This window comes from Pelobates fuscus, chromosome 6, assembly GCF_036172605.1.
Source record: "Pelobates fuscus isolate aPelFus1 chromosome 6, aPelFus1.pri, whole genome shotgun sequence".
Classification (NCBI taxonomy): Eukaryota; Metazoa; Chordata; class Amphibia; order Anura; family Pelobatidae; genus Pelobates; species Pelobates fuscus.
Window position 1 is genome coordinate 13768304 of NC_086322.1, and position 69787 is coordinate 13838090.

The 69787-nt window shown below is 43.9% G+C and overlaps 1 protein-coding gene across 1 annotated transcript; it reads left to right on the top strand.

Moving 5' to 3' along the window:
- Positions 1-28378: 28378 nt before the first annotated feature.
- LOC134615281 (tachylectin-2-like) lies at positions 28379-59343 on the top strand. The gene is made up of 4 exons (XM_063459776.1): positions 28379-28487; positions 48353-49211; positions 52140-52320; positions 58609-59343. Exons 1-4 carry the CDS (start codon positions 28475-28477, stop codon positions 58810-58812), a joined length of 1257 nt encoding a protein of 418 aa, XP_063315846.1. The 5' UTR covers positions 28379-28474; the 3' UTR covers positions 58813-59343.
- The last annotated feature ends 10444 nt before the right edge of the window (positions 59344-69787 follow it).

Below are 69787 nucleotides of genomic sequence, written 5' to 3' on the forward strand. Positions count from 1 at the left end.
CTTGAAGGACACTGACTGGCTGCTATTAGCTTACACTGGAAACCTTTTTTCTTTGTAAAAGCACGCTACAGAGACACCAGATATGAGTGGCAACTGTCAAAGTACGCTGGCACAGGTCTGCAGAGCACACGCTGAAGGTGGCCTGACACCCAGACGCTTGCAGACAACTAACTGCTCTTCTATTACAGTGAAATGTTTTATTTATTTTTAAATGTAAAGCTTAAGCTATTGTGACAACAGATATGAGTGGTGGCACTAACTGTGCAAATGAGCACAGCATCCAGCCTGACACAGAAGCTGGCAGGCAGGCAACTGCTCTTCTATTACAGTGAAAAAAAAAAATATTTTTTAAATCTAAAGCTTAAGCTATTGTGACAACAGATATGAGTGGTGGCACTGACTGTGCAAATGGGCACAGCATCCAGCCTGACACAGAAGCTGGCAGGCAGGCAACTGCAATTACATTACACAGAAATAAAAAAAAAAAAGCAGACTGATGTTCTAGCCCTAAAAAGGGCTTTTTGGGGTGCTGTCCTTACAGCAGAGATCAGATGAGTCCTTCAGGATTGTAGTGGACACTGAATAGCCTAGCCTAGCTATCAATTTCCCTTTATAATCAGCAGCAGCTACCCTTTCCCTCCTCTCACTAAGCATGCAGCTTCAGAATGAATTGAAAATGGATGCTGGGAGGGAGGTGGGAGGGTGTGGAAGGGAGGGTGTGCTGCTGATTGGCTGGAATGCAGAAAAAGGAAAGGTGTATCCCGCGCCTAGTATATTATATGTGCAAAAAATACATACATATATTCTCAAGTATATCAGGAAGGAGCCGAACCTCAGGATAAAAACAGAGAATAAAACACAATAGTGCAATACAGTAATAAAAAATATTTTATGGTGGTGAGTACGGCTATATATAATCCACTCACATTTATATGAGCTATAACAGAGCTCAGCTGTGCAGCGCTTGGACGGTACAATCCCCGTCTTGGGATATGTTGTAGTATATGCAGGTGCTTCCAAAGTGCAGTATGCGTGGTATATGCAGGCAAAAAGGAAAAAAATAGCAGCCAATAGTGAAGTACGTCCCAATAATGGTGTAAATAATGAATAGTATTGTACTTACAATTACTAGAGCATGTAACCTGCTCTAGTGTGGTCAGCTTAGGTGGTATAATCCCCACCAAGGATGTACTTGATCCAGGAGGTAAAAGAATGAGTATAAAAAGTAACTTTAAAAGTATACTTTAATTTTAATACAATATAAACAAAAACCATAAAAGGTATAAAAAGTAATGTCCCACTTATTGGCTGGAATGTGTCTGCTGACCGAGAGGCACAGGGTCAAAGTTTGCTCAATGATGACGAATAGGGGGCGGATCGAACCGCGCATGTGACCGCCCGCTGTGGCGAATGCGAACACGCTATGTTCGCCAGGAACTATTCGCCGGCGAACAGTTCGGTACATCACTAATGATCACACAACACTGCCCTAACCGTTATTTACTCGCTATAAAATTTTAACTTTGAGTCACTCGTGGCTGTGTTGGTCATCCTTTATCAGATGGGCTAACTATAAGCCATGTCTTAATGAATAACCTTGCTATTCTCCAGGTTTCTAACTCGTTACTGCCTGAACAAGTCTTATGAAATCCTCACTCTTTTTCCATTAGGTTTTCCAAAACTCTTACCGAGGCCAGTACCTTCACCCAGGAACATGGTTTCACGGTGTCTTATGGGTCTGAGACAACCTTTTCAGCTGGAATCCCCTTTATCTCCAAAACCGAAACAAAGATTTCAGTCAACACTAGCACAACTCACACCTGGAGCTTAACCAAGACCAATACAACTGAGGTAAATAAAACTATTACAGTGTTAAAATGAATGATAATGCAATGTCTTGCATGGATCCAGTTTACCCTTCTAAGGCTTAATGTCATTGTTTTTGTTCATTATGGCTTTAATGGATTGTTTCAGTAGTATGGATCAAATTATGTATTATTGTATTATGTATTATGTATTATTGTATGCCGAGTTATAATTCCCTTAGTAAGCTAGTATCTGAGTTCCAACACTTCAGCCAACGTCACACTCAATCTGAATTGAACATTCAAGCTTAGCTCACTCCCAGAATGGAGCATGGTGTTTGGTTTTTCAATGAAAATCTCTCTTTACGGTTCAAGGTAGAGGAAAGACCATGAAATAGAATGAGTCACTTTAAAATGCATTACCATTATGAAATGTCTCCACTTCCTGGCTTCAAATAAAGACAGCCATTTTAGTAGTGAAGAATCTAATTCTGAAGAGGATTCATTTGGCTGTTAAGGTGGGACCTCCTTGACAGGACAGGTTTTGGTCAGGCACAATTCTCTATGAACTAGTTTATGAACCACATGGGAAAGATGCTAACTGCAGGTCCAGTGGAAAGGTCCTATTTAGGCAGGGGGTGTAGTCTAGCAAAATGTCTTCGGCATGGGGGCAGGATCACCAGTCATGCAGTTGCATACCAAGAGCTCCAAAGACACATTAAGGATCTACTCAGATGACCTGCAATTAAATAATGCATCTATAATAGAACAGAGGCCCTGAACAGCTAGTATTCAGCAGTAAGGACTTAAAAAATTATTAATGGATAAAACCTCATAAACGGACACTCCATATAAGATACAATTGACAATATAGTGTGTAGCGGAGAGGTAGTATAATCCACAAGGTCTCCGCTGGTAGACAGGAAAAGCAGGCAGTAATCCACATAGGCAGGTACAGCATACAATAATCCAGGTAGCGTTATAAGAATCCTTCCCTCCTAAGAACTAGACGAAACATAGGCTGGGAGTCAACTGAGGTCTTTATTCACAGGTCACAGTATTTATGGGATTCCCCATGCAAGGGGTTTCCCTACAGGCATTCCAGGGGTTGTACAGTAGGGGACTACATGGGGAACTGAATAACCTGGGCATTTCTCCCATCAGACACCGCTGCATGAGAGGGACACTCCCACTAGAACATACCGTTAAGTGGATTATCCCCTCATGCAGCAGAACCAATATTCTATATGAAAATGCATAACTTGTACAATATTCGTTAGATATGGACGTTCGGTAGATAGCTGAGGTCTGAGCACACATTTCGTGAAAGTACCGCTCAGATCCCAGCTTAAATAACCGAACGCCACACGAAACACACTTTATTTATAAGTTACATTCAAACTACCGATTGACCCTAGAGAAACACATTACCAAAGGACCGGGGCTCCCGAACGGCTTGGCAGTCCAGCGGTATTCGTGCCACCTAGTAGCCGATTTTAGTTCCAGGCGCTCGACGACCAAATACCGCTGGGCTAACAAAGGATCCAAGATGGCCGACCGCCGCGTGGTCGGTAGTCGAACGACGGCCACCCTGAATCCTCTTAATTACCGATTGCAACAATGTTGCAATCCTTAATGGGAGCCACACGACCTCCTGTGTGTGGTCTCCATTCGGTAGTTTGTTCTTTTCACGAACAGTGTTGAAATTTACTGTTCGTGAAACAATTGCTGGCAGTTTTCATGCCGTCAGCATACGAACGCTATAGTTCACCTGAACCATATTACACATAACACACATACGCTTGGTTCTTTAAAGTGGTATACACCTATGCAATAACATGACACATACATGAATGACAATATACAGTGGCTGTGTTTGCCACATAGTGAGATTATAAAAAGTAGATACAATAATTTGAATACCTATATAGAAAATATGCTGAAAATATGTTTCTGACTGCTGCCTCAGAGCCACACTTTTGGTAGCTCATGTAAATTAGGTTTACGGGTAGTGTTATAGGGTTATCATGAACTCTTTTAACCCAAACTCTGCTGTCCCCCTGACATGTGCAGTATTCACCAGCTCATACACTGGAGACCTGGGAGATTCCAGCATGTGAGCGATCTTCTGATGATGACCATAGTGATCATGCTCAGCAGCTGGCCAAGCCCAGCAATGATCAATGTTGGCAGGGAGACACTGTCCATCTGTTCAGGGACAATCCGAGAATCTCTGTAGCAGAGCATGATTGCTTTTCTACAGTGACTTGACTAGCTATATGCATATCTCAGTTTGTTTGCTGCACACAGCCTGTCAGTTAGGGGTCACTAAATGTCAACTGATGCCGGTCTAGATTTAACCCTGCTCACTCCAAAACTGCAGGACATTCCATACCATTCTACTGGTGCTATAGTCTACTATTCTGCAGGACAGCATGAAATGTCCTAACATAGTGAAGGGGTTAACCTTTAATCTGTGTTTTTATTTTTATTTCCAACCGCAATCTAACTGTATAATCTCTCCAGGCAAGAAACTTCTCACATGAAGATGTAGCAAGGTGCCTAGTAATGGCTTTCACGACCCATGATAACCTCCAAACCAGAATACACTTGGACCCTGATCTTTAAATACTGAATAATCTCTTTAGTAACTGGCAACACCTTTAAAAATCCAGTTCGGAGTTTCCCTTTCTTAAATCTGATATGGCATGATGCAGATCAATCTGCAAATATGAAATATGCCATAACAATACAGCACCATGTTGACATATTATTCCACATTAATTTGAGGATTATGCAAGAGGCATAACTCCATGCTAATGCCCAAAAAGTAATGCTTACATCTGTATTTTCTTATTTCTTGACAGACCACTTTCTCATCCAGCACGGATGTTGAGGTTCCAGCTGGCCGCAACATATACATGGTAGCCACTGTTCTAAAGGGAGAAATTAATGTTCCATACCGAGCCAAAATCCAAACCTTGTTTGGCTATGAAACCATCATTCAGGGAATGTGGAAAGGAGTCACTCACTACAACCTGACTGTTTCACAAGAGGACTATAAACCATGATATTGGCAGATGTTCTGCCACTAATGTAACCCTCTCTGTATAATGGGTAGATTCAGTCATCGCATGGACGAAGCTGTGATGTCCACTACGTTGTGGGTCAAGTCAAATGTCTCAATGACCATGTCTTCTGTAAATGTTAACCAATTAAAAATCTAGCATTACTAGCGTGTGTTGAACTGTTCTCTACAATAAGCAATAACGTGTTCCAAGTGGGTGGACTACATAGTCCATGTCTGAGGCAAGAAGGATCTGGCATGAATATTGTTTTGGCTGGTGTATTAATTATGGTAAGGACTCACTAAAATGTGAGACCTTGGTGTTGGTTATAGAAACCTACTATTTCACTATCTCTCAATATTGTTCATTCCTAGAATGAGCTCTCTGACTAGACTGCCATACCAGGTGCTATACCTTGTAAATGCATGTTGGTGTAATGAGGTTTCTAAGCCGCTCATCTCCTCTGCCTACAAAAGGGATTAGCAAACCAGGGATATTCGTAAAAGACCAGATAAAGCAAAATAGTCAGCATTCTGTTGAAACAAGCACATTTGCAGCAATCTCCCAGATGCATTTGGGGTTTCTTAAAACTGGTGCTTTCACGTATATTTTGTATTAGATACTAAAAGCTCTGTAGAGGTGTACAAAAAAAGGTATAGGATCAGCGCTGAGTGATCTAGAGGGAAATAGGCAAGTAAAGAGCTGCAACCTATGGGTATGAGGTTCCCTCCAACGTCCTCAGAAAAGAAGTAGCAAAAAAACACAATAATAGGTCGCGCTATACAAGAAATATTGCAATAAATAGATAAAAAAAAATATATATATAATATACTCACATATGGTAAAAAGACAAACAGAGGGTAAAAATAGATATGCGTATAATAGTCCCAATATATAGTGAACTTCTTGTGGGTTCCAATAGGCTAAATAGCGACTTGATGGTGTAGTCAATGAGAGGCTGGATCTTCTATAGCTTAGGAAAATCTTGACTCAGTGGCGGACATGTGGATGAAAAAACAGAAATACTCCAATAGTGCAAACTGTGTTTTAGTAGATGGAATAAGGTATATGTTAGGGAGATGTTTCACTCACCTATTCAAGAGCATGTACTTGCTCAAGTGTGATTAGCATTCAGTGGCTCTGTAGAGGTGTGTTTATTTTTTTTTGGGGGGGGGGTTATTTTTTTTTATTATTATATATTTGTGTACGGCATATTTAGAGGATATATGGTATAATCTGGAGCAAAGTCAGTTGAGGTGTGCCGACATTGACGTGAGGTTAGACATGTAAAAGCGAATGAACCCTGGGGAAAATAATTAAAGGAATAAAAAGAAAATGAGAAACTGTTTTTTAACAAACTCCAAATCATTACCCCATCTGAATTACACCCCATACCCATTATACCTGAGACTGTCACCTGATGATGATTTAGGTCCTATCCTTGCTGTAGTAGTTAGACCTCCCCAAGGAGTACCTGTCAGGATCGGGTCAGAGATCCAACACGCAGAGTACAAAGAGTAGCTGATACGTATACCGGTCCTTAGAATGGCCGGACTAACGTAGAACTACAATAGAATGGTCAGAGACAAGCCGAGGTCGAGGATAACAGAAGACAGGTAAGCGAGAGACAAGCCGGGTCAAGGATAACAGAAAGGCAGGAGAGTAAATAACAAAGCCGGGTCAGAACCAAAAGACAAGAGAATCACAAAGCACTGTGTGACTAGGCGGACTAGAACCACGACAGGGCAATGAGTGAATGAGAGAACCCCCGTTAAGTATCCTGGCTAGGGAGAGGAGACACGCCTCCGGCGAGTCCTGATTCGTCTCCCGAGATTTGAGTGGCAGGATGTTTCGGGTTAGCGTCATGACGTCTACCTCCGGTCCTTCTGTTATAAAAGGAAGTGACTCCCTCGCGGCCGGCGTTAGCAAGACCGAGTGAACCGCGGGAGACCGAGGAGACATGGCGTCCGGACGGATAACCTTCCAAGTCTCTACCTCTCTCAACGGTAGAGACTCCAGGTACCCTGACAGTACCCCCCCCCTCAGATACGCCCACCGGGCGGAAGGAGCCGGGGCGAGATGGAAAGCGGGAGTGAAATGCCCTGCGAAGACGAGGAGCATGAACATCCTCTTGTGGTACCCAACTCCTCTCCTCAGGACCATATCCCCTCCAGTCAACTAAATATTGTACACGTCCCCGGGAGACACGAGAATCAATAATGGAGTTAACCTCATACTCCTCCTGACCCTCCACCTGAACAGGGCGCGGAGGGGCGATTGTGGAGGAGAATCTGTTACAGATTAGAGGTTTCAACAATGACACGTGAAAGGAGTTCGGGATGCGTAAAGTAGCTGGAAGAGCTAGACGATATGCCACTGGATTAATTCGAGTCAAGATCCTGTAAGGACCAATATAACGAGGAGCGAACTTCATGGAAGGAACTTTAAGACGAATATTCCTAGTGCTCAACCACACTCTATCGCCTGGAACAAAATTCGGAGCCGCCCTTCTACGTTTGTCAGCATGTTTCTTTACCAGTACAGAATTGTGTAGAAGAATCTGTCGAGTCTGATCCCACAACTTCCTCAAGTTGGCCACATGGACATCAACCGACGGTACTCCTTGGGAAGGAGAAACCGGGGGAAGAATAGATGGATGAAAGCCATAGTTCATGAAGAAGGGACTTGAATGCGTGGAGTCACAAACAAGATTGTTGTGCGCAAACTCTGCCCAAGGAATCAAACCGACCCAATCGTCCTGGTGTTCGGAAACAAAACAACGTAAGTATTGCTCAATCTTCTGGTTAGTTCGTTCAGCAGCTCCGTTAGACTGAGGATGATAGGCGGACGAAAAATTCAATTTGATGCCTAATTGAGAACAGAACGACCTCCAAAAACGTGAAACAAATTGGGAGCCTCTATCAGAAGTGATCTCAGAAGGAATCCCATGTAAACGAAAAATCTCTTTAGCAAAGACCTCTGCCAATTCAGGAGAAGTCGGGAGTTTAGGCAAAGGTACGAAATGTGCCATCTTGGTAAACCTATCGACTACGGTGAGGATAACAGTGTGTTTTTTAGAAACCGGCAGATCCACAATAAAGTCCATAGCCACACAGGACCAAGGTTTGTCAGGAATCTCCAGCGGTTGTAGAAGACCACAAGGAAGCGAATGCGGTAGTTTGGTTTTAGTACAGACCACACAAACCCCGATAAAATCCTTAATATCCTTCCGTAACGACGGCCACCAGAAATCCTTGGAGATCAAAGAATACGTCTTGCGGACACCCGGATGACCAGCCACCTTACTCTCGTGAAGACACTGTAAGAGCTCCAATTGAAGTTCAGGGGGAACGAAAAGTCTGGAAACCGGAGTCAGTCTAGGTGCCAGATGCTGCAAGTTCCTTATCTGATCAAGTAGCGGGGAATGAACTTTGAGAGTAGTATTAGCGATAATGTTACACTTGGGTACTATAGAGGACAAAACCGGCTCAGATACGGCAGCAGGTTCATATTGGCGAGATAAGGCGTCGGCTTTAGAATTCTTAGAACCTGGCCTATATGTGAGTACGTAGTTGAAGTGAGTGAGAAATATGGACCAACGAACCTGTCTAGATGATAGTCGTTTAGCCTCCCCAATATAGGATAAGTTCTTATGATCCGTCAAAATAGTAACAGGATGCAAAGTACCCTCCAATAAATGTCTCCACTCCTTCAAGGCCATTATAACCGCTAGTAGTTCCCTGTCACCAATGTCATATCTGCTTTCAGTACCGGACAATTTTTTGGAAAAGTATCCACAAGGATGTAGTGGTTTATCTACACCCAACCTTTGGGACAGAACAGCACCTATACCTGTCTCAGAAGCGTCTACTTCGAGTAGGAAAGGTAGAGTAGTATCAGGGTGAACTAAAATTGGTGCGGAAGCAAACAGCTCTTTGAGTGTCTCAAAAGCCCGAAGAGCTTCAGTAGACCAATTCTTAGTCTCAGCCCCTTGTTTGGTCATGTTAGTGATGGGAGCAATGATAGAGGAGTATCCCTTAATGAAACGTCTGTAGTAATTAGAGAAACCAATGAATCTCTGGATAGCCTTGAGACCCTGAGGTAAAGGCCAGTCTAGTATGGATTGGAGCTTCTCCGGATCCATTTCAAAACCTTCCCCAGAAATCACATAACCAAGAAATGTAGTTTGGGATTGGTCAAAGCTGCATTTCTCTAGTTTGCAGTACAAGCCATGCTGAAGAAGTTTGTGTAAAACCCTCCTGACTTGCCTGTGGTGAGTCTCAATATCCCTGGAATGTATAAGAATATCATCAAGGTATACAATTACACAGTCATCTTGAAACTCCCTAAGAACCTCATTAATAAGGTCCTGAAATACTGCCGGAGCATTGCAGAGACCAAAAGGCATTACCGTATACTCATAGTGCCCATATCGAGTATTGAATGCAGTTTTCCACTCGTCACCGTCGTGGATCCTCACTAAATTATAAGCACCTCTAAGGTCTAACTTAGTGAAAATTTTAGAACTTTTTAATCGGTCAAAAAGCTCGGTGATCAAGGGAATCGGATAAACATTTCTGATGGTTATCTTGTTAAGGCCTCGGTAGTCAATGCAAGGTCTTAAAGAGCCATCCTTCTTTTTAACAAAAAAGAATCCAGCCCCAGCAGGGGAGGAGGATCTTCTAATGAACCCCTTGTCTAGGTTTTCACGAATATACTCCTCTAGAACTAAGTTCTCATTCGTGGACAAAGGATATACATGACCCCTGGGGGGCATGGTACCAGAAAGTAAATTAATTTTGCAATCAAAAGGCCTATGTGGTGGTAAGGTATCAGCCTTTCTTTTGTCAAATACTGCCTTTAAATCTTGATACAAGGACGGTATCTGTACTTTGGTAGAGTCAGTAGCGTTATTAATTGGGTTGACACTACAAAGAGGTGACACTTTCTTTAAACAACTCTCTTGACAATTCTGGCCCCAAGAAACTATTTCCCCTGATCTCCAATCTATAACGGGGTTATGTTTCTTAAGCCAGGAGTATCCCAGGACTATGGGAACAGAAGGGGATGAAATGAGTAGTAGGGATATTTCCTCCTTGTGTAGAATACCAATAGTTAAGTAAAGAGGTGTGGTCTCCCGGGAAATCACAGGCTCAACTAAAGGTCTACCATCAATGGCTTCAACAGCCAAGGGTGTCTTCCTTAACTGGGATGGGATAGTGTGTTTAGTGAGAAACTTTTGGTCGATAAAACTCTCAGCAGCGCCGGAGTCTATCAATGCCATAGTTTCTAAAGTTCCCTTCTCCCAAGTTAACGAGACCGGTAAAAGGAGTCTATGTTCTTTGTAGTTATGAGTAGAGGACAAAATCGAAACACCCAAGGTCTGTCCTCTAGAGAAACTTAGGTGCGAGCGTTTCCCGGACGGCTGGGACAGCTCAAACGTACATGACCTCTGAACCCACAATACATACACAGTCCCTCTCTTCTCCTGTACTGTCTCTCCTCCTCTGAGAGACGAGTAAGGCCTAACTGCATAGGTTCTGAAACCTGTGGATCTTTGGTTTCAGCAACTTGAAATGATGGTACTAGTCTAGAGAAAGATTTAGCGGTTCTATCTCGAGTATTCTGTCTCTCCCTTAGGCGTTCGTCAATACGGGAGATAAAGGAAATTAAGTCCTCCAGATTCTCGGGAAGTTCTCTAGTAGCTACCTCATCAAGTATTACATCAGATAATCCATTTAAGAATACGTCTATATAGGCCTGTTCATTCCATTTTACCTCTGCCGCCAAAGACCTGAACTCTAGTGCATAATCCACAAGTGTTTGGTTGTCTTGTCTAAGGCGCAACAGTAATCTGGCTGCATTGACCTTCCTGCCAGGAGGGTCAAAAGTTCTTTTAAAAGCAGCTACAAAGGAATTATAGTTATAGACTAATGGATTATCATTCTCCCACAACGGATTCGCCCATCTCAGAGCTTTCTCAATGAGTAAGGTAATAATAAATCCCACCTTTGCCCTATCAGTAGGGTATGAACGGGGCTGTAGCTCGAAGTGAATACTGATCTGGTTCAAAAAGCCACGACACCTCTCAGGAGAACCAGCATAACGTACAGGTGGGGTAACTCGGGAAGAAGCACCTACAGTAGCTACCTCTAACCCTGAACCCACAGAAGAAGCAGAAGTGTTACGCCTCTCCTCAGGTGGATTAATAGGGCGAGACAGCAGCGCCTGTAGTGCCAGAGCCATCTGATCCATCCTATGATCCATGGCGTCAAACCTAGGATCAGGAGAACCAAGCTGACAATTTGTACCTGCAGGATCCATGGCCCTGTCGTAATGTCAGGATCGGGTCAGAGATCCAACACGCAGAGTACAAAGAGTAGCTGATACGTATACCGGTCCTTAGAATGGCCGGACTAACGTAGAACTACAATAGAATGGTCAGAGACAAGCCGAGGTCGAGGATAACAGAAGACAGGTAAGCGAGAGACAAGCCGGGTCAAGGATAACAGAAAGGCAGGAGAGTAAATAACAAAGCCGGGTCAGAACCAAAAGACAAGAGAATCACAAAGCACTGTGTGACTAGGCGGACTAGAACCACGACAGGGCAATGAGTGAATGAGAGAACCCCCGTTAAGTATCCTGGCTAGGGAGAGGAGACACGCCTCCGGCGAGTCCTGATTCGTCTCCCGAGATTTGAGTGGCAGGATGTTTCGGGTTAGCGTCATGACGTCTACCTCCGGTCCTTCTGTTATAAAAGGAAGTGACTCCCTCGCGGCCGGCGTTAGCAAGACCGAGTGAACCGCGGGAGACCGAGGAGACATGGCGTCCGGACGGATAACCTTCCAAGTCTCTACCTCTCTCAACGGTAGAGACTCCAGGTACCCTGACAGTACCCACTGCTCTATTAAGCTCGCTTTTTAGCCCTCTCCAGGAAGAGAGGATTAGGCAGCTCCTCTGAAGGTCCCCTAAGGGTGTCCAAACCAGGTATAAGAAAAAGATGGGATTAAGGGAATGTCAAAGGGACAAGTGAAGGTGATGAAGAGAAAGAAATAGAGGCTAATTAAGGGGGGCTCCAAATCCTAGAACTCACCCCTCTGCATTCATGATGAAGTTGATGAGAATTATTTCTATACCATAAGCCTACTACACTTCCCATGACAGTGGGATAGTATCATTGTGTTATGTTGTTTGCATGATGAGCCCTGTATTTTCATACTGGGACAAAAGTCACTTCATTAGTTGAAAACATCAAACACCACATTCTTTCTGCCCTATGTTTGTTGCAAAGGATCCATACTGTAAATAATTCTTGTTTATAAATTAGAGAGCAACATTTACATTTCCAGTGGTCCAACACATGCTTCATTCTGTGCTGTAAGCTAATTTATGCTTGCTATAGGTACTTAAAATGATCCAGTGCATAACCTGCTGCATATGCTTTATGATTCTCTGTACTGCTTTAAGGAAATACTCCATATTATGATAACTAGGTCTCACATTGTATGTGTTCTGTTAAATTGTGACAATCTATAAAACTGTTGTATGGGTATACGGAGACTTTATTCCTTGTGACCACAACTGTAGACTCCCTGTGTGTTGGGTTTGAGGTTTGGTCAGGTTTGTAGTCTGGATCAGAAAACCATGAACAAAGGTTTTTACCTGAGTTATTATGGCTTTTGGGCACTCAATTTGACCGGTCAAAAAGTTAGCCATGTCTTTTAACATGGTATAGTATAAGAATGTTGAGTCTTGGAGAGTTCTGACAAATGCAGGTAATACCATGTCTGTGTAATCTGGTCCAAAATGTTCTATAAGATTATAAGAGAAATTCTATTGACAGGGTACATATGTTGCAATTATTTAATGCAAGTGTCATACAAATATCTAAGGCAAGCGCGCTATATAAAGGGATCCCTTCTTTATAAACAATAATATAGTAGATTAAGTAATTAAGGAAATACATATTTACATAAGAAACCCTTAAATATATCTGATACAAACTAAAATTGGTATACCTTACAATAATATGTTCTGAATACGGCTGTTAAACGTTTATTCTGTGTAAATGGTGACTGTGATAATGTTTATTTTGGATACCCATTTTGAAGTGTGCAGCTTAATTAATGAGTAGATTAATTTGTGTTTTACTGTGTTTAAAATTATATTTGAATCAGTTTGTCTCAGTATTGACACAGATGGAAATGGCAGCGTAATAATCTATTAAATAACTGATTTATTGTTGAATACTAGCATTTTGTCCAAGAGCAGTGAGAGTTGGCGTAGTTCTAATAAAACTTGTAGAGGCTGTTTTGTAAGCTTTGGCTGATCTCCAAAACAAATTGTTGCAATAGTCGACATCTTGCCAAATTTCAACTTTCCTGTTCATTTGCCAAGTTCTCTGATCTATCTTTAATGCTGATTGTCTGTTTCTGTAGAATTCAAATAGTTAGCAGAAATGTTCTTATTTTTAAAGGGCTTCTCATACAGAGGTATGAGAATGGAGTTTTGGAAGTGTTACTTTAAGACTGCATTTGTAATCTATCACAAGCATAGGAACCTACATTATGTCTAACTGTGTTTCTTCTGAGGGACACAGTGTGACATTTATTTACTTATTTTGTTAATTTTTTTTGGATTGATCATGGTTTAGTTGCCTGTCCATGAATATGCTTTTTGTATTGGCACGTCTGCTGGGTATCTATTATGTGTATCTGCTGCGTTTGTTGTGTTCTGTTTTGTGAGATGACGTGTGATATTACAATGGTTGCTGAGTATGAGTTCTATGCTTTGTAATGAATTGGTGTGTTATGTTAATGTCCATTGTGTATGAGTTTAAATATTAAAGTAAAGAATATTTGCATGTCATTAACGCAAGCCTTTAGTTTTTTTTTTCTACAACAGAATAAAATGCTGATCAGCTGACAAGAAAGGGGCCCTGGAAAAACTTCTGCTTTTCAAATCATGGATCCACGTTTCCATTTTTAAATGGATCTCCCTCAGTACTATTAGGGGCGTATTTTGCAGCTCAGAGTTGACTCTACTTTTAAAGTGCATTGCATTATTTGTGTCAAAAAAAAAAAATATATGGATGATATATAGGATAGTTTTTTTCAAAATTAAGATTCATCTAGTGTAACGGATCGCCTGGCACCCCGACCGGGTACCTCCGTTAAAGGATGCTCCTAGCGCTTCCTGAGGACTCCAAGCACTCTGGCAGACACCACAGTCACCGTATCGGAGAAGCATATGAATGCTCTCAAGCCTCTGAATGCTGTAGACCAGGGGTAGGCAACCTACGGCACTAGTGCCATGCACGGCACTCGAGGTGTCTTTGCACGGCACTCAAGGCTGCTAGAGTCAAACAGGCTCTGGCCTATCAGGAGTCTCAGTGAAACTTAAGATATCTGCTAATACGAAAAGGTGGTGAAGGAAAATCCTCAATGTATGCATTGCAGCACATAGAGGAAGTGATCTCAGATCAGTTCCTCCCAGCACTTGTGAATGGGAATCCACACTGTAGTAGAGCAGCCTGCAGCTACTGTTGCAGCTCCTGTCCTTGACCTGTACCTGGCCAGCCTCATCCACTGGAACCCAGGGATGCCACCCACACTGCTAGATATACACAGACCTGCAGAGTAAGCCTCCCCTCATACAAATAATATGAACAGCCCACACACAAACATACACACAATCCCCACTAATGCAACACCACTAACAATCCACATACATGCACACAATCCCACATGCAGCCTTTCACATGCAATACCCCAAACAGCCCCCACACACTACCAAACACTCAGTGTGACATATCCATCTACACACAATTCCACAAGCAGCCCTCTTACACAGCCCACATTCATATGTATCATACACGATACCATAAACTACTAATGAACATATACAATATAATAGCTCATATACGCACAAATACAACGATACAAAGCGATTACAGTAAAAATAACACAAGCACAATACGGCAGCATACACACCTCAATTTAAAAAAATAGGATCGGCACACTACAGGACATCACAATCCTATATCGGCACAGTGCTGCTAAAAGGTTGCCTACCCCTGCTGTAGACCATTGAATAGGAACCATACGAATAGGCTTGTACTCCTAGCAGTCAACTGGAACAGCATGCAATAAATCCTTCCCCCAATAATGAGACGACACATCACTTTGAGGGTAAAACAGGAACTCTGGACTGGCACATCCAGCCTGGCTTTTATTACAAACAGATACATACAGGACACTCCCAGGGGGAGGATGAAATTAACCAATCACATACATGGTTCAGCCCACACATCCCCTCCCCTCAGATAACATTAAACCCAATTATCCGGTACACTTTTCCAGCCACGTTCTGGATGTACCCCAAAAACCGGGGGTACACCTTTAAATCCAGCATCGCTGGATAGCCCTTATTCAGGGGGACAACATTTCCAAAATTCAAGTCATTCGGATGAATGGTTCGGGAGATATGAGGTTCCAAAGATTTGACCGACCGCATGGGTAAAGTATCCGAAAACAGTTCCATGCATTTTGGCCCTGCGGTCAGTCACAAACAAGGGAATGAAAACAGACGAATTGCCTGTGTTAGAGAGCCTGGAGAGGGTTTGAATGAATTCCCTTGTTTGTGGGGTTCTTTCTACCGAACGGCGGGTCATTCGGTAGTTTCTATACGAATTTCTGGAAGTATGGAGGTCTCAGCGGTGTTTGCCTAGTCAAGTGTCCGATTTTAGTTCCAGACACTCGACGGCAAAACACCGCTGTTCGGTAGTTTAAGATGGCCGCCGCCACGTGTTTGTTTCCCGAATGGCGGCCACCCAGAGGACAAAGCATACATTACACTGATTGCCAATTACCCGTTTGCAACATTGTTGCAAACTGTAATTGGAGGCACACTTATTCCTGGGTGGTCTGGTTGTTCGGTAGTTTCACTCAATATAATGAATGGAGTGATTCTACCGAACAATCAGATGAATGCTGCATACATATCCCAGGTTAAACTCAACACATAAATACATATGTAATATTAAAGGCAGTATACTGGAATATGCTCCACAGTCTTAAAGGGACAGTAGTCCCAAAAGTCCCAATATGTCCATCGCTGATTTTAAAGGGCCAGTAGCAGCAATATACAGTATAACAAGCCCAAATATAAATCTTTAAATGTACCAGTTTTCCAGGGACCATAGTCAGCGGGTAAGAGGCAGGCAGCCAGGCCCCTCCAATGTCCAGTGGCGAGGTGGGTTCCGCCACATCTAGTATGCCTCATTGACCATAGAGTAATGATGAAATTGCATTTTTAATAGAGATCAGACAATTTCTGATGATTATAAGTGAGGCAATTCTAATCTACTAAACTACTGTATTATATTTGTATTGGTAAACTGAAAGCATTTTGCAGACCCAGACGGGTTAAACTCATTTTTGATAAGCATATAAAATTTAGTTTTTGTGGTTGGACTTTTGATACTCCATTTGAGAGCACCACACATATATGTTGGAGAACATTTCAAAATAAGGGAGATGCAAGATTTCAAGTGGCCCACACCTCTCTATGTACACCAAGAAATACGTGCAAAGCATAGAGGTGGTAAAAGTCAATATACAAATTTATAAAAAAGTACTGGTGAGGTGCAAGCTACCTTTAAATGACACACAACAATATATGAAAGTGTGGACCTGAAGTGTGCATCCTAATGCAACATAAATCTAGACAATAATATTATATAATAAGTGAAAATCTTGAAAACAATGTGAAAACATACAAATTTTGTGAAGAAACAATAAATAATATAATGAAGTACATCAATGCTCCAGTGATATAGAAAACACAATCCAACTCTTAACAACTCACACATTTCAGAGCCCATATATCAGCTCTATGATAAGGACTCAATGACTGAATCTCTAGATACACCATCAGCTGTCCGTTACCAAAATGGAATAGATAAAATGAACATACAATTAGAAATAGAAGAGAGAAAGGTTTATTAAATCATGATAGAAACGTCTCAGCTGGGTTTGGCAGTACAAAGTCCTTCACATTCAGTAGACTCGGACTATATAATTATTTATTGTTTGTTCACATCATTTTTTATTTCAGGATTTCATTTATGATATAAGCATTTTTGTTGCATGAGGGTGTGTGACATCACGGCCTATTGAATTTATGCAAACTGTTATTCTTTTTTTTGTGTGAGGGGCAAATAAGGCCGTATAGGAAGTAAAAGGGACATAAGTCGGTTGAGGTGTGCCGGAACCGACGTCGTGGTAGGCCTGTAATAAAAGAGGGCCCACCCATGAGGTGTACTGAAAGTATAGATAGAGGGAGTGGAGGGTGGGGGCATGCGAGTCGCTAAAAACGTATGGGACAGAGGAAGGTGAGAAGGGGGGTTTAAACAGGTACCATGCCACTGCAGGCCAAGCCTTTACATTTGTGTGAGGGGCAAATAAGGCCGTATAGGAAGTAAAAAGGGCCATAAGTCGGTTGAGGTGTACCGGAACCGACGTCGTGGTAGGCCTGTAATAAAAGAGGGCAAAAATTGGGTACCTGTCAGAATTGAAAAACAATCAACAAAACCTAATTGCTTAGCTGTATTGTAAAAGCCAAGCGAGGAAATAGTTGCCCAGCACATTAACTGGCACTCAAAAATTGTGCCAGGGGAAGATTGGTATATTAAAACGTGTTGTCACCCTAGGGAAGACTAAATGTGGGGGAGAAGGTAATCAATAGACTGCATGAATAGGTGAGACTTCCTAAGATAATGCTGCAAGGAGGACGTGGTGGCTGGGGGAAAGTATGTGAGACCCAAAAAACTTTGGAAGCTGGAATAGCGGCTCAACAACTAGATTACAAAGTTAAAATGACTAGTGCCCATCAAATACAGCCTTCCTCACATTTGTGTTTTTAACGGTTGATCCAAAAGAAGGCGAAAAACCCAGTTGATGCGCTGCCAATTTGCAACAAGCTGGGAAAAAAACCCTGTTTGACCCCGTAAATGCAGTCAGATATTCCTTCGATCAAGCAGTTATTGTCCTACATTGAAGGTTGATGCCCGGTTCGTAGTGACAGGCATTTAATAAGACTGATAGTGAATGAGATACTTAGATGTAGATGTGAAATCTGTAAATTTGAAATTTCCTGGAACCTGAAACGCCTTGAGTATGCTAATAGTCTAGTATGAGGACATGAAATTGCGTATGAATGGTAAACCTGTACAACCTGTGGAGTTGTGAACCGGATAGGAAGCGTTGATGCAAGTTAGAGGTGGCAAAAAAAAATAAAAAAATGCAGACAACATAGCTCCAGAAACAGTATCGGTATGCGCGAAGAAGGAGCCTCAAAGGGGAAGAAGGCCCGAACACACGAACCACAAGCATTGGAAAAAGAGCAAGACGTGAAAGATGACGACCACGAGCTAACCAGGCTGGCAGCCCGTGGTTGGGCCCCCAAAAGGTGCAGGAAGTCCGAATCGGAACCAGCCAAAGCGGCAGATGCCAGTTACCCCAAACTGCCATCCGACACCGCCCCATAGACGACAGCAGCGAATACAACCAGGAGGCGAAATGGACAAAAGCGAACTCGGGGGCCCCCCCCAGCGACAGACCCCTGTAGCGGTACTTACCTTATCCGGGGGCCGGACGCGGTCCTCTCTTCAAGCCGCGCGCGGTCCTGCGGCTGCACGAGCCGCGCGCGGCTCGTCTGACTGTTCAGACAGGAAGGCGGGCAGTGACCGCGAGAAGCGGTCACGTGTCCCGTCTGCAGCTAAGAGCGCGCCGCGAATCTCGGGCGCGCTCTTAAAGAGACAGTGGGAGCCTAAATTGCAAAAAGGCTCCCATTGGCTCCTGTCATGCCAATCACCCCATACACTTACCTGTTGGGGGAGTGGAAGTGACAGGAGCCAATCACATTAGTTTGAAGGCTACTTATACTTACCCTTTTCCCTTAGTTCCTTGCCCTATCGTGGTTTCTGCTACAGTTCCCTTTAGTGCTTGTTGTGTTCAGTTGTGTTTCTCCGTATTTGACCTTGGCTTTGTATTCTGACTTCGTTTTCGCTTTATCCTATTCTGTACTGTTTGCCGGCTTGCTGATTCCTGTGTACCAGTCCCCGGCTAGTTTTCGTTTACGCTGTCTCTTTGTGCCCTTGACCTCGGATCGTTCCTGACTCTGTCTTATCCTATTACGTCGAGTCCGGCCACTCTAAGGTCCGGTAGACGTATCTCTCCTCTGTACTGTCTTCTGTTAGGCTGGATCCTGCGTGTAGGGGTATATACTCGTTACATTACGATAGGGCCATGGACCCCGCAGATTTAGCTCAACAGATGGCGACCCATGAGGCTAGATTTGTAGAGCAGGATCACCGTATGGATCAAATAGCTCAGGCTCTCCAGACGCTCTTAGCTAGAACCATTCCAGCAACCGCACCTAACCCTCCTGCACCCCTGCTTCCTGAAGTATCGACTATGCCTAACGCTACAGCACATTTAACGCCTCCTCCTAGGTATGGAGGGGATTCTAAGACATGCAGAGGGTTCATTAACCAAATAGAGTTTCATTTTGAAATGTATCCACGTTCATTTCCCACAGAGAGGTCTAAAGTTGGGTTCTTTATGCACCAACTTACCGACAAAGCACTTGAATGGGCAAACCCTATTTGGGAGGCTAATGGACCTATGGTGCATAACTTTCACAGTTTCCTAACAGCTTTTCGCAGAACTTTTGATACTATGAAAAGGTCTAAGAATGCCGCTAGAGCATTAATGAGGGTTAAACAGGGTTCTAGGTCTGTGGCTGATTACGCTATACAGTTTCGTACCCTTGCCTCACAGGTCGATTGGACCAATAATGGGTTAACTACGGCCTTCATGGAAGGTTTATCAGACTCTATATTGGATGAGGTAGCAGCTAAGGAGCTTCCTATTGCCTTAGAGGACCTTATTGACTACCTCATCGATATAGATAATAGGATTCGTGACAGGATCTATACTAAGAACAGGAATAGACGTTTTGTTACACCTATTCAACCCAGAGTTAATATACCGGAGAGTGTTAAAGTATCTGAAGAGGAACCTATGCAATTAGGGGTTGCCAAACTCTCAGATACTGAGAAATTACATAGGAGAAGGGAGGGACTCTGCCTATATTGTGGTAAGAGAGACCATATGGTAAAGGAGTGTCCTCTGCTCCCGGAAAACTCTCGCACCTAAGACCTTATAGGGGACTGGCCTTGGGTGTGATTTCTAAGTCTCCTACATTGCCTCCTAACCGACTGCTTCTCCCTGTTTCTTTACATATGGGAGAGAGTTGTATAGTTGAAAACATAGACGCCCTGGTTGATTCTGGGGCAGCTGAGAACTTTATAGACTCTGGTTTTGTAAAGAGAAACAATATTCCCATCAGAGAGAAGGAGATACCCTTGGCCGTTGAGGCCATAGATGGTAGACCATTGATATCTCCTGTTGTTACTCACGAGACTACACCGCTACACATGTACACAGGGGTTCTACACTATGAAACCATTCGGTTCCAGGTCATCACCTCTCCCTCTTCACAGTTGGTGTTAGGGTATCCATGGTTACGTGCCCACAATCCCATTTTTGACTGGGAGACAGGGCAGATAAAATCATGGAGTGAAGCCTGCCATGAGTCATGTACTATTGAAGTCACGCCTGTGAATTCTATTAACGTTCCTACTGTTCCTCCTTTATCTACGACAATACCCTCTCAGTATTTAACTTTAAAGACTGTCTTTGATAAAAGAGAGGCTGACAAATTACCGCCTCACAGACCCTACGATTGTGCTATTGATTTGTTGCCTGGTACTATACCTCCTAAGGGCAGGGTGTACCCCCTATCGGTTCAAGAAAACCGTGTCATGGAGGAGTACATTAAAGAGTCATTAGACAAGGGATTTATTAGAAGATCCTCTTCTCCGGCTGGAGCGGGGTTCTTCTTTGTATCAAAGAAAGAAGGTGATTTAAGACCTTGCATTGATTATAGAGGTCTTAACAAGATCACCATCAAAAATGCTTACCCTATACCTCTAATAACAGAATTGTTTGACAGGCTCAAACATGCTACGGTATTCACCAAATTAGATCTTAGGGGAGCATACAATTTGATACGTATTAAAAAGGACCACGAATGGAAGACAGCCTTTAACACTCGGTCAGGTCATTATGAGTATACCGTCATGCCATTTGGGCTTTGCAATGCCCCAGCAGTGTTCCAAGAATTTATTAATGATGTCTTAAGGGACTTTATTCACTCATTTGTTATTGTGTACTTGGATGACATTTTAATATATTCTACTGACATTCACGCTCATCACAGACATGTTACTACAGTTCTGAAGACCCTTCTTGCTAATGGTCTTTATTGCAAATTAGAAAAATGTCTATTCGACCAGTCCGAGGTCCAGTTTTTAGGGTATTTGATTTCCGCCGAGGGTTTTCGGATGGATCCCCAGAAGCTCGCTGCAGTCATAGAATGGCCTCTGCCGCAAGGTCTGAAAGCCATCCAGCGTTTTCTGGGTTTCTCTAATTATTATAGACGTTTTATCAAAGGTTTTTCGTCTATAGTAGCGCCTATTACTCGTATGACTAAAAAGGATGGCAATACACGTGTCTGGTCTACTGAGGCACTTCAGGCTTTTGACTTTCTTAAAACTACGTTCGCCTCTGCCCCTATTTTACAGCATCCTGTCCCCTCATTGCCATATATACTTGAGGTTGATGCTTCCGATATAGGGGTAGGTGCTGTCTTATCCCAAAGAGAGTCTCCTGACAAGCCATTGCATCCTTGTGGCTTCTTTTCTAAACAAATGTCCAAGGCAGAGAGGAATTATGATGTGGGTAATCGCGAACTCCTTGCTATCATTTTAGCACTCAAAGAATGGAGACATTTGCTAGAAGGAACTAAGGATCCTATTCTCATATTTACAGATCATAAGAACCTATCCTACCTTAGCGAAGCTAAAAGATTGTCTTCAAGGCAGGCTAGGTGGTCACTGTTCTTGTCTCATTTTAATTATATAATCACCTATAGGCCAGGTGACCGGAACACCAAAGCGGACGCTCTGTCCAGACAATTCGAGACTATTGACAAACAGGAGATTGATGTCACTCCTGTCATTCCCCCAGACAGGATAATAGCAACTACTATATTGTCTATTTCCTCGTCCCTCTTGCAGGCCATACAAGCGAAACAAGGCATGGCACCCAGCGAGAGGCCTAATGATAAATTGTTCGTTGACATTCCCGAGAGACGGGATATTCTGTCACTTTATCACGATACTAAGACTGCTGGACATCCTGGTATTTCCAAAACAGTGTCAGCCGTTTCTCGGTATTTCTGGTGGGATACCTTACGTAAGGATGTCACTGACTATATAAGTGCTTGTACTACTTGTGCATGTATGAAAACTTCTCGTAGAGTTCCTTGTGGGCTGTTGCATCCGTTGCCCGTTCCCGAGAGACCTTGGTCTAATCTATCAATGGATTTTATTGTTGAATTACCCCCTTCGAATGGTAACACAGTCATCCTAATGATAGTAGATCGGTTTTCCAAAATGGCTCACTTTGTGTCTCTTCGCAAGTTGCCCACTTCCAAGGAATTGGCTCTTATCTTCGCTAGAGAAGTGTTTCGATTACATGGTATTCCCTTATCTATTGTATCCGATAGGGGTAGCCAATTTGTTTCCAGGTTCTGGAAAGCCTTTTGTTCGGAGATGGGTATTTCCCTCTCATTTTCTTCCGCTTACCATCCCCAGTCTAATGGAGCTGCTGAACGTGCCAACCAGTCTCTTGAGCAGTACCTCCGTTGTTTTGTGTCTCACCATCAGGACAATTGGTCTGACCTGCTTCCTTGGGCTGAATTTGCTCGGAATAATGCCACTCATGATTCTTCCGGCAAAAGCCCTTTTTACGTTGTCTATGGCCAGCATCCCGTTGTTCTTCCGGCTGCATTCTCCTCACAGGGCATGCCAGTTCTGGATGAGCATTTGGCTGGTTTGCGTAATACTTGGGAGCAGGTTCAGCGTTCTTTGGTGGACTCTGCTGCCCGCCAGAAGGCTCAGGCTGACAAGCATCGCAGAGCGGCTCCTTCCTATGTTGTGGGGGACAGGGTTTTGCTTTCCACACGGAATATTCGCCTCCGGGTGCCTTCTATGAAATTGGCTCCCCGCTTCATTGGTCCTTATCGCATTATACATAAGGTTAATCCCGTTTCTTATGCCTTGGGTCTGCCTAAGAATCTGCGTATACCCAATGTATTTCACACCTCTTTGTTGAAGCCTTACGTACGCAACCGCTATACCCGGCATACTCCCCCTCCCCCTCCTGTCTCTGTGGAGGGTCATGAGGAGTTCGAAGTATCTGCTGTTATTGACTCTCGTTTTCTTAGGGGTCGGCTTCAGTACTTGGTACATTGGAAGGGTTATGGGCCTGAGGAGCGCAGTTGGATTTCTGCGGATGCTGTTCATGCTCCCCGCCTTGTACGTTCTTTCCATTCGCGTTTTCCTGCCAGGCCTGGTCCTGCCCGCCCGGAGGGCGTGTCCTCAGGGGGGGGTACTGTAGCGGTACTTACCTTATCCGGGGGCCGGACGCGGTCCTCTCTTCAAGCCGCGCGCGGTCCTGCGGCTGCACGAGCCGCGCGCGGCTCGTCTGACTGTTCAGACAGGAAGGCGGGCAGTGACCGCGAGAAGCGGTCACGTGTCCCGTCTGCAGCTAAGAGCGCGCCGCGAATCTCGGGCGCGCTCTTAAAGAGACAGTGGGAGCCTAAATTGCAAAAAGGCTCCCATTGGCTCCTGTCATGCCAATCACCCCATACACTTACCTGTTGGGGGAGTGGAAGTGACAGGAGCCAATCACATTAGTTTGAAGGCTACTTATACTTACCCTTTTCCCTTAGTTCCTTGCCCTATCGTGGTTTCTGCTACAGTTCCCTTTAGTGCTTGTTGTGTTCAGTTGTGTTTCTCCGTATTTGACCTTGGCTTTGTATTCTGACTTCGTTTTCGCTTTATCCTATTCTGTACTGTTTGCCGGCTTGCTGATTCCTGTGTACCAGTCCCCGGCTAGTTTTCATTTACGCTGTCTCTTTGTGCCCTTGACCTCGGATCGTTCCTGACTCTGTCTTATCCTATTACGTCGAGTCCGGCCACTCTAAGGTCCGGTAGACGTATCTCTCCTCTGTACTGTCTTCTGTTAGGCTGGATCCTGCGTGTAGGGGTATATACTCGTTACAACCCCAGGATGGACTGTGGACATATGAAAACAGCGGGGGAACGGTAGGCCAGGTAAGGAGAACCACAAGGAACCTGGCAAGGAAAGAAATGGCGTCCGAGAATAGCGACATGCGAGTCGCTAAAAACGTACGGGACGGAGGAAGATGAGTAGGGGGGTTTAAATAGTTACCATGCCCCTCCCACAACTGCAGGCCAAGCCTTTACATTTATCTATAATAAAATGTAGCTTTTTGACCTAGTGTAACCCTCCATATAAGTATTGTGTTTTTCCTCTAAAACCTGGTTACATTCTGGCTGGGGAAAGTCTTTTTATACATCCGCCAGACACTATACACAATACATGTTATCTTACATAGTAAAATGAAGAAAAACAAATGCAACGTCTCGGCTGGGTTTGGCATTTACTTGAAGTCATTAACATGTAATAGACTCGGAATACAAATTAGTTATGGTTTCTTCACAGAAACAGAAAAATAATAAATAAATGAAAAAAAAATTATCAGATTTTTGGGCGTTCGTCAAAAATCTGATTAAACTCTATGGGAAGTTGTCAACTTCAATGTAATTGGCTGCCTGATAGTTCGCTATTCCTGATTAATGGAGCCTATAAACAAATAAGTCGCCCTACTAGACAGGCCGACCTACTGGGCTTTCATTGGCTGTTGGCCCCAGGAAGGTAGACCTGACCTGATGCAGTTGGATTTCTACAAGGTATGTTCCTTCTAAGAACTAGCAGCCTTGTGCCACTTTATTAACATCTGGTGACTGCCCCCATTGAGCTGACTGACTTCTCGGCTCCCTCCCTCCCGCCCCACCCTATCCTTCTGCAGCAGCAGGCTGAGAATGGCTGAGAATTAATAAGAATAACAACAGGCGCCACTTTAACATAAGATACCTGGTGCCAAACTCACTAATTTGCCGACCAGCTCCCTCTCTCCCCGCCTGTGTGAATATCGTATTAAGGCAGGCATCACTTTAGCCACCAGGTGATTGCCTTAATAAGACTAAAATAGACTCAGACCCAGTGTTTAGTGAGCCCTATGGCGGCACAGACTGTTTCCCAAGCATACAGCGATAGGCACCATTTTAACGGCAGGTAGCTGTCACCTTTACTCCCATGATCCACAGACAGGTATCGCTTCAAAATCGGTAAATGTCACTTGCTTTCCCAGCTACCTCCACGATCCTGTTAAGGCAGGCACCACTCTTGAGGCAGCTGTCTTCCACATTCACTACCTGGCTGACTCCCTCCCCTTAATCGTTTAAGGCAGGCACTGCCGCCGTCTTCTCTCCCCAGTTCCTTCCTGAACACCAGAGTAAGGCAGGTTCCCGGTGGTGGAAGTGGAGTCTGCCTCACTTTAGTCTTAATAAACGTTCAAGATGCCCCCACAGACCCTGCGGCATTTTTGCCTGCCCAGTCTAACTCCCCAAAAAGCCACAAAGTGACAGTCACAACTGTCCTGAATCTCCTCAGGATAATAATTATAACTAAAAATCTGAATGCAGGCTATCTGCTACTATATAGTTTTCCCATTGAATCAAATTGTATGGCATTTTACTGAAAATAAAAATAAAAGTAATCATTTGGTGGCATCTGGTGAATACCTCTGTATTACAGAGTTTAGTCTCAAAATAGCCTATATAGTTTACTCATTGATTGGAATATGTTGATATGGTGTATTTGCTATATACGGGATTGTCAACATATTTTGGAGGTGGTAGCGCCATATAGACATATTTCTATTCGTGATTGAAAACGTTTAGGGACATATTTTAAATTGTGTTTATCACATTCATTTTGCATTTTATATATTTTCACAATGCTCTTACAATAGAGTTAAATACACTTTAGTTTATTTAGCACGAGCACTATTTAATTTGTCTCCCATGTTGGAATTAGTGTAGGACCAACCGATATTGGGGTACTATGAAGTAGTGGTGGGCTTAACACAATATGACCATATGGTGGAACTGAATCCCCATATTTGTTTGCTGAGAGAGGTGATTTTAAGTAGCCACGTAACATTTAAAACTGTGTTTTAATGTGTGCGCTGTAACAAAACAGCTTTGGTTTAATGAAGCAGTTTTTGTGTACAGATCATATCGTTGCAATCTCACTGCTCAATTCTCTGCCATTTAGGGGGGCTGCATTAACAAAGTGATTTGAGCAGAGATTTGAGCAGTGAGAATGCAGGGGTATGATCTACACACCACAACTGTGTCATTAAGCTAAACTTGTTTTGGAGACTATAGTGTCCATTTAATCTGTATTTTGTATAAAATTTTGGTCTCTACGGCAGCACCGTGTCTGAGAAATGCATGTTTCGTATGTGCCCCCAATTCCCTTTTTGTCTTTAGATGCCGTAGATCCCTATTTTAGGATTATTTATTTTACACATACAACTACAGACACAATCTCACATACACACTCAAAAAAGTTTTATTGTATTGGATTTGTTTAGATCCATCCAGTCTTTCGACCTTTAGGAGAACTGGAGTGGATCCTCAGTCTGGGGTCCAGTGTGGGCTGCCTGGCTGCCGCTGCTCTGCTATGAGGAAGCTCCGGTCCATATGAACATTGAGAGGTATCACGACTGCTAGTGTGGATCAGCACACAGAACTATGTAACATCTCCATAGACAGAACAGAAAAAAATAGAACGTAAACCAGTCCTTTGGCCGGACTAATACGTTAAAGACAGAGAATGGTCAAGGGATAGCCGAGGTCAAGGAAGCCAGAAATACACAATACTGTTAAACAAGCCAAGTCAGGGAAACCAGAAATCAGCATAGTCAGGAATAGCCAAGGTCAATATACCGGGAAAATTAAAAACATTACAAGAAAAATGCACTCTCGGGAACCAGGAATGGAAACCACGACAGGGCAATGACCTAGGGGAACTTCAGGGATTTAAATATCCCTTCTTTGGCTGTGATTAGTCAGAGGGTGACCTTTGACCCCAGAACGTGAGTGTACGTCGATGTCATGATGTCACACACACGTTCTTGTGACCCTGGGGGGTGGGGCTATAAATGGCTGCGGCCGCGTCGCTGGCACCATTTTGCTTTAGGGCAGGTGGCCAGGAAGATCTGGCAGAGGAGCTCCCAACTCGCCACTGAGCAGGTATGCTCAGTTCGTCGGCGGGGTCGTGCCGGTCACATGCGACTGCACCTCGTGGAGAGCTGGGGGCCATAACAACAGTAGAGCTCCATTGTGCGCCCTGCAGTGGTACCTGGGCCTGAGTGATGTCATATTCTGACTTTACAGTTGTGTTTTGTGGGTTTTTATTCTAATTTAGTTGGGGAAACCTAGAACTCTACATTTTTTATTTTTCCTGGTGGTGGTCACTTTTATTCCAGAATAAGTGTGGGTGTTGTGAAAATGGATCTTTTAACATTATTTTAGTTTAGTGCTGACAAATAGTGATTTTGAATCATTTCACTCACCAAAGTAAGACAGACATATACCTGGAGTGGCCTTGTTCGAGATGATACATGTAAACAATGTCGGTGTAGGCTACTCACAGCAGCTACTCCACTTACTGCTATTTTGGGGTCAAGAAGGAATTTTTTCCTAGTTTGTGGCAAAATTGGAAGCGCTTCAGACTGGGTTTTTTGCCTTCTTTTGGATCAACAGCAAAAACATATGTGAGGAAGGCTGAGCTTGATGGACGCAAGTTTCTTTTCAGCTATGTAACTATGTAACTATATAATCAGCCTTGATGATCTCTGGTCAAACCCATTGCTTCTTGTAGGGGAGCACTGTTGACCCACAGCGTATGTGTGGCAATCGTGCAATTGAATCCAAGACTTCTCTAACAGATACATTTTTGTTAACGTTCAGTCTTGATGGAATACTACCCTAGACAGCCCCCCTTATTCTCACTATATTTGGGATGGATAAGAAGCCAGTGCCCTTGCTGCTACAATCGCTCTGTGTGAATCTGCAGCAGCCGGAAGATAAGGTTGTGCATCAGTTGGTTCGATAACAGTACAGTCTGACTCAATTTTACTGTTTAGCCAGATAATAAAGTAACAAATCAATATACAGAATGTAAAAAGAAAAAAATTCATGAGACGTAATAAATCTTTGAGTAATAAAAATTGTCCTTTAAAAAAGTCCAAGATTTAAACAAACAATGAGTAAATGTTTTCCCAGCAAACTAACAATCAAACCACCCACCAGTTCAGAGGAAATGTTTGTGATGTAAATTCCCCAACCTTAGATCGATACACTGGAATTATACTCTACTGGTACAATATAAAAAGGCTTGCAGGACATGTTAGACAGAGAACCTTATTGAACAGCAGATCAAAGAGACACCGAATCCAAGGAAAGCAGAAATGACTTCCCCTGGTGAGAAACGCTATGTTCATTTAACACTTTGATAATGGCTAAGGCAATTTTATAACAAGACACGGAGGCTCATATTGCATATCCCTTTCTTTACTGTTGACAAATAGCAGCAAAGGAAACAAACAGAATGAAAAAAGAATGAACATGTGATAACATAGGCCCCTCCCCCTCAGGTCCCAGTATAACAGGCAGCACTTCCCTTCCATTTCCCTCTTTCTTTGCTGCTCTGACACAAAGATAAGTACATGCCATATTTTTCTCCTCATATTTCTCTTATATACTGTTCATTGATAATTTTCTCTTATTTAACTTGTATTGATTTAGTCTTTTATTTCTAAGGTTAGTAATTGTGTCGTTATACACTAGCCTCAGGGCCCAGACCTCCCCTGCTTATGTAATCTTGTCTGTTTCTTCTGCTCGAGCGCCTCTCTGCGCACTTCTTCTTGTTTCATAGTTTTACCGCGTATCTCGCGGGTGCCGCGAATCCCACGAGATTCCCGGCGGCCATTTTCTGACATCCTGTCCCCTACCTCTTAGTGTGTCGCTGGTCTGGGCCCTGGTGAGAGCGTTTTTTCCTTGCTTAGTTTGTTTGGGTGACTAACCCATTCGTCCTTTATTTCCTATCACCATCATGCCTAAACCCAGACTATCTACTGGGTCCGCTCACTCTGGGGAGTCGGATTCCCCAGTAATCAGAACTGAGGCCCCTGTCACCTCAGATATTTCGCCTTCTATGGCGGAGGGGGATACCCAACCAGGTGGACCACAGTTTCTAGCGCTACAGCGCTCAGTAACAGACGCCATTATGGCTGCTATGGGGTCTATGTCCTCCACCCTCTCCCACACCATTTCACAAGCCCTCTTGCCCCGTCCTTCAGACGAGCAACTATCGGGCACCTTGACACCCCAGGGAGAGGTGTCTAAAGGGGACTTCAAAAAGGCTGCCCGTAAGTCCAAACACTCCTCTGCCTCCAGAAACACCATGACTGGCGTACAATTTGAAATCATTGTTTAGTGAATAAGCGAGTGCGCTGGATTCTGTATTTTGTATATTTTGGCCCCAGCAGCACCCTATAATGTATGCATGTTTAGGTGAGTGCAGCCCTCTTGGTTTCTTTTATGTATATATAGATATACATATATATATCATTTTTTAAAATTACATTTACTTAAATATAGGGGTATATATTTAGTGATATATACGTATATACTTATGTATATAGATATCTATATATATATATTATTTCATTCTACATGTATTTTGATATCAATATATATATATATTTTAAAATACAGTTAGAACAAATTTTTTTTATTACATTTTTTAACGTATTTACATATGTATTTATTTTATATTATTTATAAATATATATAATGAAAATTATATATATGTTTAATCAATATCATTGCACGTGTATTTTGACATTAATATATATTTATAATTATATATATATTAATATAAAAATACACGTAGACAGTGTATGTGTATGTGTGTATATGTGTATATATATATATATATATATAAAAAGACTACAATACCTTGCACTCAAGCTTCAAAAAATGTTCTTAGCCGCGTGCACTACCAGGGCTCCAAAATAGATGGTTGCAGCCATCTACTTTCTGCTGTATATATATACTTAGATCATATATATATATTATAAATATATATATGATCTAAGTATATATAATGTTATTTTCAACTGTTTAAAACTTTAATTTTTTTTTTTCAGACAGCAGGGGGAGTACCTGTCATTACAGGCACTCCCCCTGCTGGCACTGCAATGGACTATGCCGTCCATGTGATCGTGAGGTCCATGCAAGGACCTCACGATCACATGGCCCAGGGGGGCCGAAGAGGACAGAGGGGAACTTCCTGGGGTCCCAGGTATGTCCCCATACCACGATCGCCTGCGTTGGATCGCCGGCGACCGGGTAAGTAGAAAGGACGGTTTGGGCGTACTATGCCGCCCTCTGGCATTTAGAACCGGTTCCTTAAGGGGTTAAATAGTGGGAGGGTGGGAGGAAAATACATAGAAACATAGAATGTGATGGTAGATAAGAGCCATTCGGCCCATCTAGTCTGCCCAATTTTCTAAATACAATCACTAGTCCCTGGCCTTATCTTATAGTTAGGATGGCCTTATGCATATCCCACACATGCTTAAACTCCTTTACTGTGTTAACCTCTACCACTTCAGCTGGAAGGCTATTCCATGGATCCACTACCCTCTCAGTAAAGTAATACTTCCTGATATTATTTTTAAACCTTTTCCCCTCTAGTGTAATAACACAACTGAGTTTTCCGTTGATACAGTAATTTATTTTAAAGGATGTCATTGTTCAACTCCCCTTATTTTATATCTCCAAGGTTTACAACCCTCCTCACTCTCTCTTCATCTCACCTCCCCATGCTCAACCCCCATCTGTTTCTCTCATACTGTGCAAACCCCCATCTGTGTATCTGTCCTGTTAACACCCATTATCTGTGTCTCTCTGCACCTGTTAACCCCCACCTGTGTCTCTCCTTGTCTCCCACTGTATCTCGCCTTGCAGCCTGTCCTCCTACTTGTCTCCCCCCATCCCTCAATTAAATGATTTGCAGTATGTTGCAGGCTGGGAGCTGCTGGTTGAAGTTGTTGTACAGTGCAGCTCTGCCACGGATTCGGTCAGTAGAGAGAGGCAGGGAGATTATGTAACTTCCTATCCTGCCTCTCTCCACACACAGCGACTCCCTATTGGCTGGCGCCGGTGTTGCAGTCTAATCTCCGTCTTAGAGAAGAATACCGCCATTTGTATGTTTTTGCAATACCAACACCAAATACCAGCTGTGCCAGTAAGGTATCGCCAGGTGTCATATAGAGCTGCCATCTGGCTGGTATTTTGCCCGTATTTGAGGCTTCCTGGCCAGTGATGGTTTTGCAAAAATACCGACAATGCATTTTTCTCTAACACAGTAAAAATGAATCTGTCAGCCTTTGGGTATACATTACTATCACACCGTGAGTTTCCAAATAAGACATAAGGAATTTAACATAACCTTATAATTAGTTAATGACAGCACTACCATCACATCTCCGATTTTAACTTTAATTAAATAAAGTAAACACCTGACAGCGTGCTACTGTTTATTAAGATAAAGTGTAAAACATGTATCCACTGTATCTTAATACTAGTAGCACACTTTATGATGGTTTCACTGTATTACATGAAGGTGAAAATCAGTACAGAACAACCTGCTAAAATAACTCCCATTGAAGTGTTCTTTTAACTCGCACACCGTCGAAGGTCTTTATGCTCCCTGGCAAATATTTGTCTCATATATTTCCTGCCACTCCTCTTCATACAGTGCACACTGTGTCACTCTCCCAAGCCGGCTGGAATGACACAAGAGCACATTTCTAGCTCCAATTATAATGAAGTAACCCTCGGAAACCTTGTTTTTAGATTTTTAGATGAACAAATGAATCCTTTAGTTTTGTTTAGTTTGCATGATCTGAGCCTGGGAGGTCATATGTTTCTTAAAGGAACACTACGAGCACTGTACGTATTATTATAGCCTGCTATAATAGTTATAGTTCCAGGAGTGCCATGACACTCTCCCAAAGTAAGTAGCCATGCTGGTTAAGAATGGTCTAAGCGCCTGCCTTCCTACTGGAGTTACTGGTCACTGACCTAAGCCTAGCCATGCAGGGCTGCATCGCATTGAGAGGCTTCAGCTGCCGCATTCAGCGTCTTAGCGTGACCCTGCATAGAAAGGCTTAGCTCAGTGGGCCTAACTGGAAGCTCCTTGCAAGAGCTTCCAGCAGCAGGAGAGGCGAAGGGCACCTTGCTGGATCCAGGTAAGTTGTCAAACTATTCTTAAATGCTTTGACTACTTACTCTGGGAGGGGGCCTGAGCACTCCTTGCACCATAACCACCAGAGTGGGCTGTAGTGCTTATGGTGCTTGGAGGGTGCCTAAGATACAGTATTGTCGAAATGCCCAATTAGGCCATGACTTTCTCCTTGTCTACTAAACAGTGAGTAGTTGGTGTTCACTGTAATAAACTAGTGACTGGGCAGTTATTGGTCCTGCCATGCCCCTGATGGTGGGAGCTGTAAAATGAAAACCGCAAAATAAATCTAAAACCTGCAGAAAACCCATTTTATACTTACCATTACACATGTCCTTTCTTATTTTCTTCAGTCCAAAAAAAAAAAGCCAATAAAAAAGGCTAAAAAAAAGGTGACAGAAAAAAAAAATGTATAAAAAGAAATTGATGTTGGCCCACGGAGGGCTCCTGTCAGAATGAAGAAGCAGAAAGTCCTTATAAGGGTTTTCCTACACTATGCAATCTCAGTCAGAACACTTTGAAAGGCAAGTCTCACTTCACTCGAGACTGCAGAGTGGTTATGGCTGGCGGGGAATTCAAAACTTCCTTATAATAATATGGGGGTCCTATTGCCCCCCAGAGACTTTTCTATTTGCCCCCAGGTGCTGCCTGCAGACAAATAGCCAAAGAAAACATTGACTTTTAGGTGTTGAATTAGAGACCGCTCATCGGGCATTATGTAAGGACATTGGCACATTTTCACCCTTTTTGGTTCGTCTAAATAGTTTTCTCGTAAAATGATTGAATGGATGAAATTCATCAGAACAAAAACCCTGCATGGACAAATGCCAGATAGCCCAACACAAAATAGAACAATAAAATAGAACAATCTAAATTTTGAATCCCTAAAAATATAAACTAACCAATAAAAATGAACAGGCTAAAACTCACAAATGTCTTTATCACAATCACTAGCAAGGGACAGAATTTACAAGTAAGAGACAATAACGTGAACAAACAGTATTCAACATACCTTAATATGTTACAAATAACATAAACACGTTCAATAACTGTGGAATAAATTGGCAGTAAATGCCAGTAATAAATAAAATAAACGATGCAATCACAGAGTATAATGTATCCACAAACAATGATTCAATAGCATTGTATGCTGACACACAGAATCTTTTTAGATTGACCAAGTAATACAGAATGGAAGCAGAGCACAAGAAATACCTTAAAGAAATCAAATAAAAATGCTCATAGCATAAAACTGCAGATTTATTGGATTGATAACAAAAATAGCTAAAAACTCTTCTCACATCATGACCTTTAATGTACTGGGAGATAGGAGCAGGGGACCTCCTTACACCATAACCTTATAGCTGCAGTTATAATACACTGTGTGAGGGGAGACAGGGGACCTCCTTACACCATAACCTTATAGCTGCAGTTATAATACACTGTGTGCGGGGAGACAGGGGACCTCCTTACACCATAACCTTATAGCTGCAGTTATAATAAACTGTGTGCGGGGAGACAGGGGACCTCCTTACACCATAACCTTATAGCTGCAGTTATAATACACTGTGTGCGGGGAGACAGGGGACCTCCTTACACCATAACCTTATAGCTGCTGTTATAATACACTGTGTGAGGGGAGACAGGGGATCTCCTTACACCATAACCTTATAGCTGCAGTTATAATACACTGTGTGCGAGGAGACAGGGGACCTCCTTACACCATAACCTTATAGCTGCAGTTATAATACACTGTGTGCAGGGAGACAGGGGACCTCCTTACACCATAACCTTATAGCTGCAGTTATAATACACTGTGTGCGGGGAGACAGGGGACCTCCTTACACTATAACCTTATAGCTGCAGTTATAATACACTGTGTGCGGGGAGACAGGGGACCTCCTTACACCATAACCTTATAGCTGCAGTTATAATACACTGTGTGCGGGGAGACAGGGGACCTCCTTACACTATAACCTTATAGCTGCAGTTATAATACACTGTGTGCAGGGAGACAGGGGACCTCCTTACACCATAACCTTATAGCTGCAGTTATAACACTGTGTGCAGGGAGACAGGGGACCTCCTTACACCATAACCTTATAGCTGCAGTTATAATACACTGTGTGCGGGGAGACAGGGGACCTCCTTACACCATAACCTTATAGCTGCAGTTATAATACACTGTGTGCAGGGAGACAGGGGACCTCCTTACACCATAACCTTATAGCTGCAGTTATAATACACTGTGTGCTGGGAGACAGGGGACCTCCTTACACCATAACCTTATAGCTGCAGTTATAATACACTGTGTGCGGGGAGACAGGGGACCTCCTTACACTATAACCTTATAGCTGCAGTTATAATACACTATGTGCAGGGAGACAGGGGATCTCCTTACACCATAACCTTATAGCTGCAGTTATAGTACACTGTGTGCGGGGAGACAGGGGACCTCCTTACACCATAACCTTATAGCTGCAGTTATAATACACTGTGTGCAGGGAGACAGGGGACCTCCTTACACCATAACCTTATAGCTGCAGTTATAATACACTGTGTGCGGGGAGACAGGGGACCTCCTTACACCATAACCTTATAGCTGCAGTTATATTACACTGTGTGAGGGGAGACAGGGGATCTCCTTACACCATAACCTTATAGCTGCAGTTATAATACACTGTGTGCGAGGAGACAGGGGACCTCCTTACACCATAACCTTATAGCTGCAGTTATAATACACTGTGTGCGGGGAGACAGGGGACCTCCTTACACCATAACCTTATAGCTGTAGTTATAATACACTGTGTGCGAGGAGACAGGGGACCTACTTACACCATAACCTTATAGCTGCAGTTATAATACACTGTGTGCGGGGAGACATGGGACCTCCTTACACCATAACCTTATAGCTGCAGTTATAATACACTGTGTGCAGGGAGACAGGGGACCTCCTTACACCATAACCTTATAGCTGCAGTTATAATACACTGTGTGCAGGGAGACAGGGGACCTCCTTACACCATAACCTTATAGCTGCAGTTATAATACACTGTGTGCAGGGAGACAGGGGACCTCCTTACACCATAACCTTATAGCTGCAGTTATAATACACTGTGTGTGGGGAGACAGGGGACCTCCTTACACCATAACCTTATAGCTGCAGTTATAATACACTGTGTGCGGGGAGACAGGGGACCTCCTTACACCATAACCTTATAGCTGCAGTTATAATACACTGTGTGCGGGGAGACAGGGGATCTCCTTACACCATAACCTTATAGCTGCAGTTATAATACACTGTGTGCGGGGAGACAGGGGACCTCCTTACACCATAACCTTATAGCTGCAGTTATAATACACTGTGTGTGGGGAGACAGGGGACCTCCTTACACCATAACCTTATAGCTGCAGTTATAATACACTATGTGCGGGAGACAGGGGACCTCCTTACACCATAACCTTATAGCTGCAGTTATAATACACAGTGTGCGGGGAGACAGGGGACCTCCTTACACCATAACCTTATAGCTGCAGTTATAATACACTGTGTGCAGGGAGACAGGGTACCTCCTTATACCATAACCTTATAGCTGCAGTTATAATACACTGTATGCTGGGAGACAGGGGACCTCCTTACACCATAACCTTATAGCTGCAGTTATAATACACTGTGTGCGGGGAGACAGGGGACCTCCTTACACTATAACCTTATAGCTGCAGTTATAATACACTGTGTGCAGGGAGACAGGGGATCTCCTTACACTATAACCTTATAGCTGCAGTTATAATACACTGTGTGCTGGGAGACAGGGGACCTCCTTACACCATAACCTTATAGCTGCAGTTATAATACACTGTGTGCGGGGAGACAGGGGACCTCCTTACACCATAACCTTATAGCTGCAGTTATAATACACTGTGTGCGGGGAGACAGGGGACCTCCTTACACCATAACCTTATAGCTGCAGTTATAATACACTGTGTGAGGGGAGACAGGGGACCTCCTAACACCATAACCTTATAGCTGCAGTTATAATACACTGTGTGCGGGGAGACAGGGGACCTCCTTACACCATAACCTTATAGCTGCAGTTATAATACACTGTGTGCGGGGAGACAGGGGACCTCCTTACACTATAACCTTATAGCTGCAGTTATAATACACTGTGTGCTGGGAGACAGGGGACCTCCTTACACCATAACCTTATAGCTGCAGTTATAATACACTGTGTGAGGGGAGACAGGGGACCTCCTTACACCATAACCTTATAGCTGCAGTTATAATACACTGTGTGCGGGGAGACAGGGGACTTCCTTACACCATAACCTTATAGCTGCAGTTATAATACACTGTGTGCGGGGAGACAGGGGACCTCCTTACACTATAACCTTATAGCTGCAGTTATAATACACTGTGTGCGGGGAGACAGGGGACCTCCTTACTCCATAACCTTATAGCTGCAGTTATAATACACTGTGTGCGGGGAGACAGGGGACCTCCTTACACTATAACCTTATAGCTGCAGTTATAATACACTGTGTGCTGGGAGACAGGGGACCTCCTTACACCATAACCTTATAGCTGCAGTTATAATACACTGTGTGAGGGGAGACAGGGGACCTCCTTACACCATAACCTTATAGCTGCAGTTATAATACACTGTGTGCGGGGAGACAGGGGACCTCCTTACACCATAACCTTATAGCTGCAGTTATAATACACTGTGTGCGGGGAGACAGGGGACCTCCTTACACTATAACCTTATAGCTGCAGTTATAATACACTGTGTGCAGGGAGACAGGGGACCTCCTTACACCATAACCTTATAGCTGCAGTTATAATACACTGTGTGCTGGGAGACAGGGGACCTCCTTACACCATAACCTTATAGCTGCAGTTATAATACACTGTGTGCGGGGAGACAGGGGACCTCCTTACACCATAACCTTATAGCTGCAGTTATAATACACTGTGTGCAGGGAGACAGGGTACCTCCTTACACCATAACCTTATAGCTGCAGTTATAATACACTGTGTGCGGGGAGACAGGGGATCTCCTTACACCATAACCTTATAGCTGCAGTTATAATACACTGTGTGCGGGGAGACAGGGGACCTCCTTACACCATAACCTTATAGCTGCAGTTATAATACACTGTGTGTGGGGAGACAGGGGACCTCCTTACACCATAACTTTATAGCTGCAGTTATAATACACTGTGTGCAGGGAGACAGGGGACCTCCTTACACCATAACCTTATAGCTGCAGTTATAATACACTATGTGCGGGGAGACAGGGGACCTCCTTACACCATAACCTTATAGCTGCAGTTATAATACACGGTGTGCGGGGAGACAGGGGACCTCCTTACACCATAACCTTATAGCTGCAGTTATAATACACTGTGTGCAGGGAGACAGGGTACCTCCTTATACCATAACCTTATAGCTGCAGTTATAATACACTGTATGCTGGGAGACAGGGGACCTCCTTACACCATAACTTATAGCTGCAGTTATAATACACTGTGTGCGGGGAGACAGGGGACCTCCTTCCACTATAACCTTATAGCTGCAGTTATAATACACTGTGTGCGGGGAGACAGGGGACCTCCTTACACCATAACCTTATAGCTGCAGTTATAATACACTGTGTGCGGGGAGACAGGGGACCTCCTTACACTATAACCTTATAGCTGCAGTTATAATACACTGTGTGCAGGGAGACAGGGGATCTCCTTACACTATAACCTTATAGCTGCAGTTATAATACACTGTGTGCGGGGAGACAGGGGACCTCCTTACACCATAACCTTATAGCTGCAGTTATAATACACTGTGTGCAGGGAGACAGGGTACCTCCTTACACCATAACCTTATAGCTGCAGTTATAATACACTGTGTGCGGGGAGACAGGGGACCTCCTTACACCATAACCTTATAGCTGCAGTTATAATACACTGTGTGCGGGGAGACAGGGGATCTCCTTACACCATAACCTTATAGCTGCAGTTATAATACACTGTGTGCGGGGAGACAGGGGACCTCCTTACACCATAACCTTATAGCTGCAGTTATAATACACTGTGTGTGGGGAGACAGGGGACCTCCTTACACCATAACTTTATAGCTGCAGTTATAATACACTGTGTGCAGGGAGACAGGGGACCTCCTTACACCATAACCTTATAGCTGCAGTTATAATACACTATGTGCGGGGAGACAGGGGACCTCCTTACACCATAACCTTATAGCTGCAGTTATAATACACAGTGTGCGGGGAGACAGGGGACCTCCTTACACCATAACCTTATAGCTGCAGTTATAATACACTGTGTGCAGGGAGACAGGGTACCTCCTTATACCATAACCTTATAGCTGCAGTTATAATACACTGTATGCTGGGAGACAGGGGACCTCCTTACACCATAACCTTATAGCTGCAGTTATAATACACTGTGTGCGGGGAGACAGGGGACCTCCTTACACTATAACCTTATAGCTGCAGTTATAATACACTGTGTGCGGGGAGACAATGGACCTCCTTACACCATAACCTTATAGCTGCAGTTATAATACACTGTGTGCAGGGAGACAGGGGACCTCCTTACACCATAACCTTATAGCTGCAGTTATAATACACTGTGTGCGGGGAGACAGGGGACCTCCTTACACCATAACCTTATAGCTGCAGTTATAATACACTGTGTGCGGGGAGACAGGGGACCTCCTTACACTATAACCTTATAGCTGCAGTTATAATACACAGTGTGCGGGGAGACAGGGGACCTCCTTACACCATAACCTTATAGCTGCAGTTATAATACACTGTGTGCAGGGAGACAGGGTACCTCCTTATACCATAACCTTATAGCTGCAGTTATAATACACTGTATGCTGGGAGACAGGGGACCTCCTTACACCATAACCTTATAGCTGCAGTTATAATACACTGTGTGCGGGGAGACAGGGGACCTCCTTACACTATAACCTTATAGCTGCAGTTATAATACACTGTGTGCGGGGAGACAGGGGACCTCCTTACACCATAACCTTATAGCTGCAGTTATAATACACTGTGTGCGGGGAGACAGGGGACCTCCTTACACTATAACCTTATAGCTGCAGTTATAATACACTGTGTGCAGGGAGACAGGGGATCTCCTTACACTATAACCTTATAGCTGCAGTTATAATACACTGTGTGCTGGGAGACAGGGGACCTCCTTACACCATAACCTTATAGCTGCAGTTATAATACACTGTGTGCGGGGAGACAGGGGACCTCCTTACACCATAACCTTATAGCTGCAGTTATAATACACTGTGTGCGGGGAGACAGGGGACCTCCTTACACCATAACCTTATAGCTGCAGTTATAATACACTGTGTTGCGGGGAGACAGGGGACCTCCTTACACTATAACCTTATAGCTGCAGTTATAATACACTGTGTGCTGGGAGACAGGGGACCTCCTTACACCATAACCTTATAGCTGCAGTTATAATACACTGTGTGCGGGGAGACAGGGGACCTCCTTACACCATAACCTTATAGCTGCAGTTATAATACACTGTGTGCGGGGAGACAGGGGACCTCCTTACACTATAACCTTATAGCTGCAGTTATAATACACTGTGTGCTGGGAGACAGGGGACCTCCTTACACCATAACCTTATAGCTGCAGTTATAATACACTGTGTGAGGGGAGACAGGGGACCTCCTTACACCATAACCTTATAGCTGCAGTTATAATACACTGTGTGCGGGGAGACAGGGGACTTCCTTACACCATAACCTTATAGCTGCAGTTATAATACACTGTGTGCGGGGAGACAGGGGACCTCCTTACACCATAACCTTATAGCTGCAGTTATAATACACTGTGTGCTGGGAGACAGGGGACCTCCTTACACCATAACCTTATAGCTGCAGTTATAATACACTGTGTGTGGGGAGACAGGGGACCTCCTTACACTATAACCTTATAGCTGCAGTTATAATACACTGTGTGCGGGGAGACAGGGGACCTCCTTACACCATAACCTTATAGCTGCAGTTATAATACACTGTGTGCGGGGAGACAGGGGACCTCCTTACACTATAACCTTATAGCTGCCGTTATAATACACTGTGTGCTGGGAGACAGGGGACCTCCTTACATCATAACCTTATAGCTGCAGTTATAATACACTGTGTGAGGGGAGACAGGGGACCTCCTTAAAACATAACCTTATAGCTGCAGTTATAATACACTGTGTGCGGGGAGACAGGGGACCTCCTTACACCATAACCTTATAGCTGCAGTTATAATACACTGTGTGCGGGGAGACAGGGGACCTCCTTACACCATAACCTTATAGCTGCAGTTATAATACACTGTGTGCTGGGAGACAGGGGACCTCCTTACACCATAACCTTATAGCCGCAGTTATAATACACTGTGTGCGGGGAGACAGGGGACCTCCTTACACCGTAACCTTATAGCTGCAGTTATAATACACTGTGTGCAGGGAGACAGGGTACCTCCTTACACCATAACCTTATAGCTGCAGTTATAATACACTGTGTGCAGGGAGACAGGAGACCTCCTTACACCATAACCTTATAGCTGCAGTTATAATACACTGTGTGCGGGGAGACAGGGGACCTCCTTACACCATAACCTTATAGCTGCAGTTATAATACACTGTGTGCGGGGAGACAGGGGATCCCCTTACACCATAACCTTATAGCTGCAGTTATAATACACTGTGTGCGGGGAGACAGGGGACCTCCTTACACCATAACCTTATAGCTGCAGTTATAATACACTGTGTGTGGGGAGACAGGGGACCTCCTTACACCATAACTTTATAGCTGCAGTTATAATACACTGTGTGCAGGGAGACAGGGGACCTCCTTACACCATAACCTTATAGCTGCAGTTATAATACACTATGTGCGGGGAGACAGGGGACCTCCTTACACCATAACCTTATAGCTGCAGTTATAATACACAGTGTGCGGGGAGACAGGGGACCTCCTTACACTATAACCTTATAGCTGCAGTTATAATACACTGTGTGCGGGGAGACAGGGGACCTCCTTACACCATAACCTTATAGCTGCAGTTATAATACACTGTGTGCGGGGAGACAGGGGACCTCCTTACACTATAACCTTATAGCTGCAGTTATAATACACTGTGTGCTGGGAGACAGGGGACCTCCTTACATCATAACCTTATAGCTGCAGTTATAATACACTGTGTGAGGGGAGACAGGGGACCTCCTTAAAACATAACCTTATAGCTGCAGTTATAATACACTGTGTGCGGGGAGACAGGGGACCTCCTTACACCATAACCTTATAGCTGCAGTTATAATACACTGTGTGCGGGGAGACAGGGGACCTCCTTACACCATAACCTTATAGCTGCAGTTATAATACACTGTGTGCTGGGAGACAGGGGACCTCCTTACACCATAACCTTATAGCCGCAGTTATAATACACTGTGTGCGGGGAGACAGGGGACCTCCTTACACCGTAACCTTATAGCTGCAGTTATAATACACTGTGTGCAGGGAGACAGGGTACCTCCTTACACCATAACCTTATAGCTGCAGTTATAATACACTGTGTGCAGGGAGACAGGGGACCTCCTTACACCATAACCTTATAGCTGCAGTTATAATACACTGTGTGCGGGGAGACAGGGGACCTCCTTACACCATAACCTTATAGCTGCAGTTATAATACACTGTGTGCGGGGAGACAGGGGATCCCCTTACACCATAACCTTATAGCTGCAGTTATAATACACTGTGTGCGGGGAGACAGGGGACCTCCTTACACCATAACCTTATAGCTGCAGTTATAATACACTGTGTGTGGGGAGACAGGGGACCTCCTTACACCATAACTTTATAGCTGCAGTTATAATACACTGTGTGCAGGGAGACAGGGGACCTCCTTACACCATAACCTTATAGCTGCAGTTATAATACACTATGTGCGGGGAGACAGGGGACCTCCTTACACCATAACCTTATAGCTGCAGTTATAATACACAGTGTGCGGGGAGACAGGGGACCTCCTTACACCATAACCTTATAGCTGCAGTTATAATACACTGTGTGCAGGGAGACAGGGTACCTCCTTATACCATAACCTTATAGCTGCAGTTATAATACACTGTATGCTGGGAGACAGGGGACCTCCTTACACCATAACCTTATAGCTGCAGTTATAATACACTGTGTGCGGGGAGACAGGGGACCTCCTTACACCATAACCTTATAGCTGCAGTTATAATACACTGTGTGCGGGGAGACAGGGGACCTCCTTACACTATAACCTTATAGCTGCAGTTATAATACACTGTGTGCAGGGAGACAGTGGATCTCCTTACACTATAACCTTATAGCTGCAGTTATAATACACTGTGTGCTGGGAGACAGGGGACCTCCTTACACCATAACCTTATAGCTGCAGTTATAATACACTGTGTGCGGGGAGACAGGGGACCTCCTTACACCATAACCTTATAGCTGCAGTTATAATACACTGTGTGCGGGGAGACAGGGGACCTCCTTACACCATAACCTTATAGCTGCAGTTATAAAACACTGTGTGCGGGGAGACAGGGGACCTCCTTACACTATAACCTTATAGCTGCAGTTATAATACACTGTGTGCTGGGAGACAGGGGACCTCCTTACACCATAACCTTATAGCTGCAGTTATAATACACTGTGTGAGGGGAGACAGGGGACCTCCTTACACCATAACCTTATAGCTGCAGTTATAATACACTGTGTGCGGGGAGACAGGGGACCTCCTTACACCATAACCTTATAGCTGCAGTTATAATACACTGTGTGCGGGGAGACAGGGGACCTCCTTACACTATAACCTTATAGCTGCAGTTATAATACACTGTGTGCTGGGAGACAGGGGACCTCCTTACACCATAACCTTATAGCTGCAGTTATAATACACTGTGTGAGGGGAGACAGGGGACCTCCTTACACCATAACCTTATAGCTGCAGTTATAATACACTGTGTGCGGGGAGACAGGGGACTTCCTTACACCATAACCTTATAGCTGCAGTTATAATACACTGTGTGCGGGGAGACAGGGGACCTCCTTACACCATAACCTTATAGCTGCAGTTATAATACACTGTGTGCTGGGAGACAGGGGACCTCCTTACACCATAACCTTATAGCTGCAGTTATAATACACTGTGTGTGGGGAGACAGGGGACCTCCTTACACTATAACCTTATAGCTGCAGTTATAATACACTGTGTGCGGGGAGACAGGGGACCTCCTTACACCATAACCTTATAGCTGCAGTTATAATACACTGTGTGCGGGGAGACAGGGGACCTCCTTACACTATAACCTTATAGCTGCAGTTATAATACACTGTGTGCTGGGAGACAGGGGACCTCCTTACACCATAACCTTATAGCTGCAGTTATAATACACTGTGTGAGGGGAGACAGGGGACCTCCTTACAACATAACCTTATAGCTGCAGTTATAATACACTGTGTGCGGGGAGACAGGGGACTTCCTTACACCATAACCTTATAGCTGCAGTTATAATACACTGTATGCGGGGAGACAGGGGACCTCCTTACACTATAACCTTATAGCTGCAGTTATAATACACTGTGTGCGGGGAGACAGGGGACCTCCTTACACCATAACCTTATAGCTGCAGTTATAATACACTGTGTGCTGGGAGACAGGGGACCTCCTTACACCATAACCTTATAGCTGCAGTTATAATACACTGTGTGTGGGGAGACAGGGGACCTCCTTACACCATAACCTTATAGCTGCAGTTATAATACACTGTGTGCGGGGAGACAGGGGACCTCCTTACACCATAACCTTATAGCTGCAGTTATAATACACTGTGTGCGGGGAGACAGGGGACCTCCTTACACCATAACCTTATAGCTGCAGTTATAATACACTGTGTGCAGGGAGACAGGGGACCTCCTTACACCATAACCTTATAGCTGCAGTTATAATACACTGTGTGTGGTGAGACAGGGGACCTCCTTACACCATAACCTTGTAGCTGCAGTTATAATACACTGTGTGCAGGGAGACAGGGGACCTCCTTACACCATAACCTTATAGCTGCAGTTATAATACACTATGTGCGTGGAGACAGGGGACCTCCTTACACCATAACCTTATAGCTGCAGTTATAATACACAGTGTGCGGGGAGACAGGGGACCTCCTTACACCATAACCTTAAAGCTGCAGTTATAATACACAGTGTGCGGGGAGACAGGGGACCTCCTTACACCATAACCTTATAGCTGCAGTTATAATACACTGTGTGCAGGGAGACAGGGGACCTCCTTACACCATAACCTTATAGCTGCAGTTATAATACACTGTGTGCTGGGAGACAGGGGACCGCCTTACACCATAACCTTATAGCTGCAGTTATAATACACTGTGTGCGGGGAGACAGGGGACCTCCTTACACCATAACCTTATAGCTGCAGTTATAATACACTGTGTGCAGGGAGACAGGGTACCTCCTTACACCATAACCTTATAGCTGCAGTTATAATACACTGTATGCTGGGAGACAGGGGACCTCCTTACACCATAACCTTATAGCTGCAGTTATAATACACTGTGTGCGGGGAGACAGGGGACCTCCTTACACCATAACCTTATAGCTGCAGTTATAATACACTGTGTGCAGGGAGACAGGGGACCTCCTTACACCATAACCTTATAGCTGCAGTTATAATACACTGTGTGCAGGAAGACAGGGGACCTCCTTACACCATAACCTTATAGCTGCAGTTATAATACACTGTGTGCGGGGAGACAGGGGACCTCCTTACACCATAACCTTATAGCTGCAGTTATAATACACTGTTTGCGGGGAGACAGGGGACCTCCTTACACCATAACCTTATAGCTGCAGTTATAATGCACTGTGTGCGGGGAGACAGGGGACCTCCTTACACTATAACCTTATAGCTGCAGTTATAATACACTGTGTGCAGGGAGACAGGGGACCTCCTTACACCATAACCTTATAGCTGCAGTTATAATACACTGTGTGCAGGGAGACAGGGGACCTCCTTACACCATAACCTTATAGCTGCAGTTATAATACACTGTGTGCGGGGAGACAGGGGACCTCCTTACACCATAACCTTATAGCTGCAGTTATAATACACTGTGTGCAGGGAGACAGGGGACCTCCTTACACCATAACCTTATAGCTGCAGTTATAATACACTGTGTGCTGGGAGACAGGGGACCTCCTTACACCATAACCTTATAGCTGCAGTTATAATACACTGTGTGCGGGGAGACAGGGGACCTCCTTACACTATAACCTTATAGCTGCAGTTATAATACACTGTGTGCTGGGAGACAGGGGACCTCCTTACACCATAACCTTATAGCTGCAGTTATAATACACTGTGTGCAGGGAGACAGGGGACCTCCTTACACCATAACCTTATAGCTGCAGTTATAATACACTGTGTGCTGGGAGACAGGGGACCTCCTTACACCATAACCTTATAGCTGCAGTTATAATACACTGTGTGCGGGGAGACAGGGGACCTCCTTACACTATAACCTTATAGCTGCAGTTATAATACACTGTGTGCTGGGAGACAGGGGACCTCCTTACACCATAACCTTATAGCTGCAGTTACAATACACTGTGTGAGGGGAGACAGGGGACCTCCTTACACCATAACCTTATAGCTGCAGTTATAATACACTGTGTGCGGGGAGACAGGGGACCTCCTTACACCATAACCTTATAGCTGCAGTTATAATACACTGTGTGCGGGGAGACAGGAGACCTCCTTACACCATAACCTTATAGCTGCAGTTATAATACACTGTGTGCGGGGAGACAGGGGGCCTCCTTACACCATAACCTTATAGCTGCAGTTATAATACACTGTGTGCAGGGAGACAGGGGACCTCCTTACTCCATAACCTTATAGCTGCAGTTATAATACACTGTGTGCAGGGAGACAGGGGACCTCCTTACACCATAACCTTATAGCTGCAGTTATAATACACTGTGTGCAGGGAGACAGGGGACCTCCTTACTCCATAACCTTATAGCTGCAGTTATAATACACTGTGTGTGGGGAGACAGGGGACCTCCTTACACCATAATCTTATAGCTGCAGTTATAATACACTGTGTGCAGGGAGACAGGGGACCTCCTTACACCATAACCTTATAGCTGCAGTTATAATGCACTGTGTGCAGGGAGACAGGGGACCTCCTTACACCATAACCTTATAGCTGCAGTTATAATACACTGTGTGCAGGGAGACAGGGGATCTCCTTACACCATAACCTTATAGCTGCAGTTATAATACACTGTGTGTGGGGAGACAGGGGACCTCCTTACACCATACCCTTATAGCTGCAGTTATAATACACTGTGTGCGGGGAGACAGGGGACCTCCTTACACCATAACCTTATAGCTGCAGTTATAATACACTGTGTGCGGGGAGACAGGGGACCTCCTTACACTATAACCTTATAGCTGCAGTTATAATACACTGTGTGCTGGGAGACAGGGGACCTCCTTACACCATAACCTTATAGCTGCAGTTATAATACACTGTGTGAGGGGAGACAGGGGACCTCCTTACACCATAACCTTATAGCTGCAGTTATAATACACTGTGTGTGGGAAGACAGGGGACCTCCTTACACCATAACCTTATAGCTGCAGTTATAATACACTGTGTGCGGGGAGACAGGGGACCTCCTTACACCATAACCTTATAGCTGCAGTTATAATACACTGTGTGCGGGGAGACAGGAGACCTCCTTACACCATAACCTTATAGCTGCAGTTATAACACTGTGTGCTGGGAGACAGGGGACCTCCTTACACCATAACCTTATAGCTGCAGTTATAATACACTGCGTGCAGGGAGACAGGGGACCTCCTTACACTATAACCTTATAGCTGCAGTTATAATACACTGTGTGCGGGGGAGACCGGGGACCTCCTTACACCATAACCTTATAGCTGCAGTTATAATACACTGTGTGCGGGGAGACAGGGGACCTCCTTACACTATAACCTTATAGCTGCAGTTATAATACACTGTGTGCTGGGAGACAGGGGACCTCCTTACACCATAACCTTATAGCTGCAGTTATAATACACTGTGTGAGGGGAGACAGGGGACCTCCTTACACCATAACCTTATAGCTGCAGTTATAATACACTGTGTGTGGGGAGACAGGGGACCTCCTTACACCATAACCTTATAGCTGCAGTTATAATACACTGTGTGCGGGGAGACAGGGGACCTCCTTACACCATAACCTTATAGCTGCAGTTATAATACACTGTGTGCGGGAAGACAGGAGACCTCCTTACACCATAACCTTATAGCTGCAGTTATAATACACTGTGTGCGGGGAGACAGGGGGCCTCCTTACACCATAACCTTATAGCTGCAGTTATAATACACTGTGTGCAGGGAGACAGGGGACCTCCTTACACCATAACCTTATAGCTGCAGTTATAATACACTGTGTGCAGGGAGACAGGGGACCTCCTTACTCCATAACCTTATAGCTGCAGTTATAATACACTGTGTGCAGGGAGACAGGGGACCTCCTTACACCATAACCTTATAGCTGCAGTTATAATACACTGTGTGCAGGGAGACAGGGGACCTCCTTACACCATAACCTTATAGCTGCAGTTATAATACACTGTGTGCGGGGAGACAGGGGACCTCCTTACACCATAACCTTATAGCTGCAGTTATAACACACCTGCAGGTAGATAGGGGACTCCTTTACAGTAATTTTGTGAAGGAAATATTTAAAATGGAACAGTCGCTTCTACAAGTTTTGCAACTAGAAGCAGTAATAATTTTGGGTTTTTTTAAGGCGGGGCGAGGAGTTTTATTTTTTTTTTCTTATTTATCTTTACTTAAAAACCAAAGTAGAAATGTTTCTAATTACTAACATTTTGCATTGCAGATACTCCAGATACCATCCTGTTTGCAGTAAATAAGTCTTCTTTTGCCAAAGCTGGATTACCACCCAAGAATATTATGGATAGTTTTGATGCCAGAGCTTCCACTGTAGGGAAGCTGAATAATGTCACTAAGATTGTCTTTAGCCCAGAAGGGGAGCTCTTCGCTGTTTGTGGAGGAGATTTGTACACGGGCTCTATGCCTTCAGAAGAAAATCTGGATTGGTTCTCTAAGGCCAGAAGAGTTGGAAAGTTTGACTGGAATAAATTTAAATTTCTGCTGTTTAATCCTAATGGGCTTCTGTATGCAGTTACCAAGGATGGCGAGCTGTACAAGGGCCCAAAGCCAGACAATGAAAATGTGTCCTGGCTCTATGGCCAAGCCACCAAAATTGGAATCCGTAGCTGGAATAGATTTGATGCCCTCTTCTTTGACCCTAAAGGTATCATGTATGCAGTGACTGATGATGACCGCCTTGTGATGAGAAGCCCCCCAACTGGACCAGATGACAGATGGCTTGACACCAGCACAACCATAGGAAATAAAGGCTGGCGTATCCTCACCCATTTCATGGCTTTCAGCCCGGAGGGAGACCTGTGGTGCGTTGATTCGAACAATGGCAACATCTATAAAGGGAGAGCCCCAACCAAAGATGATACCGCCTATATTGACAAGGCAGAAAAATTAGGCTGGGACTACAATACGTTCCCTTTGCTTTCCTTCACCATTGATAAAACCCTGAAGAGTATCGTGAGCTTTGAATTCCTGCCAGATTCAGGAAAAATTATATCCCAAGGCAATGAGGTTGTGCAATCTCAAATTTATAACAACAAGAGCAGTGTCCCATTAAAGCATACCTTCTCGTAAGTAACTGAAATGAAAAAATGAAAATGTTCTTGACTATTGTATTCTATATAGATTTGCACTATCTATAAGGTCCATGTGTCACAAAAGAATCCAAATAAGAAATTGTTGCTAATACCAGCAGTATGCTCTGGGCTCCTGATACTCATATTTATTATCAAGCAACAATGGTACTCTGCCTATCAAATTATTTATTTTTAAAACCCTTGCACACAGTTATAAATGGAAACATTGGTCCAAACAAACATTAAGTGGACAATTTACTAGCTGGTGTATGATTTTCATAGCGTAAGAGAATATGTGGCATACGTGGCAAGTTACAGCTGAAAACAGTGACATTTCTTGCTGTGATGACTTTGACGTTGGTTTAATGGTTGTCCTTCCTTGCACAAATTTTAGTACGAATTAACCACTGCCAATTGGTAACACCGCACATGACTTGCCATTTTGAGGATGCTTTGACCCAGTTGTCGAGCCATCACTTTTGGCCCTTGTTAAAGTCACTCAGATCTTTTCTCTTGCCCATTTGTCCTGCCTCCTACACATGAAATTGAAAAACGGACTGTTCATAATACAGAGCCATTGTAACGATGTATTCAATGTTATTCATTTTACCTGTCAGTGGATTTAACCCCTTCAGGACGGAGTCAATAGTGCACGTTCTGATCAAAACAAAACGTAAACAAAAACTAGAATTTGCGCTATATGTCTGTTCACCCGTAGTTCCCCTCTTTCAAATTATATGCACCCACCCTTATTACATATCATTTTGTTCAGGAGAAACAGGGCTTTAATTTACCATTAACTATTCATATATGGAACATAATTCATCATGAATAAAATGTAAAAAAAATGTGAGAAGATAAGATTTTTTTTAATATTTGTATTTCCATCTGACATTTTAGCTGTGAATGTCATAATACTGTTTTACTGCACAAAAATGCACATATTTGTAATCAGCAATGTCTCACGAGTACAACAGTACCCCCCATTAACAGGTTTTATGTTGTTTTGGAAAGTTACAGGGTCAAATATAGAACGTTCAATTTTCAAATAGAAATTTGCCAGGTTAGTAATGTTACCCTTGAGACGGTGTGGTAGCCCAGCAATGAGAATTACCCCCATAATGGCATACCATTTTAAAAAGTAGACAACCAAAGGTATTGAAAGTGGGGTATGTTTAGTCTTTTTTAGTAGCCAATGAGTCACAAACACTGGCCAAAGTTAGCGTTCATATTTGTTTTTGTGTTAAAAAAGCAAAAAATGAATATTTGGCCAGTGTTTGTGACTAAGTGGCTACTAAGAAAGACTGGACATACCCCACTTGCAATACCTTGGGTTGTCTACTTTTGCAAATGGTATGCCATCATGGGGGTAATTCTTATTCCTGGGCTACCATACGCTCTCAAAGGCAACATAACCAATCTGGCAAATTTCAATGTAAAAAAAATGAAATGCAAGCCTTATATGTGACTCTCTAACTTTCCAAAACTCCATGAAACCTGTACATGGGGGGTACTGTTATTCTCAGGAGACTTCACTAAACACAAATATTAGTGTTTTAAAACAGTAAAACATATTACAACAATAATATAGTCCATAAAAGTGCTGTTTGTTTGTAAAAAATGCAAAAACCTTCACTTTTACTTAAAATATCATCGTTGTAATACAATTTACCAATTTGAAACACTAATATTTGAGTTCAGCGAAGTCTCCCGAGTAAAACAGTACCCCCCATGTACAGGTTTTATGTTGTCTTGGAGAGTTACAGGGTCAAATATAGTGCTTGCGAATTAAATTCTCTGCACTTTCTCCCTGTGTTGTCAGGCATGTCAATCAAATTTTAATTAATCAAATCACCTAATTATGTTAAAAGATAACTTAAATATGCACGTAGAATTTTAATACATATGCATTTATAGGTATTTAAATTCTACGTGTATACTAATGTAATCTTTTATGTAATTATATGTATTTATCTATATATATATATATATATTTGCGGTTATTTGCATTTTATATATAGATAGATATATATAGAATGTCATTCTAAGTGTATTTTGTTACCAATATATATATTAATAACAAAATACAGTTAGAATGAAATTACATATGTATATATAATTTATATTAAAATTTGTTTCAATATTTTATTTATTAATTTTATTATTATATACATATATTATATATATATAAATACATTTGATTTATTTTAAAACATATCTAATGAATTTTTTTTTTACACTACCTACCAGCAGGGGGACTGTCTGATATTTTAGACAGTCCCCCTGCTGGCAGATCCACAGCCAGCTATAGGGGGCCATGTGATCGCTCTTTGAGAGCGATCACATGGCCCCTGGGGGCCTGATTTGCCGTGGGGGGGCTGCCTGGGCTGTGAGGCAGTCCTCCCGAAGCGGAGCGCCGGTAAGGTAAGTATACCGGGCGCTCCAGGGCTCAAAGCCGTTACAGCGTGCTATGCCGTCACAACGTCTTTAAAGCCCACTTAAACCGTGACGGCATAGAACGTCGTAACAGCGTTAAGGGGTTAATGTTGTGGCTGATTAGTATAAATATCCTGCTTTACATTTTAGATTCTGAAAATAAGTATACAAGTGCAGCTGTTCCAGTAGGAATGTTTAAATAAAAGGAATTTAAATAAAAGAAAAAAAAAATTGGAAAAACATTTAGAGTTTTTTAAAATAGATTTCGACACAATAAAATTAAAATTGAATGACAATTGTTAAGTCCATCTGTTCTAAATAGCAGAACCTTCCCATTTTATTTAATGTATTCAATTTCTCTTCCAGGTCTCAGTTCCACTTTAATGGTATTCAATAGTATGTTTCGCTTCATGAAAATGTTTGGGAACAATATGTTCAGTTCTATTATTTAACATGAATTTGAATGTATTCTTTTTCTTTTATTAGATTTTCAAAGACCATTACTGAGACCAGCACCTTCACCCATGAACATGGTTTTTCAATAGACATTGGTGCAGAGATCAGCTTTAAGACTGGAGTTCCATTTATAGCTGAAGGTGGGGTAAAAATCTCTGTTAACATGAGCACCACCCATACCTGGACCTTTACAGAGACCAATACAACACAGGTATTTAGTTATTTATAGAAAATAATTAAAAGATCACACTAGCGTTGTAAATTAATACATTTAGAATGCCGGAGAGTTGGGTAGTCCCCTAGTCCCGCTTTCCCCCAGCACCTGTAAATAAAGAGATAACTTGCCTGTAGTCCAATGTAGTCTCTCAGTGCAGCTAAGCTCTACCTGCCGGGGAGATCAACAGTGTTAATGTTCTCCTGGCCAATACGATGATTCTCGTAGCGAAGAATTGAGATGCAGAGCGCATGCGCACAAAGTGCCTGCAATGGTTCTCACATGGAGAAGCATTAGCCTTATTTGTCGATTAATCCTTACTGCATCACAGAACTGTTTTGTGAGATACCAGTGCTTGGCCATTGTTGTCAATAACCCCACTCCAAAGGCACACAATGAAAAGTACAATAGCGGCACAAAAGGTTTATTCATTGCACTCTTCTCCAGTTTGGAAAAATCAGCTGTACCTGTCCAAGGCATTCAGACTGCAAATTCCAAACATGTTTATTGATGTCCATATTTTGCAATAAAGATTCTGAATGAGAGTGATGGGTAAATTAGTACAGGGTAAGGCTTTAAATAATATAATAAAGGAGGGGACATGCTATTGTCTCTCTAAACCCATGGGCATTTGTCGGGCAGTATTACTATCCCAATAAATTCACCCCCAAATAATTAATTAATCTTGGTTGGCTAAGGGTCACCAAGCCATGCACATCCCTAAATATTGCCATATCTATCACCCATCACGCTAACTATAGTGAGAGGTGCCAAATAAATCTAAAATGTCTGTCAAAATACAAACATATACATTGCAATCACAGTCTTCCTTTTTAATTTATTTTTGTTTCGCCCCACTCCGTTCAAAAGAAATTGATCAATTTTCTGGTTCACACATAAGGCAATGCACGGCTTTTTATAGAAACTCAGGGGTGGGATGAACATACAGTACCCCAATAAAATGGCCAGTGGGACTATTACGGACAAATGTAAGTAAAGGCAGATAAACAAAAATGAAAACAAATATAAATAAAAACAATGAGCATTCAGTTGAGTCTAAACACTTTCCAGTTTACTACCACTGAGCCGAAGAGTTAGTTGCTTTAGCATGGGATCGGGCAGCCATCACCCAACTTTAAATACTGGAATCATCGTCTAGAAAAGAGTGATCAGGAGGAGAGATTCCAGTGTCTTGAACATTAAAAGTTGGGGTTATTCACTAAAAAACAGATTTTGGCCAAATGGACAAAACGCACTGGAAATGACCAAATTCCAACCACACTGGCAATACTTATATTTACTAAAGCCAAATTTGGTGTGCACCAGTTGTTGTCAAGGCCCCTGTCTTCACGTATCTGGAGTTCCAGCATGGACTCTCTTCAGTGCACCGCAGAAGAAGAAGGGCCAACATCTTCACCTTGAACTGCAGCGTTGACGCAGCTTTCCCCATCTCGCTGTGGCCCGCAGTAAATCCCTGATCCTGGCCAGCATCACCGATGATGGGGGTAGTGCACCAAAATTAAGTCATGGGCACACATGTGCCCAAAGGACAGGAAATACAATGATAATGTGCTCCTTGAAGGGGTAGGGGGATATAATTAGTAGAGACTGTAAGGAAACCTAGTATATTTAAACCTCATTCGGTAGTTTCCTCCTGAACCACCAGAGCATCAGTGAATATAGCTCTCCGTTCGGTAGATGAAATAGACGAAATCCATACGAATACAAATAGCTTCATAAGATAATTCCCTCGATAAAGCATACGAATCCCCAAACATCAGCCGAAGTCAAGAAGAAGGGTACAACAGAACTGGCGTTAATGACCACACACAGGCTTTTATGCAAGTCCCCATGCAAGGGGACATCCCACAGGGAGGGACACAGTATAACCAATCAGTTACAGTAAAAACGTAAAACACACCCAGCACAAACATACAATACCCTCCCCTGGTCATGGAGATAATCAAGTCTGATAAAGTAATAACTTGATTATCTCCAGGCATAATATGTCCCCTGATAGCCCCGATCTTGGTGACCAACATATTCAAATTTCACCCAGATCGGTTCAGGGGTTCTCAAAAAGTGTGGAAGTCCTTTGTGACCGGCTAACCGTTAGCTGGCTGCCCAAAACAGTTCCAGGAGTTTGGGTGGTTTTGCCGGTCTATTCAGTAAAGGGGTAAAAACCGAACAATTCCACAAATGGATTCCCCTGGCTCTTAGCAGTGATTGTTCCCCTCATTTGATTGCACAAAAGTACTGAATAGCGCTCTTTTAGCTATTCGGGAAATATAGATCCAGAGTTCGTTTGTTTGAGACCGGTGTTTGGGAAGTCGAGTGTCCGATTTTAGTTCCAGACACTCGATGACCAAGTCCCGCTGCCTTCGTTCGCCTGAAAAAAGATGGCCGTGGTTTTCTCAGCCACGTGGCGTTCGGTAGTACAAACGTTGGCTGCACAGATAGAGGGTTCAATTTAAGCAGTCTTTGAAGTTTAATGAGCCAGGGGGGTGGTCTTTGTTAGGTAGTTAAATCTACCAAATGAATAGGGAAGAAATATTGTATATAAAGAGTGATTTTGTTCACAGAGACCATTTAACCAATATAGTGGGAGAGGTGTGGCCCTTTCATCTCCTCTATATAACCGTGTGCTCAGTAATACTGTGCTCTCAGTGCATATAGTTCACTGTGATTTATATTGCCTCCTTGAATTTTGACTTATTTGCCTGTTTGGCTTTTGGTTAAATCCTGCAACCTGGGTGTGACGAATTGCACTTCGCCACTGGGTTTTGGAGAGGCCTGCTTGCTAACTTCTTGCCCTGTGACTTTGGCCCCTGGGGTGTATTGCCGTTTAAAAACTCTATTTGAACTTATTGGATTTTAAGACACTGTTTCTGGCCCTTTAAATTCTATTGGAAAGGATTTGCATTTTCGAAGTGGCACTTCGGATACAGCCTTTGGATAAGTGCCGAAGTAGTCGAAGTGGCCGCTATTCCTCTTGCGAACACATAGCGGCGGGCATTTTAATTCAGTCGAGCGCCTTCAGCGGTGTTTGGTCGTCGAGTTCATGGAACTCAAATCGGACATGTGATGGCACGAACACCGCTGAACTATACTTTTTCCAGAACTTTGATGCTTCGATGGGATTCGAACAGTGTTCGACAATTCGAACGCCACTTTTACTTTGACTATTTGCACGAACGGCCCCTGTTCGTGCATTCGAACGGAACTTAGTAATGGAAATAGACCGGCCGCACAGCCTAATTCTCTGGAACTGTTTTGGGCATGAAAATGTGCGTGTATGCGGTCAAATGTGACTTCCATGGAACTTTTAAACCCATGCTCTGATCTGGGTGCTTTTTGAATAAGTTGTTCATCCACATCAGAGCTATACAGGGATGTATAATTCATGGGGATATGTTGTAGTTTTGGGGTGTTTCTGAACTTTGTGTAAAAATGTATATTTTCTGCCCATGGATAATTAAGTTATTCCATTAGCTAGCTTAATTATATCACAAGCAGAGGGGCGTGGGGAGGGGAGCTTGCTGACTGTATGTGGGAGTGTTGCTGTGTTAATTATTGTTCCCATCGGTTTATGTCCCTTTTGTACCTGTGTTCCATCAGGTCCAGGGGGAGTGCCTCTGGCCTGAAAATGTGTATAAAAGAAATGCCTTTGTGCTCATTAAACAGATCTTCTTACCTTCAACTCGCAGCCTCGTCTCATGTTATAACTGCTATATCACTGCTTGCTCTTGTAAGAGCTCTCTTCAGCTATACAGCTATACTCTCTTGGAGGAGAGGTCCTTCCCTCAGCTATACTCTCCTGTTGGAGAGATCCAGCTATACTCTCCTGGAGGAGAGGTCCTTCCCACACGGTCCTGGGTCCAGAGATTGGACCAGGGTGGGAAGGAGACAGCGAGACCCCAATCAAGCTATGGCAGTTTGTGGAGTCTGCAGTGGCTATGGTGTCCGGTGCTGTGCTGATGGTCCTTGGTAAGCTCTAGGAGCATTGACTGGCGGACAGTCCGTCACACTGGGCTCCTCCTGTCAAAACCGTTAACAGCTGCCGTAATAGTTCAAAAACACTGTTAGCAGCTAATTATGTGACACCTCATCATCGCTTGCTAGCCAGCTGCTAAATTTAAGAAAATAAATAAATAAAAAGTCTTATTGTAACACATTCAGTAAATAAACAAAAATTGGAATTTCAGCCTGTGGCGAAATTAACATTGCCACTTGTGCCTGGAGAGAACTACTTGCCAGCCTCTTGCCATGTGATTATGGTCCCTGGGAGGTTTGGCCCTTTAAATACAAGATTTGGGCATAATGGATTTGTGTTGTGCTGCTGCTGGCCCTTTAAGAACCATCTGGGGACATAATGTGACTTTTGGGAACAATGCCCCTTTAAGACGGTGTCCCCAGTGTCCCCAGACTTATTTGGGACAATGCTCCTTTAAGACTTTGTCCCCAGTGTCCCCAGACTGTTAATATACTGTGTTCCTGGCTTTCTCCCACTTGGTTCAGTAAATGGGGCTTACTGAACCAAGTACCACACAGGCGGACCACCCAGAAGTGGAAGTGTGCAGGCAATTTACCTCCCAGGCTGGGAGCCTGCTGTAGGTAAATTGCCGAACGCTGGGTGGCCGCCATTCGACAAACGAACACGTGGCGGCGGCCATCTTTAATTAAGATGAAGTTTTACCTTCTCCAGACTTCAATGCATTTGACAGTTTGAATGCCGTTCGACAGTTCATTCAACAGTTCATTCGACAGTTCGACATTTCGAATGTTTGTCGTTCGTCTGTTTGAACTGACTTTAACATGGGAAATAGACCGACCTGATTCTCTGGAACTGTTTTGGGCATGAAAATGTGCTTGCGGTCGGTCAATCTTGACTTATATCTATCCCCCGAATGGCTGAACGGATTCGAATTATTTTTGGGTATGTTTGTATTTGAAATATGCTGATTAATTATGTGTGACTTTTATTAATATTGGATGTATAGTTTTAGAGTTATGAAAGTTGGGTAAAAAGTATGTTTTAAACTGTACGGATAATTGTGTTACCTCTCAGGCTAAGGGGAGCAGATGTGTGGGGATGTAACCAGTGTAATTCATAATTGAATGTGTGGGTAATTCATAATTGTCTGTGGGCGTCTCCCTTGCATGGGAGAATTGCATAAAAGCAGAGTGTGTGTCATTAAAAATCAGTTCTTCTTCACCCTCAATCTGAGTCCTGTCTCTTATTGGGGGAATCTGCTACAAGGGATAGCTATGCTGGTCATACTCTCTTGCTATAATCACTGAGCTCTTGTAAGAGCTGTTCTGTTCCTGCAACGCTCTCTGGGGAAAGAGAGGTTCACCCAATGGAAGCTGGATCCTGGCCTTGGGTCCAGGGTGGGTGGAGACAGCGAGACCCCGGCGCAGCTGCATCGCTGGAAGTGGGGTCATCATAACTACTACAGCATAACTGCAGTAATTATTATGCCAGCTGTCCCCTGGCACAGGAAAGTCATTTTTGAATGGTTTGACACTCAGTTGGGTAATACAGGCTCCCCGGGTCTGGCCTTGTCTTTAGATATTAAAAAAGTAGAAGTTCATACATCTCAATTAATAGCATTAGCTGTTGCTGTCCGTCTATGAATTCCATCCAATAAAAAAAAAAAAACTAAATGGATCCATGGATGGAGGCAATTCCTGCGCCAGAATTTAAATAATTTGTATGTTTATTTTGTGCAGGACCAATAGAAATTGCCCTTTGTTATAGGGGCTTCAATAGTGACACAGATGATGCAGAGGGAACATTCCTGTATTTACATTTTTCCTCTTTTCCTCTCCATTTTCCTCTTATTCTCTCCCCTCTCTTCTGTTGCTTACTTCCTTATATAAGTCGAACAGCTTAGACCCCAAACTGTTCTATGCTGTCTGTCAATATTCCATAGTCCTGACAATTTCTTTTTTTTATTCTGCTTATTACATATATACTTCGCAAGCTCATGAGTATGCTCTATGGTAAACATTGCAAATGTATAGGTCCTCTTAACCAATTTTTTTTATTACAAAAACACATGACTTGGCATTGAAAATCATCATGAAACAAGGACCAATCATATAAAGAGCTGTCATATCATTGCCTCATAAAAATTACTATACATAAAAATTTTGTTTTGTTGTACTGGATAAATAATTAAACTAAAGTGAGGACCTTGTGATAATAATGGTATACAGATAAAAACCTACAATACCCTTGCCCGCTACAAGACATTTATCACATTATTACTTCTTTTACAGACTTCCTTTTCCTCCAGTTCAGATGTTGAAGTTCCAGGAGGGAAATCAATACGTATGGTGGCATCTGTCACAAAGGGACAAATGGATGTGCCATACCGTGCCAAGATACGAACAATGTTTGGCTATGAAACTTACATTGAGGGCATCTGGAAAGGGGTCAACCACTATGATCTGATGGTAACTCAAGAAGAGTATCAACCATGAGATGGACATGACATGATCTTACCATAGATTCTCTCATGTTTAAGGTCATCTAATCTACGCTAAAATTACTTAAGCTTAATTAGTTTGCAACTGCTTAAAAAGAAAGATACATTTATAAACTTTTAACACAAACATAAATATGCAATGCAGGGTTTGAATTTATTTGTCTATATTATTATATAAAAACAATGAACAACTTTCTGTGCATTTACAATTCTACAGGACAAATCAAGATGCACATGTGATACAAATCAAGACAATGACGTCTTTGCAATTAATTTAGTGAATAAAGGTTCATTCAATAATAACAATTATTAATATAGTGCCAACACAGTGCTTTAAATAGGTTAACAAAACAAACATCTAAATCTAACAGAACATGTATGACATAAGGAGCAGAAGATAAAGAGGGCCTTGTCCAGACGAGCTCACAGTCTAAATCTCTGATAACCTTCTCTAGGTGAGAATCGGAATTACCTTGTAAGAAGCCAATATATTTTCTTACCTTAAGGAGCATGTTTTGTTTGCTTATTAGTTTAGGATTTTGAACTTAGACTTACATTATAGGTAAACTTAAAGTTACTTTAGTGCAGTGACTAGCTCATTATGTTATGTAGAAAGGCCATAGTGGATTTAGCATACGTAGAGAATTGTATTAGCATTTAAGTATCACATGTCTATATAAGGGATCTCATTTAGAACCTATTCAGATCTCTGTCGATAGATACTCAATCTAAAACTGGGACTGGGATGTAAATTATACTTCGCTTTCTGACAAACATATTTTAATAATTACTATACTTTACATGTTTGTAACTTTTGCTTATTTGAACTATATTAAAACATTTTTGTGTGTATATTTGTAATAACTTTATGACAATGTTGCAATTGTGTGGCTTATTCTTGTTTTATAACAGAATAGGAATACTTTTTATAGACAAAACCTTGGAGTTTGACACACCACCACAAGCCTATTGGTCATTTATTTCTGAGATATTCTGTGAAGTAGGTGAATCTGTTACATCATGCAGAGGAACATATTGCTGCACTGACAATTACTTCGATTTGCCCAGGGGACAAGGACAAAATACATTCTGCAGTTACATTGGCTCTCAGGTCCAGGACACTCCCACATAAAATAACACAATCCTTCCCCTCTGCCTGGGAGATAATTGAGTCAAGCACTGTACTGAACTCAATTATCTCCAAACAAAAAAAAACACACATTTCCCCAAACTCCAAAAAGTGCTCCAAACCTCATGTAAACCCCACAAAAATATATCCCCTGTTAGCTCTGATCTGGGGGACTAACATATTAAAAAATCACCCAGATCGGTGTAGGGGTTTGGGAGTTCCATGGAAGTCTTAATTTGGCTGGGCCACACACAAGACTCTTGCCCAGAAATAGTTCCGTGAAATTAGGCTGTGTGGTCGGCCTCATTTGAAAAGTCTAAAAACTGAACAAATACACAAATGGTTCCCCTGGCTCAAAGGTAGCGTTCGTGGGAACAAACCTACCAAATAGCGCTCTCCTGGCTGATTGGTGAAAGGAAACAGGCGTTCGCGAAGTTGACCGGCGTTCGGGACGTTGAGTGTCCGATTTTAGTTCCAGACACTTGACGACCAAGTCCCGCTGCCTCCTTTCATGTGAACACAATGGCTGCCATTTTCTCCTGCACGTGGCATTCGGCTATACGAACGGCTGCCACACAGAGAGAGCTCTTAAGTTGCGGTTTTCTTTGTAGTTAATGAGCCAGGGGGTGGTCCGTGTTTGGCAGTTTTTTCTACCGAATGAAGAAAAATACAAAATAATTGCATACACATAATAGTTTCTTCACACATACTGTGCCATAATCCAAGGAATAGTGATCAAAAACGGTCTTGAAAGATGATTAGAGTAGCCTTCTCTTGTACAAGAGGCCCATTTTAACGTAAGCATGCATGGGATGGGCAGTGTTGTTAAATGAGTAAGATACACTTTTACCAAGGTTCAGGCAAATGCTCTACAATCAGGACTGTATCATGGGATTTTCTGTCTATCCATGCCACCCTCAGTAGACCACAGCACAACATCCTTAGCAGAGTGATACCAAAATGCAAGGGTGAAAGTCAGACTGAGCTCTCAGGGCCTGTCAACTCAAGGACTTTCCTAACTTGTCTATGATTAAAATTCATATGTAGAGATGAAATGTGTGAGACTATGGCACTTTACGATGTAAGGACATCCTAACAATACTGGTTTAGCATTAGTATAAGCATAGGGATTGGGTTGGTATAGAGTTGGGGGTTGGTGTATGTGGCGAAACCAACTTCGCCACTGTGAACTGGAGAAGCCTGGTTGCTAGCCTCCTGCCCTGCGACTACGGCCCCTGGACATATTGCTCTATAAAAACTATATGTGGGCATGTAATGATTTATATTACTGCTACTGGGCCTTTAAGGGTCCTCCGTGAACTTATTGGGACTTTTGTGATACTGTACCTTTAAGACTGTAGAACATGGTACTTTAACCCTGCTAAATATTATGTAGGTATTTATGTGTTCAGTTAAACTGGGGATATGTAGAAATGTGTGTTTTATGTGTTAAATGTATCAGTATGTAATTTTATGTCTTTTACTGTCTTTTTGCAACCATGTGGTTAATGGAGTCTGACTCTAGTCCTAGATAATTGGATTACTTCTCCAATTATCTCCAGGGCAGAAGGGAGGAAGCCGGGATGCATTGTGGGGGATGTTTTACTTCTGTTTGAGCCAGATTGTGCCATGCTGCAAGCCAGGGCCCAAAAGATACTTTTAGTAACTTTTAAACCCCTGGTCGGATTCATGCCATTTTTTAATATGTTGTTCCCCTGAATGGATTGATTGTGGATATGTATTTTTATGTGAATGTGATGTATGGTTTTAAAGTTATGAAAGTTGTGTAAAAGTATATTTTACTCTGTATGCATAATGGGATTATGTGTCACACTAAGGGGAGGGGATGTGTGGGAGGTAACATCTATGTCATTGGTTCTTTTATGCCTCCCCCTGGGTGTGGCCTGTATGTGTGAGTTGGAAATAAAAGCCAGACTGGGTGTCCCAGTCTAGAGTTCCTGTTTAACCCTCAAAATGAAGTGTCGTCTCGTTCTTGGGGGGAATTGGATTGTAAGCTGACTGCCAAGAGTGTAAGCGGATTGTATGCTTTTCTTGTTCAGCTGTTCCAGTTCGGAGTGTTATTTTATATCCAGATCGGGAGTTTGGTGTTCTGCAGTAGCTGTGCCTGTCTCTATGGAAAAGGGGATTATCGCCTAAACGGATTTTTCCCTTTTATGCTGAAACGGTCCGTTACAATTGGTGGCAAGCGGCGGGATCGTTCCTACAACCAGAGGGACAGCTACAGACAACACCATTCCTGGATTACAAAGTGAGGGCAACGCCAGTACCCGTACAGCGCCCCTATCTTCAAGGAACCAACTGCAGCAGAGCAAGCATGGCACCCAGCTACACGCAGGAGGAGTTTGACAAAGAGCTGAGATCACGACTGATTTTCTTCGGACCCAACCCCCCGGAGAAATACGTGCAGCTTGTGAGTAGACAGGTAGATGAGTACCTGCGGTTCATGGCAGATCCAGCCAAGGGTATCGGTCGCCCTATCCGGCGGCAGAGTGCGTTTCGGGGACTCAAAGGTGTACCCCAGGGAGATGATGGTGTCGTCCATCCTCCCCAGCAGCCGTGTGTGTCCCAGGGAGCCGAAGGTGCAGTCCTTCCTCCCCAGCGGCAGGCTGAGTTACAGGGGGCAGAGGTAGTTGTTCCTGCCCCCCAGCAGCAAAGTGATATGCCAAGAAGGCAGTGTGAAGCGAAGGGAGAGGAGAGCAGCGTCCTCCCTCCCCAGCGGCAGTGTGTGCCCCAGGGAGCTGATGGTGTCGTCCATCCTCCCCAGCAGCCGTGTGTGTCCCAGGGAGCCGAAGTTGCAGTCCTTCCTCCCCAGCGGCAGGCTGAGTTACAGGGGGCAGAGGTTGTTGTTCCTGCCCCCCAGCAGCAAAGTGAGATGCCAAGAAGGCAGTGTGAAGTGAAGGGAGAGGAGAGCAGCGTCCTCCCTCCCCAGCGGCAGTGTGTGCCCCAGGGAGCTGATGGTGTCGTCCATCCTCCCCAGCAGCCGTGTGTGTCCCAGGGAGCCGAAGGTGCAGTCCTTCCTCCCCAGCGGCAGGCTGAGTTACAGGGGGCAGAGGTTGTTGTTCCTGCCCCCCAGCAGCAAAGTGATATGCCAAGAAGGCAGTGTGAAGTGAAGGGAGAGGAGAGCAGCGTCCTCCCTCCCAAGCGGCAGTGTGTGCCCCAGGGAGCTGATGGTGTCGTCCATCCTCCCCAGCAGCCGTGTGTGTCCCAGGGAGCCGAAGGTGCAGTCCTTCCTCCCCAGCGGCAGGCTGAGTTACAGGGGGCAGAGGTTGTTGTTCCTGCCCCCCAGCAGCAAAGTGATATGCCAAGAAGGCAGTGTGAAGTGAAGGGAGAGGAGAGCAGCGTCCTCCCTCCCCAGCGGCAGTGTGTACCCCAGGGAGCTGAAGGTGCCGTCCTTCTTCCCCAGCGGCAGTGTGTGTCCCAGGGAGCAGAAGGTGCCGTCCTTCCTCCCCAGCGGCAGTGTGTACCCCAGGGAGCTGATGGTGTCGTCCATCCTCCCCAGCGGCAGTGTGTCCTGCAGGGAGCAGAGACAGTCCGTCTCGCACCCCAGCAGCCGGACAAGAGAATGAAAGGGGAGACAGCTGGTCCCCCTTTCCACCAGCTGAGAGAGTGGCAGGGAGAGGAGCCTGCTAACCCCCCTCCCCAGCGGCAGTTTACCGTCCAGAGAGAGGAGCTTGTTACACCCTCTCTCCAGCGGCAGCCTAACCCACCAAGGGGAGATGTTAAGCCCCACATCGGTGCAGATGGGACCGTAGTCTCTGCACTTACAGCACCAGGGGTAGGGACGGTCGGTCCTGTCCCCCAGCCACAGAGCGATATATCTAAAGGGGAGACAGTCGGTCTCCAGCAACCAGGCTCCCACCAGACTACTCCCGTGGTAGTGCTGGCAACAGGACAGAGTACCGCTGGTCTCTGCCCCCTCAGCAACCCACCAAGGCAGCCTACCAGCCCCCCACACAGCCGTGGTGAGGCACCTGAACCCGGACAAGATCCTCCCTCACCCAGGTGTAGTAACTATTTATTGTGGGTGGGCTGCTCTACTATTTCTGTTTTGTGGGTGGGTTGCTGGACTAACCAGGGCACTGACCGGCAGGAGGTCAGATACCCTGTTAGTCTAATTGGTAAAGGGGAGAATTGTGGCGAAACCAACTTCGCCACTGTGAACTGGAGAAGCCTGGTTGCTAGCCTCCTGCCCTGCGACTACGGCCCCTGGACATATTGCTCTATAAAAACTATATGTGGGCATGTAATGATTTATATTACTGCTACTGGGCCTTTAAGGGTCCTCCTAAACTTATTGGGACTTTTGTGATACTGTACCTTTAAGACTGTAGAACATGGTACTTTAACCCTGCTAAATATTATGTAGGTATTTATGTGTTCAGTTAAACTGGGGATATGTAGAAATGTGTGTTTTATGTGTTAAATGTATCAGTATGTAATTTTATGTCTTTTACTGTCTTTTTGCAACCATGTGGTTAATGGAGTCTGACTCTAGTCCTAGATAATTGGATTACTTCTCCAATTATCTCCAGGGCAGAAGGGAGGAAGCCGGGATGCATTGTGGGGGATGTTTTACTTCTGTTTGAGCCAGATTGTGCCATGCTGCAAGCCAGGGCCCAAAAGATACTTTTAGTAACTTTTAAACCCCTGGTCGGATTCATGCCATTTTTTAATATGTTGTTCCCCTGAATGGATTGATTGTGGATATGTATTTTTATGTGAATGTGATGTATGGTTTTAAAGTTATGAAAGTTGTGTAAAAGTATATTTTACTCTGTATGCATAATGGGATTATGTGTCACACTAAGGGGAGGGGATGTGTGGGAGGTAACATCTATGTCATTGGTTCTTTTATGCCTTCCCCTGGGTGTGGCCTGTATGTGTGAGTTGGAAATAAAAGCCAGACTGGGTGTCCCAGTCTAGAGTTCCTGTTTAACCCTCAAAATGAAGTGTCGTCTCGTTCTTGGGGGGAATTGGATTGTAAGCTGACTGCCAAGAGTGTAAGCGGATTGTATGCTTTTCTTGTTCAGCTGTTCCAGTTCGGAGTGTTATTTTATATCCAGATCGGGAGTTTGGTGTTCTGCAGTAGCTGTGCCTGTCTCTATGGAAAAGGGGATTATCGCCTAAACGGATTTTTCCCTTTTATGCTGAAACGGTCCGTTACAGTGTAGGGTTAGCATTAACAAAAAAATGCAAAATAATGGAAAAAAAACAAAAACATTTTTCACAGTTTTGGCAATAATAATGTGTGCATATTATGTCCAGATTAGGAAAAGTAATTAAAAATCCATTCATTTATGTGTCTTGATTTACAAAGTACATAATATGTGTAGGATTTCAGTTTATTTTGAAAGTTACAGGTCACAAACTACAAGGTCTAAAATAAAATTTAAATGTGAAACAATTTTAGAAGTTATTATTATTTCTATTATTATTATTATTGCGATTTATATAGCGCCTACAGATTCTGTATCGCTTTACAATATTATTAGAGGGGGGATTTGACTATAAATAGGACAATTACAAGAAAACTCAAAGAAACGAAGGGTTGAAGAGGGCCCTGCTCAAACAAGCTTACAGTCTATAGGAGGTGGGGTATAAAACACATTAGGACAGGGAATTTGGTATGTTTGTCTTGGAAGTTTAATATCCATCACAGAAAACAAAATTGCCACACAAAGGTATATATTTATATAAAGTAGACATCCCAGGCTATTTACCTAAGGATATATTGACACTTTATACGTAGCCATTTCACCGCCAATCTCTGCTAAATATTGGAGTAAAATTGTGGTTTTTCTTTTGGCATATACACATATAAATAGAAAGGCGTAGCCTGTAATTGTGGAAGGGGTTACCCGGCTTTATAAGCTCAGGTCCCCTCCTAATCAGAACTGGTATCGCTGGGTTCATGCAGAACCTTTAACTACCGGTTCAACTTACCTGGACATCGCTCCCACGTGGTCTTGCTTCCGAACAAGTGCTACCTGCCTCCTACTGACTGTTGTCGGTGCCATCCGGTCGGCGTCCTTACCTGCTGTCAGGTCCTCCTACTTCATATTGCCAGACTGACTATGGCTCCAACTCCTATCCTGCTCAGCCACCATCGCGGCGTACCAGCGCCAGATTATACTTACCTGCTCCAGTGTTCCGTTTCCAGGGTCCCAGAACCGTGAGTCGCCCATTCACACCACACTCAGCCAGACGCCTGGCGCCTGTTCATGCACTCAGGCTCATTCACCCAACTTTCATTCATATTTACCTTGTCGTTCCGTGCTCCGTTCGGGACCTCACTCCACGCATGCGCATTCACCACTCTGGCACTTACCCTCCAACACTGGTCGGCAAGCCGGTCATTCGTCAAACGAACAAGTTCATTCTAATCATACTTACCACACATGCGGCTGCTCACAACGACCCCTGGTGGCGAAAGAAATAATGACATGAAAATGTTTTTTTTTTTCTCTCCTCTTCTTTCCCTACCTTAATTGTTTAAGCTATTTATAGTACCTTATATGATCATTGCTGTTGGGTCACCATCGGTACCCCCATATATTCACGTTAAGGCGTAATTATACCCTACTAATATGCTAACGGTAGTATTATAATATTTCCACACGACTATTACTCTTTTTCCACATTACTAAACTTACTAATATTATCTATCCCCTATACTAGGTATTTATCCTAACATTGCTTCTACTCGTGGTCGCACTTGACCGCCTCATTTCTTATACCCATTTAAGAAGTATTCTGGTTCTCTTCAATCAGAAAATAAATAAATAAATAAACCTTTTAGGTGTTATTCTCACGCAACCTAAGTGATACGCAACCCTACGTAAATCACTAACTCCCTCACCCTTCCCCTCTCAGGTATTGCAAATTTCTAAAACAATCCACTAACCTACTCTAGCAGACTCCAGCTTATCCCATACCGTATGGCCTATTCCATCCTTTGTATGTTCTGAATATATGAGTAACCACTACCTCCTGTACTCGCCCTCATTTTGTTCCAGGCCCCCTGACATCTTTTCAACTCTTCCCCAGAACCTTGGGGACTCATCGGATTCCCACTCCTAGTCCATTGCAGCTATATCAATAGATCACCTCATCCCCTGTGTTTATATGACTAAGATGGTATAGAGCAGTGATGGCGAACCTATGGCACGCGTGCCACAGGTGGCACGCCAGGCCCTCTCTGTGGGCACGCGGCCATAGGTTCGCCGTCAATGCAGAGTAGGCACCTGCCTGCCCGAAATGGCAGGCGCCTACTCTGCTTCCGGGTCGGGAGGCAGGGGGAGGGATCTGTGATGCAGCTCCCCTATCCTCCCGCGCGATGCTGTGTAGAGCATTGCCGAGCGTTACCATGGCAACGCTCCACACAACATCACGCGGGACGACAGGGGAGCTGATTCACAGATCTCTCCCCCTGCAGTGCTTACCACCACCGGACCACCAGGGATGGCTGTGCCGCCCCCCCCTACTTCATTAAAGGTAAGAAGGAGGGAGGAGAGGGGGGGGATACTGACACACAGCACCCCTACTCCCCCAGCAGTACCCCTACCCCCCCAAGCACCCCTATCCCCACAGCAGTACACCTACCCCCCAGCACCTCTACCCCCCAGCAGTACCCCTACCCCCCAGAAGTACCCCTACCCCCCCAGAAGTACCCCTACCACTCCCAGCAGTATCCCTTCCCCCCACACACAGTACCCCTACCCCCCAGCAGTACCCCTATCCCCCCAGCAGTACCCCTACCCCCCACAGCACCCCTACCCCCCCACAGCAGTACCTCTACACCCACACAGTATCCCTACCCCCCACACAGTATCCCTACCCTCCCAGCAGTACCCCTACCCCCCACAGCACCTTACCCCCGCCCAGCACCCCTACCCCCCACAAAGCACCCCTCTCACACACACATTACCCCTCATACACACACACATACAGCACCCCTCTCACACATACACAGCACCCCCCCTCACACACAGCACCCCCCACACAGCACCCTGCACACACAGCACCCCCCCCACACACACAGTACCCCCACACACACACACAACACCCCCACACACACAAGCACCCCCCCACACACACACAACACCCCCACACACACACAACACCCCCACACACACACAACACCCCCACACACACACGCACCCACACACACGCATCCCCCCACACACACACAATTGCCGTGTTGGCACTTTAAGGGAAAAAAAGTTGGCATGTATTGCGGTTTGGGCACTCGGGCTCAAAAAGGTTCGCCATCACTGGTATAGAGGATAACTCTAGCTTTATCCTCAGATAACACCCCGAACTGGCATTAAAGTACTACTCCTGACAGCACCACTGTTACCAATTCATCAGATGAGATCACTCACAAAAAAAATAAAAAATTATATTGGTAACCCCAATTAAGCCAACCCAGACGTAACCAGCTATTCTAATTTTTCAGATTCTCAAGTATCCTCTATTCTCCGTAGTGAACCCTTACGTTTCACTATTAGGTACGTCATCGTTTGACCTTACTCCCTGTATCCCAAATAAGTAGGGCTGTCAACTGTTAATGAATAGCGTATTGCCCCTAGCCTATCATAAGTTAAACTACTCCTGTGAGGCCAACATCCATCCTCATCAGAGGTATACGCCCCTCGGTCCAACGCATAGCTAGAGCCTCACTACAACCACTGTCGGTTACCAGTTAGGGCCTCACCAGTCACAACCAATCACATTATGTCTTGTTACAGTCACCGAGAGGCCAACAATCCTGCCACGTCATTCAAGTGGCCCCCGTCCATTCGGCCCTCCTCATAGATAGAGCCTCTCTCGACACTTGGCACTAGCAGGGCTTCACCTTCCTTGTAGGACAGATAATGTTTCGCCTCTGGCCTAGCTAGTACCAGTTGACACAGGCACCTTTACTCACGATTAAGGCCATATCTTTACTCTGCTTTAATTTAGTATGTCTCAAATTCCCGACCAAGAAGAAGAACTAGCTATACCCGAAACCCCAACTAGGCCTACCACCCGGCCCAAGCACCCCTACCAAGAACTTAGAACCAGCCAGTCCGTACTCTCTCCGGTCATGGACTATCCCTAAGCTCGCGGCCGACTTACATCGCATGGTGGTCCCGTTTCCAGCTACAGCCAGCTAGGCCAAACTATATAACATTTTCATTGCCAACACATGCACCCCCCAGCCTGGAGTGGTCCTGCATTCCGATAATTATACTGAGATCAAGGGCCTGATGTCATCTCTCCTGGCCTCTATCAACACGATCAGCATTAGGCTGGACAAGTTGGTATCCCCCCAGACATCGTCAGTCACCTCACCCATACCAACCTCCACTTCGGCTCCCCTTCACCATGGTAATGACACCCCCATGAACCCAAAGCCAAGCAAATCCACTTACATCATTACGCCTGCACACTTTTTACCCCCGACCATAGGTAAAGATATTCTTGAAGGCAAGGACATAAACCTAGTATCATTGCTTATCGCTTCTCAGGACGTAGTAGAGAACAAGGCCTATTGCTACAGTGATCTTTCGGTTGTGCTAAAAGCCAGATACCCTAGACTCAACTGAAAGCTTACCATACCCGAGTTTGTTCTTGCCTTCGGCTTCTATCATGACGTAGTGTGTACCACTTCCCTGCAACATTAGGGAGCAGTTGGATTTGTATATGCACAAGTTTGTGGACCTAGGGCACAAGTATGGTGGCTTATCCTTTTATGATTATCACAAATCTTTTTGGCTAGGGAGTAAGCTGGACAAAGAACTTTTCTGCCGCCATTTCACCGGCCAAAAGCCTCCAT

What these genes read in the sequence shown, in the direction of transcription:
- LOC134615281 (XM_063459776.1), top strand. An exon ending in CCATTAAAGCATACCTTCTC is followed by an intron (nt 49,212 to 52,139) that starts GTAAGTAACTGA and finishes TTCTTTTATTAG; the next exon opens with ATTTTCAAAGACCATTACTG. An exon ending in CAGAGACCAATACAACACAG is followed by an intron (nt 52,321 to 58,608) that starts GTATTTAGTTAT and finishes CTTCTTTTACAG; the next exon opens with ACTTCCTTTTCCTCCAGTTC.